We start from the raw sequence: 71,751 nt of genomic DNA on the forward strand, positions 1-71,751 counted from the left end.
ACAAACAGATCTCCAAGTCTTTGACTCGCGACCTACGCCAATTTAATACAGATCGTATCAAAGAGGCGATTGAGCGTAACAAGGGCTCTAAAGTGTTCGCAAGGGATCTGTCTGCAACTAACCAAGCTGAAGACCGCGGATGGCAGAGACATCTCGTCAGGACCTGAGTTGTTGGAAGAGGTTGAGAAGTTCTACGGACAACTATACACGAGTGTACATAATTACACCTGTCACAAATCTAGCCGAAAACCCAAGAGCTAGATTGACCCGACACTACACCGAAGATATCCCGGACGTCAGTCTGTACGAGATTAGAATGGTTCTCAAACAGCTGAAAAACAACAAGGCACCGGGTGATGATGGAATCACGGCTGAGCTTCTGAAAACAGGCGGAACGCCGGTACTAAAGGCTATTCGATTCCGTCATACTCGAGGGAAAAGCGCCTACGGCATGGCACAGAAGTGTGGTGATACTCTTCTTCAAAAAAGCGACAAAACCTTGTTGAAAAATTATAGACCCATCTCACTAATCTGAGCCGTCATTAAGCTGTTTTCGAGATTCATCACGAATCGTCTCGCACGCAGGCTTGACGACTTCCAGCCTCCCGAGCAAGCCGGTTTCCGGAAAGGCTTTAGTACCATAGACCACATACATACGCTACGGCAAATTATACAGAAGACCGAAGAGTATAATCAGCCAGTTTGTCTGACGTTTGTGGACTATGAAAAAGCCTTCGACTCGATCGAGACCTGGGCAGTGCTACAGTCTCTCCAACGGTGCCAAATTGACTATAGATACGTCGAAGCGCTGAAGGGCTTGTACGAAAACGCCACAAAGTTATTATTAATTAAATTAATTATTCTTCACTCAGCATGTGGCTCTCTCTAGATCAGGACCTAGAGCATAACGCTGGTATTCTGTGGCAGCAGACACTAATATTTAAGTTTAACACAAAAAAAAATAACACAGTGCTCTTCAAGTGTGTGTTGCGTGCAATGATATTGCGTGTGTAATGTATGTATTGGGTATCCTACTTCCTACTAATATTAATAAATGCGAATGTTTGTATGGATGTCTGGATGTTAACATGTTTGTTACTCTTTCACGCAAAAACTACTGTACGAATTTTGATGAAACTTTACAGTATTATTGTTTATAACCCAGAATCCTCCTGTCACATTAAAAAAAACATAATATTATAGGCTATAATTTTTGACGATTGTGATAAACTAATTATTTAAGTTTAACACAAAAAAAATAACACAGTGCTCTTCAAGTGTGTGTTGCGTGTGTAATGTATGTATTGGGTATCCTACTTCCTACTAATATTAATAAATGCGAATGTTTGTATGGATGTCTGGATGTTAACATGTTTGTTACTCTTTCACGCAAAAACTACTGTACGAATTTTGATGAAACTTTACAGTATTATTGTTTATAACCCAGAATCCTCCTGTCACATAAAAAAAACATAATATTATAGGCTATAATTTTTGACGATTGTGATAAACCAGGGTGCGGAAACTTCCATACAACGGTCATCCAAGTGAAACTTGCTTCCAAACAGCGACATTGGTGGATAAATTCAAATACTTTTTAACTACCCTAAAACGCTCTAGATGTCGCTGCTCCTGTTTCCTTCATATTTTCATTTTTTTTTCTTAATTAAAATATATTTGAGAATATTGTTAATTATAATGTGAAAACTTTTTTAAAATGAAATTAATTTGTTTTAATTTAAAACTTAACGGTGACATTTTTTGTTATAATTTACTTAATAGAGTAGTAGAAATTACTATTTAACATATGGCAACTTTGTTTTTCCTCCAAAATGGCCGGTGTTGTTTTTGCTATGTTAAATGCATTCTTGTTTTCTTAGCCATCATGTAAGTGTTCTGTGGCCCTATTAAAGTATTGAAGAGTCGAGTCAAATTCAAGTTCATTCCTTCGTACCTGCTGCTATTCTGGTTCATCGGAGTTTTGTTCGTTCCTTCGTGAATCGCGAAGAAACTTTCTGTTATGTTCACAAGTGATCTGAGTTTTCTCAATGTGCAAATGCTTTTTTAGTGTTGTTGAAAACTTTGCGAAAAGACGCTTTTGGTGTATAATATTATGTGTGTTCATAAATAAAGTAAAATTATTAAATTCAAAAGTTTTTGTTTATTGGCATTTCCATGTGCAATGTAGAATTTTTCCAAATCCATTGTTTTGAAAATAATACAATACGTACACCATTAAGATAAATATTTTCAAAATAATGGATTTGAAAAAAATCTACATTGTACATCATAAAAACAATAATTCTTTGAAGGTTATGGTTAAGGGCCTATGTGTGCGTGAACTGTGTGTGTATGTGAGCGTTACGTAGGTACGTAGGTTAAGTACAGGGAATTTAACACCAGGCTGTCAATTAGTAGGTTCAAAAATTTGACAGAGTGGGCTCTCTATTTCCTATGTATTTATTACTTTTCTCTATGTGATAAACTAAATTTCATGCGGGTGAAGCCGCGGGCAAAAGCTAGAATAAAATAGAATGTGAGTCTTGATAAAGTGCATATAGTAATATGAAAATGGGTAAAACTAGTTAGCCTTATACCAATTTAGTGCCATAATTTGTTTTGTATTTTATTTATTTAAAAGGTCAAGACCAATCTAGTCGCGCTATCAGGGTTGCTATGTGAACGACAGTAGTGCCCTTATTTAATTTCTACTCTTCATTAAATTGGGCTGAAAAAGTTAAAATGAAAGGCATTTTAAGATTCCACACAACAATAATATTATGTGGCATGGAAATTCATGGAATGGAATGTAAAATTGCTAAACATATTAAATAATTTCTTGCAATGGAACACGCCAAACAATGGGAGGTTGATAAATGTCAAAGTCAGTCAGTCAGCCAGTTTTTTATTTAAAAACAAGGTCTGCGCGGCGTTGTCGAACGTTTCCCCAAGCTGTCGCAGCAGGATCGTAATGAATTTAATCTAATTACTGCGTGCGTCCCCGAGCGCAGCGCCAGCGAGCCGCAGTGCACGTCCCCAGCTAGCGAGCAGCGCATCAGGTGGGTTTGTTTACGTGCACGCCGCCATGTGATCCTCGACTACTGCGTCTCGGCCTTCGACGCGTCGCCGCCGCTCGATCGAGGCGCGGCCACGTGCTTTCTAGTGTAATCCAGTTAGTCGTTCGTCGGAACTCGCGGTGTAGTCGCGAAGAGCGCAGCGGCAGCGCTCGTCGCTCGCTGATTAGTGTCTTGGCGTGCGGTGGTGGTGCAGAGTTGACCTGTAGCGTGGTCTGTGCAGGTTGGAGCCGACGGAGCGCGAGCCGCGGCCGGGAAGCCACGACATGAAGCCTCAGGACGACTACAGGAACGGCGACGGTGAGTCCTTGTAACTTTGTCGCAGTCCTTCGCCTCATAAACGTTCTTACATCACAGATTCAGGGTCAATGTCGGCTTCCTTCCTAGTTTGCTTGTCAAATGTAATTGGTTTACTTTAACTACTTATAGTCGATAAAGTAGATTTTTTTAATTCACTTTAAATAATGTCAATGTCATTGACTACAGTAGGTATTTTTTGTATATTGCAAAAACAAACTTGGTTTTCTCATTGCAGAGCACAGTATTGTGATTTCACAAATTATATCTACTTAGTAGTTGACTGACTAAACAAGATTTGGTTGTTCGAGAGCAGTTCAATGTGGAGTCAATTGAATCAATTGGCTGCCAGAACTCCAATGACCATAACGATACCTAGTTGCAATTGCCCACTGTGATTAATGTCTCGGCATTTTTAGCAGTTTATTTTCCTTAACAGTATGCACCTACGTTGTTTCACTTTTAATCCCAACTAATATTATAAATGCGAAAGTAACTCTGTCTGTCTGTCTGTCTGTCTGTCTGTCTGTCTGTTACGCTTTCCCGCTTAAACCTCGCAACCGATTTTGATGAAATTTGGCATAGAGATAGTTTGAGTCCCGGGAAAGAACATAGGATAGTTTTTATCCCGGTTTTTGAAACAGGGACGCGCGCGATAAAGTTTTTCTGTGACAGACAAAATTCCACGCGGGCGAAGCCGCGGGCGGAAAGCTAGTTATCCATAATTTCAGAACATCATTTTAATTTATTATATGTAATGTGGCAAGGGCAATTACCAGATAGTTTAAAGAGCTTACTGTTATCAACTGATATAGTGCCTGTAACAGTGTAGTAGATAACCAGCAGTACATCAACACAGCCAAGCAAAATATACTGCCAAGTGCCTACCATTAACCACAGAAGAAGTAATATGTACTTATGTTCTTTTGAGGCTGCTTTATTCTTTACCTCATAATGAAAATAATAAGTTCAGCGAAGTTTCATAAAATGAGACCAACTTGACTACTTTTATTTACTTTTTTATTTCTATTCTAAACTTGTTTACAACACAACAGGTGTTTGCATGTCAGGCCTAAATCATATGTTATTGACTAGTAAACATTCTATGATTGTACATTTTATTGGACTTAAATCACAATGCTGGAGCTGGTTTAGGGAAAATAATGAAGTAGTGTGATAACTCAAGGAAAATGTGTTTTGAAGAGCAAGTGGTGATTTATTTATTTGGTACACCAACAAAGTCACATACATAATACAGTTCATACATTTTAACATGGTTTAACACATCTGTGATCTGGAGGTACTCTCTTTATTGACTCATCATAACTACAATAAACAGTAGACTTAGGCTGGGTTGCACCATCTAACTTTAACTTTGACAATCGTCAAAAATCTGTCAAACTCCATACAAAAAACACTGGTAATTGTTATAGTTACGGTCAAAGTTAGGTGGTGCAACTCAGCCTTATAGTTAGTTGAATTAGCTGGAACTTCACTTCAAGTACTCGTTCACAAGCATAATGCATTTAGATTATAGGTAGCTTCAATTATTATATTAGTTTCTGTTTGTTACATTATTGTATCGAATTACATATTAGAATTCATTTACATTATCACATTGCGAAAAATCTTGTGATGCAATATTGATTTATGGTCGCTGAGTATTTTTTTCTAACGGGTAAACTGTCAGCGTACCCTACACAGTCAGCATGTCATTGTGTTCGTGTGTCGGGCGCAGACGGCGGCGGCTGCGGCAGCGCGTCGGGCTCGGAGGACAGCTCGGGCGCGGAGGGCGCGGACGAGCTGTCGCTGCGGGACGCGGCGGCGCCGGCGCGCGCGCTGCTGGCGCTCAACGCGCTGCGCAAGTCGCGCCAGCACTACGACGCCGTGCTCGTGGCCGACGGCGCCGAGGTGCCGGCGCACCGCGCGCTGCTGGCCGCCGCCTCGCCCTACCTGCTCGAGGCCTTCCAGGCGCCGCCGCCCGCCGGGCCCGCGCCCGCGTCCGTCGCGCTGCGCGTCGAGGGCGTCGACGCCGAGGCGCTGCGCACGCTCGTGGAGTACGCCTACACCGGCCGCGCGCGCGTGCGCGAGCCCGCCGCCGCGCGCCGCCTCTACCGCGCCGCCTGGCGCCTGCGCGTCGAGCCCGTGCGCGCGCACCTGGCGCGGGCCCTGGCGCGCCGGCCCGCGCCCGCCGACGCGCTGCTCACGCGCGCGCTGCCCGACCTCGAGCCGCACCTGCTGCGCGACCTCGACGCCTACATCGCCGACCACGTGAGTCCGCCGTCCGACGCTCCGGCCGCACCGGCCGTGGCCGTCCCGACGGAACCCGACCTGACCCGCGTTCCTCTGCCCGCAGTTCGACGAGATCTGCGCGAGCGGCGCGCTGGCCGCGCTGCCCAAGATCAACATCGAGATGCTGCGCGAGAGCAGCGCCGAGGGCGGCGAGGAGACGGCGCCGGCGGTGGCGGCCGCCGCGCTCACGTGGCTGCGCGAGCGCCAGGCCGCCGACCTCGACGTACGTATGAGGCCCCGCGGTGCGCGTGAGGCGGCGACGCGGGAGCCGGTACCAACGAGCCGTGTGTCCGCAGCTGGAGGAGCTGTGCTCGCGCACGCACCTGCTGTTCGTGGACGCGCGCGGCGCGCTGCGCGACTGCGGCGAGCTGCCGGCGTCGAGCGGCGAGGCGCCGGCGCTGGGCGAGTACCGGCGCGAGGCGGCGGAGCGCGCGCGCGGCGGGCGGGTGGAGACGAAGGCGCCGGTGGCGGCGGCGGCGGGGACGGCGCTGGGCGCGCGCGTGGCGCGTGCGGGCGGCGCGGCGGAGTGCAGCGTGGTGGCGGCGCGCACGGCGGGCGGCGGGTGCACGCGCGCGCTGGTGGCGCTGCGCGGGCGGCTGGCGGCGGCGCGCATCTCGTGGCGCGCGGCCGGCGGCGGCATCACGCGAGGCGGCGTGCTCGGTGAGTGCCGGTTTCCCTGTAGCTGGGGGTGGTGGCCTCTCAGGCCACCGTCTACGTATATAAGACTCCATTGAAAAAGATGTTAATAAAAGTTGAAACTTGTTCCAAATCGTTTTAACTGAAAGTAGGAGGCTGTGACCGATTTGTGTCAATCAATGTGTATTTGTTAGTGACGCACGCGGTGTATCTTATTGTTGTCGGTTGAGTGACTCTGAACTTGACATGAATTTGGCGGTCGTTCAAACGAACCCGGCTGCCGCCGCCCGGTTCAATGACAGCTCGTTTATTCAGTGGAGGTCCAGAACGTACTGTTGAGCTACGATTTATTACGTTACAAAATATATTGACCATTCACGTGGTCGGTACCGTAGATTCCAGGATTATTATTTTATTAATAAATAATATCACTTGAGATCCCATATTCAGTTACCGCAATATTGAAGTTTTTTTTTAAATAGGTCGTCAAATAAATATCTAAATGTAGTTGTTCCAAAAGAGAAACCACTCGACGCGCACATTTGATGTATCATAATGACGCAGCCACCGTCGGTCAAGGTTTCCAATTTATCATTCTTAATCTTATCACAAAACGTAACGTGACACACTCGTGTATTTCGAAAGCTTAACAAAGATAGATATTCGGGTTTGAGCTGGCGTCTGTGCAGGCGGCGCGCGCGAGCCCGAGGGCGGCGACCGGCTGGCGGCGCTGTCGTGGGCGCGGTGCGCGCTGGGCGCGGCGGCGCTGGGCGGGCGGCTGGTGGCGTGCGGCGGCTACGACCGCGCGCGCGTGCTGCGCGCCGCCGAGGCCTACGACCCCGCCACCAACACGTGGGCGCCGCTGCCCGACCTGCGCGGGCCGCGCGCGCGCTTCCCGGCCGCGCGCCTCGGCGACGCGCTGTTCGCGCTCGGCGGCAGCGACGGCCACGCCGACCTCGACTCCGTGCACGCGCTGGCCGCCGGCGCCTGGACTGTGCGCGCGCGCCTGCCGCTGGCCCGCACGCACGCCGCCGCCGCCGCCGACGACGCGCGCCGCCGGCTCTACGTCATCGGCGGCTGGGCCGGCGGGCTCAGTCTGCGCCGCGTCGACTGCTACGACCCCGACGCCGACGCCTGGGCTGACGCTCCACCATTGATCACTGGTTCGTTTTTTCTAATTTGTTAGATAATTGTTAAAGCCTGGTCCGTGAGCACGTAGAATCCTGTCCAATGACCCTAAGATGCCCATCCTTGTCGCTCGCACGTAATTATGTTGCTGTCACGCTCGCACACTCACTGCGGACGCGCGTCACACAGTCGCGACAGCAATATAATTACGCGCGAGCGATAAGGATGGGTAGTTGAGGTCATTGGACGGGATTCTACGTGCTCACGGACCAGGCTTTAGACAGAAATTTATTTATTTATTTATTTATTAGGTACACCAACAAAGTCACATACATAATATTCATACATTTTAACATGGTTTAACACATGATACGTATATGACCTCCATTACAGGTATACACAGCATTTCTTTTTGCAATGTTAGGGTAATTATACACTAGTAAAAATCTAGTAGAAATCGTTCACTTCTGTGTTTAATTTTGCTAACCCTCTATTTCGTGCGCGCAGGGCGGTCGCAGTGCGCGGGCGTGTACTGGGCCGGCGCGCTGTGGGCGCTGGGCGGCTGCGACGCGTGGCACTGCCTCGCCTCCACCGAGACGCTCTCGCTGGACGCGCCCAACGCCGTCTGGACGCCGGGTCGGTGTCGCACGCTCACTCGCTAGCTTTAGACACTAAATATAACAGAAGGTAAACTCCATACTGAGCGCGCTCGAGCCACGCACACATAGACGCCGCTCACGTACGCGTTATCGAGACTGTCTTGGACGAATGCGAGGCGCGACTGCGTTCGCTTGAGAGACGCTGCTCACGCGTTCGTAAAATTATTTTGTTTGTGCGAAAATTAGTGAACAACAAAAAAGGGGTATCATAACATTTGTTAAGTAGACGGTTGCTTACACTCAACGTTAAAAACTAAATTTTCGTTTTTGAAACGTAACAGTTGATTCCGGGAGGTAAGTGAGGTATTTATTTGTATTTCAATAGTTCGTTTAACGTTGACAAATTGAAAGCCAACTCATTTATTAGGAATATCGAATTGTTTTAGAGAGGTTTTAGGAATTATTGGATAATAGTGTCAACCACTCAACTAAATACTACTTCTTTCTCGTGTATTTATTTGCAAACTATTACTATAATAACGTACTAAATATAACTGCATAAGTATACGTGGATATCTGTTATTGTCTTTCTTCCATAGTATTAAGAGTAACATTTTTCTATCATAACGAAATAAACGCAACACATGATAAGACAACCCTAGCGCGACGGCCGAGCGTGCGAGCGAGAGAGGTATGCAAAGCGAGGTACATACATGAGTTTACCTTCTGTTATATTTTGTGCTTTGGAGCTTTGAACGAATGATATTATAGAGATGAGACGTATTTACTAGAACAGATCCACACACTAGGTATTTTACAGTACTAGGCGGCACCTATTCCATTTTTTAAAATACTTGATCCACTTAGTATTTTATAAATTACACGATTTCTGACCCTACCCTGAAAGTAATAGAGGTTATTATTGCGTAATCCGTAGTCGTGTATTACGCGCACCTAGTATTTCTCGCTAAGCTTATGTGCGAACGTAGAGATTCACTCCGTCTCTGTCTGACCAAACAAATTTGAGCGCGACGAAGCAAACGCACACAAACGTAGTCAAACCATATTCATGTAAATAAGAAAAAAGTATGTAAAGGAGAGGAGAGCGTATCTTTACCTTAAAGGCCGGCAACGCACCTGTAACGCCCCTGGGTCTGCGGGTGTCTATGGGCGACGGTAATCACTTACCATCAGGTGATCCGTTTGCTCGTTTGCCTCCTATCACATAAAAAAAAAAAAAAAAAAAAAAAAAAAAAAAAAAATATTTTTATGAAATTGATATCTTTTAAATACGCCAAGTATTTTAAAGTCATATTACTTGTATCAGTCCGCACTAGTCGCGTCAAGTATGCTAAATTACTACGTACTAGGTTGAACAGGTATTTGGATCGAGTATTAATAAATACTTGGAATAGGTGCACCTAGTATCAAATTTACCTAGTATAACCCATCTGTATGATATTATCATGTAGTGGAATAAGCTCGTGGGGAGTCAGCGGTAGTGACGTGGTATGGTGTGCACTGCGCAGGGCCGGCGCTGCCGACGGCGCGGCGCTCGGTGGGCGGCGCGCAGTGGCGCGGGCGGCTGGTGTCGGCGGGCGGCTCCGACGGCGCCGCCTCGCTGCGCCGCACCGACTTCCTGCTGCCCGGTGAGACTCGTTCCTTCACAGCTGTACGACTGCACCCGGTGGGCGGCGCGCAGTGGCGCGGGCGGCTGGTGTCGGCGGGCGGCTCCGACGGCGCCGCCTCGCTGCGCCGCACCGACTTCCTGCTGCCCGGTGAGACTCGTTCCTTCACGGCTGTACGACTGCATCCGAGCGCGTGTCGTTGACCTGTTCACTTGCGGCCAGGGTGGAAAAAAATCATGATTTTTTTATTTTAATCAAAAAAATCGTGATTATTTTGATTTATTTGATTTTTATTACATTTTGCAATCATTGCCTTAGTTTTTCATGCGGGAACAAGCCAAAAAAAGTAAACTGTGTAAGATGGTTTGTCATATTTTTACTGAAACAAGAAAAAACTTTCGTCAAAAACAGCTCGTTTTAAGTGGTGTCCGTTTCCATTACATGAATACCTATCTTAATACAATTATCAATTTTATTATTTTTTTTCGCAGAAAGAAAAATATTTTTTTACCAATTTTACATACAAAACGACTATATTTTCACACCTAAATCAACATTGTTTTCGAACATTATAGTTGATTAATATGCACTCCCAGTGTTGCATTAATTCCGTTTTCGGATATTGATTTAAATTAGTGATTTTTATAAAAAAAATCATGCAATAAAAATCGTGATTTAAATCATGCAACCCTGGTTGCGGCGCAGGCGCGGACGCGTGGTCGGCGGGCCCCTCGCTGCGGCGCGCGCGGGCGGCGCTGGGGCTGGCGGTGCTGGGCGGCGCGCTGTACGCGGTGGGCGGCTTCGACGGCAAGCAGTTCCTGGCCTGCGTGGAGACGCTGCGCGAGCCCGACGCCGAGTGGACCACGCTGTGGGCGCCGTCCGCGCCGCCCGCGCCCCTCGCGGCCGGCGCGTCTCCCGAGGAGCCCGGCGAGAAGCTGTACTGATAGCGGCCGCCTCGTGCCGACCCCGCGCTGCGATCGCCGGCTTTTACCCGTGGTCCCCCCAACATGTCCCCCTGGTGGGTCCACGGGTAATTTTTTTTACCCGTTGTCCCACCGTTCTGAACAGTGTTTGCCAGTGGGTCTACGGGTAATTTATTTTAACCATGGTCCCACCGCACTGAGTGGCAAACGTTGCATGTCACCTATGTCTGGGATGAAATATCAAACGCCGAGTAGGATATGAGTGACTTTAACCCACATGTGTGATGTGATTCATCCCAACTAGTCCCAACTAATCCCAACTATATCCTAACTAATATTATAAATGCGAAAGTAACTCTGTCTGTCTGTCTGTCTGTCTGTCTGTTACGCTTTCCCGCTTAAACCTCGCAACCGATTTTGATGAAATTTGGTATAGAGATAGTTTGAGTCCCGGGAAAGAACATAGGATAGTTTTTATCCCGGTTTTTGAAACAGGGACGCGCGCGATAAAGTTTTTCTGTGACAGACAAAATTCCACGCGGGCGAAGCCGCGGGCGGAAAGCTAGTATAGTATAAAGATATTATGGTGCCGTACCTACCTATAATTATTTTCTATATTAATTATAGATTTTTTTATAATATTATAGATACCTAGGCTAGGTGACAAGCAATGTTTGCCACTTAGTGCGGTGGGACCATGGTTAAAATAAATTACCCGTGGACCCACCAGGGGGACATGTTGGGGGGACCACGGGTAAAAGCCGGCGATCGGACGCTGCGGAGGCGGGTAGGTCCCGGCGCGACGTTCCGATCGCGGGCGACGCGCGTGGAAGCGTCCCGTTGCGAGGGCGCAGCTTCTTTTCGTAACGGAGCGCGTGTGACACGCTGTCTGTACGGCTAGCACGAAAAACTTTCGAGTTCAAATCGTTTGCGTACTCGAATCGCCATCAAAAGATTTAGTAAGAAAACTACAACAGCGCCCTTGTGAACGTGTCGTAAAGTGAACTTAATATGAGATGTGGTTGCACGAAACTTATTTTGAGAATCAAAATTGTCACGTTATTGTTTAATTCGAAGACTGAGTATCGAATTTTATCGAGTACGCAAACGATTCGAAGACGAAAGCTGTTCATGCTAGAGGTACTGAAGTTTCTATTTCACGTTTACTTATTGTCTGACTGAGCAGACTTCAAGTTGCAGTAACCGTTAGGTTGATAAAATGAGAGTATTCTATTGAATCATGTAACAAAAAAAAACCATGAAAATGTCTTCGATATGGATTACTTTTGCGATAATTGATCACTAAATAATTTGGACAGCGTAATGTGTATTGGGTCACTATGAATTAAGATTAATGGCTAACTAATCTGTGAAGTCACGCGAGCGCACGTCGCAATTTCTATTGATATACTTCGCTACGATAGGCTACGGAATATATGTAAGAAGTGAGCACCGTCATCAATAAATTATATTAGTGAGGTTTTAGGTGTTATCGTGTAATATTCAAGTGTACAAATAATCTTTGTTATAAAATAACATCGTATTTTGTAGTAATTTTGAAATATTTTGTGTACGATCAGCGTGTGTAAGAGATACTTTATAAAATGCCGTTATTGGTTGGTTAACAAATGTTTGTTCCTGTACCGGCGCTCGCTCGCCGTGCCCGAGCACGCGCCGCCCGGGCCTCGTCCCGTGGCCTGGCAGGCACCCGCGTCGTGGCCTGGCAGGCACCCGCGTCGTGGCCTGGCAGGCACCCGCGTCGTGGCCTGGCAGGCACCCGCGTCGTGGCCTGGCAGGCACCCGCGTCACGGCCTGGCAGGCACCCGCGTAGTCTGGCAGGCCGAGGCCCGACGCACGGCGCGACCCAGTGCCTTCGTTTGTTTCCGCGAACTTCACCGACAAAAGTTCTTAGGGACGGTTTCATTGTGATATTTAGAGTAATTATGTTCGGTCGCCGCGCCGCTGTCGTCGGCCGTCGACGTTACCCTGGTTCCGAGATTTCGTCTATCGGGACTTTGTTCCTTTGACCACCAGACGTATTACATTTTGATTTTTACATGACGAGGCATACACTATGAATAAATATTTGAATAGACGGGATCTCTGAATCGGGTTCACCTTTTGACTATGAAATGTGTTTCGAGACGTTTACCCGCTGTGCGAGCGCTGACCGAAGCCCCGGGACTAAGTTTTATATGTATAGTTTAGTCGTGCGGTGAGATGGTTAAAGTAATTAGATATTGTGACATCGCGGCGCCGCTCGCGCGCCATTGACCGAGAAAGCATAAAACAAACTTGCCATACACATGCGCGCTATACGACTAGTGTAGAGCGGCGCCGCGACCCGCCTCGGCGGTCACAACTAGATTGTACGATTATTTTCTGTACTAGGTATTATAATTTGCGTCCTACGCTGTTATTTTATTTTTACTTTTAATTTGAAGACGCCCCGACCGCGCCAGATCTTCGGGCTTTTACTGTCCTGTTAACGTAATTTTAGAAAATTCTAATTTATTAACATAAAGTTATAAAACGGCGGTCTCCTCGTCTTCATCTAACCAAGTGTTACGTACGCGGTGATTCACTCCTTGCATGAACGAACCATGACTTTTACTCATTTAGATGTAGTTGTACAATCACTGAAACCTGTCATTTACCTACACAGTGGCCTTGCCGACAGTGAATTGGCTGTGACAATGAATACTAATTTTGCGTAAATTAGTATGTAGTAGCGACGTTACATGGAAACGAGGAGATCTCTGTGCAGCGGTAGCAATAAGATAAGTACCTACTTAGATTGTGGCGGGCGGCGCGGCGGGGCGCGCATAGTTAATATTTACACTAAAAGACATTTAGCAGAATGGTCGAGGTCTCCACACCTCACGTATTCATCGCCGTATAATGTGCACACAAAAGGAAATGAATTTTGTATACTTTTAAGGAGCTTAATGAAATTGCATTTAAGAAAAACATTCCCTTTACGATGCTTTTAATACAATGAATTTTACACGTTTTAAAATAAGCAACCCTTTGCATTTATACGATTTTAATATTGCGATATTGCACGATGTTGGTGTATTTTAAAATCAAACGGAAGTGAATGCGCGAGGTGTAGGGCGAGAGAGCTTGTATGTATTGTGTGCGTGTGTGAGTTCACTCGGAAGAAATCTTCGGATTGGTCCCCACAAACAAATCCAATAACGCAATGATGAATACGCGGCGTTTTTATTGCGTCGATATTTTTGTGTTATGGATAGGGGGTCCCCTCTTGCAGCCGTAAAAAAATAGGATTGTGATAAGGAGTGTCCAATTTTAGTATAATCCAGTCCATAGACAGATCGTATCTCTTGCCGTTGTCACAGGGTGTTTTTTTACTAAATACTAATTTCATCTAAATTGCGATCAGTTTTTGGGTTGAATTATTATAGTAATTCATAAGGTCATCGCTCACGTGAAGTTTCATTATCTTATCAACATCGCCTTCACTAAATATAAACCGACCACAGGCGAGAACTGTTGCTGGTTCCAATTCTACAAAAAATAGCTATTTTCATCTTTGTAACGGGGCGATGTGAATCCGGTAATGGGGCATGCTATGCCGCGGCTTTGATCCGGTGGGTAATGGACAGTACGCGATGTCAATGTCGTCTAAAACGAGAGCCGCGAAGATTTCTTCCGCCGTGGAATGGCTGCCCTTGCCGCGATGTGCGTTACTACTGTCAGTATTCAGTATTGTTTATGTTTAACTCAATAAATATTCCATTTATTATTACAATCGTGTTTCTTTTCACATTTCCTGGGGATTAAGTTATTACATAATTTCAAATTGATTAAATTTGGTGGATTAGCGTAAGCTGACAATATATCATGTGATTTGTATTAATGACATGGGCGTCGTCGATCAATTAATCTAAATTACTTTCGCATTATTATTTTGTAACAAATAGGGCAACAGTTAGTAGTAAAGCCCGGTTTTCACCAAGGCGGAGCGTAGCGGAGAAATGTTTCGTATAATCAATCAGATTGAATGAACTGGGTTATTTAAAACATTTCACCGCTCCGTCTCAGTGGAAACCGAGGCTTAAAAGGATACCAATTTTTGCTCCCAGTGATTTTAATACGATTTATTATCTCCCGTGAATATAAGTGGGATCATAACATTTTAACATCATATCGTCAGTATAAAACATTGTCAAATTTTATACAAATCACAAAGCAAACGCTAGGCTTTAATTCGTACTATCGTAATGCAACGTGCCGTTAGGTGTGCACAGCGGCGCGCTCCTCGAGCAGCAGCTTGGCGAGCGCGTGGCGGTCGCCCAGCTCCAGCTGCGCGAAGCCGGACGCGCTCTGCGCGCGCAGGCACGCCTCGGCGTCGGCGCCGGACGGCCCGGACGCGGCCCCGGACGGCCCGGACACTCCGGACAGGCGGCAGGGCGGCGGGCGCGGCGCGAGCACGAGCGCGGGGTCGGGCGCGCGCAGGCAGCGCAGCGAGGCGCCCGCCAGCACCTCCACCACCGGCGCTTCTGAGCTACCCGACCACGCCGCCAGGGCTGGGAATAATAACTTACATTGAAGCATTGTTTGTTACTATAGTCTTTTTCACCTAAAATGATCAATATGACACTTCAAGGTTATTGTATATTACGATTAAGATAAATCGCTATTGTTTAGTTAAGGGACATCTCTATAACTTTCAAACTCGAAACGTCATACAGATCATCTTAGGTGAAAAATACACTCGGCATCAAATAAATCGCACCTCCCGCGACAAGCACTTATCAAACGTATGCATCCCCACTTCCCACCAACATTGGTACCATTTGAAAGCCTAGTTCTAAACTACATTTCATTAAAGGAAAGGTTTTACCCCAAAAATGTGTCTTTACAAGGATCCAGAGTCACTTCTTCAAAAAATAGGTAGTTACGCTATAGCCATTTTTATGACTATAAAACTGTTAAGTTGGGATTAATCGCTATCCATCTGTTAAAGAGGACACGTGAGATCTTTATTTGGTTTTATAACCATAAAAAGTGGTCTAATTGATCCCAGAGGTGAGCCCAAAGTGAGGTCTATTTTCAAGTCACATTTATGGTAAACTAGCTTTCCGCCCGCGGCTTCGCCCGCGTGGAATTTTGTCTGTCACAGAAAAACTTTATCGCGCGCGTCCCTGTTTCAAAAACCGGGATAAAAACTATCCTATGTTCTTTCCCGGGACTCAAACTATCTCTATGCCAAATTTCATCAAAATCGGTTGCGAGGTTTAAGCGGGAAAGCGTAACAGACAGACAGACAGACAGAGTTACTTTCGCATTTATATTAGTTGGGATGTTAATCATTTATTTAGAAATGAACTGTATTTTTCTTTAAGGATATTTATTGGGCTTTCAAATAACACCAATATTGTTGGGGTACCATGATTGTGTCAGAAGAAAATCTTTAAAGTTCGCGTCGCGGAAGGTGCGGTTTATTTGATGTTGAGTGTAGTATACTGGAAACACGATTCGTGAAATTCGTTCTCACAGAAAGCTACACAACCTACTGTTCAGTCGAACCTTAACTTCGAAGTCCTCCTATGTTATTCTAATTAATTTCGTTGCGGATCCAATGACAGACAACTTTCCCCCGGGATAAACTTGACCTTCACTGGTTGGGTTTTTATTGGCGGTCGAGCTGTAGATTCTGGCTACACAGGAGTTGTAGCGATGGGAACGAGAGGTGATAATCACGAACCTACTGTTCACACACAGATACCCGATATTCTTATCTTTAACTCTAGTCTAACAAACGGAATCTCATTGGATAAAGGATTTTAAAAATAAAATACGGAAGCTCACAGAGGAGATTCCATAGCATTTGTTTAAAATTCGCATATATATTTTCAGTTAATTGTCTTTTTGAATGGCTTTCCGGCGGCAGATTAACATTTGGCATGAGTTCAGAACGTCCGCGATCGTTCGTAGATTGTCCCAAATTAAAAGAAAACTAAACTGACAACGTTCAACTACGATTCATAAGGGCCAAAATATTGGTCAATACTGAATAAAATCCTAACCACACAGAAACGGTAACGGTTGGGAATAGTCTCGTGTAAGAACAAAAGTACAAAGGCCTACGTTAAATGGAGAAGTTTCGTGATGTTGAAAATATTAGATTTCACTTAATGGGATTAAAATATAGACCAAAACTAAAAAGCCGGTGAAGTTATTTTTGAAATCCATCAAGAAATGGCTGAGAAATTAATTACAGTGGAATCTCTATAACTCGAACCTCGTTAAGTCAAAATCCTCAGTAAGTCGAAAAAAATTGCCATTCCCTTCCGCTGAGCACCTAAATACGCGGTATCTCGAATTATTTAGACTTTGTAACTCGAACAAAATGTTATTTCCCTACGAAGTATTGATGATATAGCCTGACCAGGAACATAAAAACCCTCGCCATGTTGCGGAAAACTAATGGTACTAATTTCTTTTAATGGCAACAGTAACTGAAAACTTCATTGACATGTCACCTTGCATGTCAGTATATTGTTGTCAAAGTGTAAACAAACTTTATTTTAAATGTGCACAATTGATTTTGTGAATGAAATTGCTAAAATCTTTTTATAGTCGTGAAATAAAAGTGGTTCTCAATGTGTTAAAGTATTTGTCGAAGAGAAATACCAAGGGTTCGGACAATATTTTCATTGAATAATGTTTCCAACAAAGGTTGTCAAATTGACTGACATGTTTATCGTATAGTACAGTCCACAAGAAAATTAGCTGTGGTTTGTTTCAACTACCTATTTTAAAGTTTTTTGTCACTTTCTAAGTGTTGCATTTTATGGAATTGGGAAAGAAGTACCGAGTTTGAAGCGTTCATGAGCAGACATTGCAGTTGAATATTCAAGTTCTGAATTTGATTATTGATGAATAATAAAATAAATCTTACTAGCTCGATTGATGGTTTCATTTAATTTATTTAAACCAGGTTACCTATAATAATACTTTTTCGTTAATTTATGAAAATATCAAATTAGCCCGTAATCCTGAATCGTGATACATAAAGTTAGCCTATTAATTTAACACAGGTACGACTGTACTCAGTGTTGCACTATCAAATGCAATTGACGCGCCTCTATGCCAGGGTTTTTATGTTCCTGGTCAGGCTTTACATATTTATACTCTATAACTCGAAAAAAAAGGGGACTCTGTAAGTCGTAGTTAGTAAAATATAATAACGTCTTACTTGGAATTCCCCGAAATAATAGCAATAAAATCCAAAATGAATGTTCGGGTTCGGGGCTTCTAATCTATTGTTTTTGTCTTGTACACGTGCAATGAAAGAATACATCAATGAAACTTTCTAAGTAACACAGCTGTGAACGTGATGTTTGTCCTTGTCGCCACAGGACACGATTACTTATAGCGGAGCTTGTCCGTCCTCTACAAGTCGAAATTTCAGCAGTTAAGTCCTTGTATCTCGAAGTTCTTGTTAAGTCGAAAACTCGTTAACTCGATTTTTTTTGCACTTCCCTTGAGATTCGAGTTATAGAGATTCCACTGTATTTAAATTACCTCCATATTTTCGCGTGGAACTTAAACATAGGCGGTGGCCGTGACGTCAGGCCACCTGTTCATGTTTCAATCACAATCACAATGCTTACCACCCCTAACGCATTGTCGAAAATGACACTATAATGTCAAAGTGTTCTTTTTATTTAAGGTCAGGTCTTGAATGTGTCAAAATGTGTGTGTGTTAAACCATGTTAAAATGTATGAACTGTATTGTGTATGTGACTTTGTTGGTGTACCTAATAAATAAATAAATAAACTAATATTATAAATGCGAAAGTAACTCTGTCTGTCTGTTACGCTTTCCCGCTTAAACCTCGCAACCGGTTTTGATGAAATTTGGCATAGAGATAGTTTGAGTCCCGGGAAAGAACATAGGATAGTTTTTATCCCGGTTTTTGAAACAGGGACGCGCGCGATAAAGTTTTTCTGTGACAGACAAAATTCCACGCGGGCGAAGCCGCGGGCGGAAAGCTAGTAAATAAATAAATAAATAAATAAATAAATAAATAAATAAATAAAAAAGGTGACACAATTTGACTACGAAAAAAGAATCTTGAATGACCCTGGCTGAAAAAGTAAAAACTACTAGATTTTAAAAATAATTGGATCTGTAAACAGCACCTAGACGGCTTACTCAGGGGTGATTTACTGTTTGTACTCCGAATGACTGTCGTGACTGCACTGATCAAAATAGCGCTTCGCTCTGCCTTGGTAAAAACCGGGCCTAAGTCTGCAGGCACGAGACTGGCGACGGCCGAGTGATGGGCGGCCGCGATGAGGAATAGTATTGCGATCGCCGAGTGCCGCGCCGCCCCGCTGTCGCAATCGCAGTTTCGTGCCCGCAGACTTAGACAGGTGTCCCGGTATAGTGTCCCGCGTCACTCACCCGCGTCCCAGTCGCGGCGGTAGAAGGCGAGGACGGCGCCGCGCGTGAAGCGGCCGGTGTGGCGTGGCCGGCGCTAGTGTCCCGCGTCACTCACCCGCGTCCCAGTCGCGGCGGTAGAAGGCGAGGACGGCGCCGCGCGTGAAGCGGCCGGTGTGGCGTGGCCGGCGCTAGTGTCCCGCGTCACTCACCCGCGTCCCAGTCGCGGCGGTAGAAGGCGAGGACGGCGCCGCGCGTGAAGCGGCCGGTGTGGCGTGGCCGGCGCTAGTGTCCCGCGTCACTCACCCGCGTCCCAGTCGCGGCGGTAGAAGGCGAGGACGGCGCCGCGCGTGAAGCGGCCGGTGTGGCGTGGCCGGCGCTAGTGTCCCGCGTCACTCACCCGCGTCCCAGTCGCGGCGGTAGAAGGCGAGGACGGCGCCGCGCGTGAAGCGGCCGGTGTGGCGTGGCCGGCGCTAGTGTCCCGCGTCACTCACCCGCGTCCCAGTCGCGGCGGTAGAAGGCGAGGACGGCGCCGCGCGTGAAGCGGCCGGTGTGGCGTGGCCGGCGCTAGTGTCCCGCGTCACTCACCCGCGTCCCAGTCGCGGCGGTAGAAGGCGAGGACGGCTCCTCGGGTAGCGAAGCGTCCCGTGTGCTGCTGCGGTCGCGCGCCGCGCTCGTCGAGGAAGCGCGGGTGCGCGTACTGCGCGTAGCGCGCGAACGGCAGCGCCCAGTACCACTGCCAGCCCGCGATCGTGTTCATGCGGACCTGTTTCAAGACAAAAATCACATTTAATCTAGTCACTAGTAACGGCAAACACAAAAAAAAAAATCTCAAAATTCACAGTAGTTGGTTCTTCGAGCCGGATTCATGAACTTACACTGAGTATCGGTTTTGTACGTATTAATGTGGAAATAGGTGCTAAAGTAGGTAGTATAATATGCGCGGTAAATGCAATAAACTTACCCTGTTCAAGAAATCTTGATTAAATTCCATGTGCGGCACAGAGAGCAAAATCAGCGTGTCCTTCGACAGTCGCGGCAGCGCCATGCTCAACGCCACCTGCAATCACAAAAACAAATTACAAACGCGCACCTGGCGGCTGTGACGTCACATCGACGCGCTGGTGCGGACGGGGCAAACGCGGGGAGGTGTAGTCATTCCAGTGAGGTGTGCATTTAGCTTGATTGGTTTCTATTCTTCCATAGACAAAGTTGAGGTTGACGTTCTGCACTTGTCCCGATCGCGATCCCGCATCAGTAATCTCCATTCTTAATTTTTTATTAATATTGACATTTTTGATCCCGCATCAGTCTGACATGTGTCACGCACCTTCTGCAGGCGCTGCGCCCACTCGTGGTCGGGCAGCGCGGCGGGCGCCAGCGCGGCGCCCACGGCCTGCAGCGAGGCGCCTCTAGAGCCGATCCCGCATCAGTCTGACATGTGTCACGCACCTTCTGCAGGCGCTGCGCCCACTCGTGGTCGGGCAGCGCGGCGGGCGCCAGCGCGGCGCCCACGGCCTGCAGCGAGGCGCCTCTAGAGCCGATCCCGCATCAGTCTGACATGTGTCACGCACCTTCTGCAGGCGCTGCGCCCACTCGTGGTCGGGCAGCGCGGCGGGCGCCAGCGCGGCGCCCACGGCCTGCAGCGAGGCGCCTCTAGAGCCGATCCCGCATCAGTCTGACATGTGTCACGCACCTTCTGCAGGCGCTGCGCCCACTCGTGGTCGGGCAGCGCGGCGGGCGCCAGCGCGGCGCCCACGGCCTGCAGCGAGGCGCCTCTAGAGCCGATCCCGCATCAGTCTGACATGTGTCACGCACCTTCTGCAGGCGCTGCGCCCACTCGTGGTCGGGCAGCGCGGCGGGCGCCAGCGCGGCGCCCACGGCCTGCAGCGAGGCGCCTCTAGAGCCGATCCCGCATCAGTCTGACATGTGTCACGCACCTTCTGCAGGCGCTGCGCCCACTCGTGGTCGGGCAGCGCGGCGGGCGCCAGCGCGGCGCCCACGGCCTGCAGCGAGGCGCCTCTAGAGCCGATCCCGCATCAGTCTGACATGTGTCACGCACCTTCTGCAGGCGCTGCGCCCACTCGTGGTCGGGCAGCGCGGCGGGCGCCAGCGCGGCGCCCACGGCCTGCAGCGAGGCGCCTCTAGAGCCGATCCCGCATCAGTCTGACATGTGTCACGCACCTTCTGCAGGCGCTGCGCCCACTCGTGGTCGGGCAGCGCGGCGGGCGCCAGCGCGGCGCCCACGGCCTGCAGCGAGGCGCCTCTAGAGCCGATCCCGCATCAGTCTGACATGTGTCACGCACCTTCTGCAGGCGCTGCGCCCACTCGTGGTCGGGCAGCGCGGCGGGCGCCAGCGCGGCGCCCACGGCCTGCAGCGAGGCGCCTCTAGAGCCGATCCCGCATCAGTCTGACATGTGTCACGCACCTTCTGCAGGCGCTGCGCCCACTCGTGGTCGGGCAGCGCGGCGGGCGCCAGCGCGGCGCCCACGGCCTGCAGCGAGGCGCCTCTAGAGCCGATCCCGCATCAGTCTGACATGTGTCACGCACCTTCTGCAGGCGCTGCGCCCACTCGTGGTCGGGCAGCGCGGCGGGCGCCAGCGCGGCGCCCACGGCCTGCAGCGAGGCGCCGCGGTGCCGCGCACTTAACACGTCCAGCGCCGCGCGCGTCGCCTCCAGAACGGACTCGTCCTCGCCCGGCGCGCGGATCACCACCTGCACACACACGCAAACTGTACACTTACGCCCGTATTCACAAACATTACTATGAGGTCTCACAGCGCGCGTGAACGCACAGGGTGTCACATGAACCGATCGCAGAGCTGTGCGTTCGATTCGCTGCTTCACTTATGCAAGCATCGTTTGTGAATGCGGGCGTTAAATACATAAAAATCATCCACTGCCTGTATAAACCTTCCAGAAAACTTGTTTATGTTGATTGCCAAATGCCAATAGATGGCGTTGTTCGTTTATGCGCAAAAAGCTGGATCGCGGTGTCCAGATTTTTTTCCCCTGTTGTATGGAGGAATTCGACATTAAGTATTAGACGACCGTGGACATAAATAAAGTCAAGAATATACCAAATTTTCAGCAGGCAGCAGCAGCGTGACGCGCGCCGCCTCCGTGACGTAGGGCGCCGCCGCCTCCACGCTGCGGACGGTGACTCACCACAACGAGCTGTGTGTTCTTGTCCTGCGCGAGACACACGGCCTCCAGGCGGCGCAGGAAGGCGGGCAGGTCGGGCTGCGCGCGCGCGTCCAGCGGCAGCAGCAGCGTGACGCGCGCCGCCTCCGTGACGTAGGGCGCCGCCGCCTCCACGCTGCGGACGGTGACTCACCACAACGAGCTGTGTGTTCTTGTCCTGCGCGAGACACACGGCCTCCAGGCGGCGCAGGAAGGCGGGCAGGTCGGGCTGCGCGCGCGCGTCCAGCGGCAGCAGCAGCGTGACGCGCGCCGCCTCCGTGACGTAGGGCGCCGCCGCCTCCACGCTGCGGACGGTGACTCACCACAACGAGCTGTGTGTTCTTGTCCTGCGCGAGACACACGGCCTCCAGGCGGCGCAGGAAGGCGGGCAGGTCGGGCTGCGCGCGCGCGTCCAGCGGCAGCAGCAGCGTGACGCGCGCCGCCTCCGTGACGTAGGGCGCCGCCGCCTCCACGCTGCGGACGGTGACTCACCACAACGAGCTGTGTGTTCTTGTCCTGCGCGAGACACACGGCCTCCAGGCGGCGCAGGAAGGCGGGCAGGTCGGGCTGCGCGCGCGCGTCCAGCGGCAGCAGCAGCGTGACGCGCGCCGCCTCCGTGACGTAGGGCGCCGCCGCCTCCACGCTGCGGACGGTGACTCACCACAACGAGCTGTGTGTTCTTGTCCTGCGCGAGACACACGGCCTCCAGGCGGCGCAGGAAGGCGGGCAGGTCGGGCTGCGCGCGCGCGTCCAGCGGCAGCAGCAGCGTGACGCGCGCCGCCTCCGTGACGTAGGGCGCCGCCGCCAGCCGCGCCGCGCCCAGACCGCGCACCACTTCCAAGCTGCGGATGCTCTGGGACAAGAAGATAAAAGGTTAACAACGCGCAAGATGCTCATACTTCTTCTTCTTAGTTGGGCACTCTTGTCAGAGTGGTCGTGGTTGCGTATGACACGGTGGGGTGTGATGCTCATACGCATGATACTAATAGCTAAGGCAGATGCCACACGGACGCTGACGTGACGTTGCGTTGCGTTGTATCTCAGACTTAACAACGCAGCACACCTTGTACAAGTCCCAAAAACTTCAATAAAACCAATATTCCAGTGACAAGTTTCATTTATTCAGAAACAAGATTAGACTATAATTTATTTATTTATTAGGTACACCAACAAAGTCACATACATAATACAGTTCATACATTTTAACATGGTTTAACACATGATACGTATATGACCTCAATTACAGGTATACACAGCATTTCTTTTTACAATGTTAGGGTAATTATACACTAGTAAAAACAAAAATCAATTGAATAGAGTTTAGAGTTTAAGCACCGAACAATATAAAGGATTTAGTAATTGTTCATTTTGTTCGGTACCTAAGTCGTTCCGAATACAGGCTTGAGTTTTGACTTAAATTTAGGGAGGCTGTCACCGAAAACGTCAAGACCGGTGTCTGTGTCTGGGTTGCCAGCCACCGCTTTATTATACGTTGCACACAACCGGTTGAGTGGCGAGTTTTGGCCTAACTTAGTTTTGCACAAAGGGATATGAAAGAGGTATCTACAGAGATAGCGAGAACTTTGCCTTAGAACACGAAAACGAATTTTTTCAAGTGAGTCTTGGGAAACTACCGGCGGAAATAATAATTATATGTATGTCATCAAAAACTTCCATATCGCGATTTAATCTACACACAGCGCCATCTATCGGTAAGTCAAACAATACATAATGAAGCTTTACATTAAACAGTGAACGCCCCTCTCGGCATCTTCTTCCTATCTCTTTGTACGTTTCACATGCGTTCCGTCGCCATACATCATTCCATCCTAATACGGGCGCCAGTCTAAATGCAAGGACAGAATGCGACTCACCGGCGCGGCCTGGGCGGGCTGCTTGGGCGGCGCGTGCAGCAGCAGCCGGTAGCGCAGCGCGTAGGGCGGCTCCCAGCGCCACGCGCCCTCCAGGAGACGCACGTCCTCCGCCTCGGGCCAGTCTACATGCAAGGACAGAATGCGACTCACCGGCGCGGCCTGGGCGGGCTGCTTGGGCGGCGCGTGCAGCAGCAGCCGGTAGCGCAGCGCGTAGGGCGGCTCCCAGCGCCACGCGCCCTCCAGGAGACGCACGTCCTCCGCCTCGGGCCAGTCTACATGCAAGGACAGAATGCGACTCACCGGCGCGGCCTGGGCGGGCTGCTTGGGCGGCGCGTGCAGCAGCAGCCGGTAGCGCAGCGCGTAGGGCGGCTCCCAGCGCCACGCGCCCTCCAGGAGACGCACGTCCTCCGCCTCGGGCCAGTCTACATGCAAGGACAGAATGCGACTCACCGGCGCGGCCTGGGCGGGCTGCTTGGGCGGCGCGTGCAGCAGCAGCCGGTAGCGCAGCGCGTAGGGCGGCTCCCAGCGCCACGCGCCCTCCAGGAGACGCACGTCCTCCGCCTCGGGCCAGTCTACATGCAAGGACAGAATGCGACTCACCGGCGCGGCCTGGGCGGGCTGCTTGGGCGGCGCGTGCAGCAGCAGCCGGTAGCGCAGCGCGTAGGGCGGCTCCCAGCGCCACGCGCCCTCCAGGAGACGCACGTCCTCCGCCTCGGGCCAGTCTACATGCAAGGACAGAATGCGACTCACCGGCGCGGCCTGGGCGGGCTGCTTGGGCGGCGCGTGCAGCAGCAGCCGGTAGCGCAGCGCGTAGGGCGGCTCCCAGCGCCACGCGCCCTCCAGGAGACGCACGTCCTCCGCCTCGGGCCAGTCTACATGCAAGGACAGAATGCGACTCACCGGCGCGGCCTGGGCGGGCTGCTTGGGCGGCGCGTGCAGCAGCAGCCGGTAGCGCAGCGCGTAGGGCGGCTCCCAGCGCCACGCGCCCTCCAGGAGACGCACGTCCTCCGCCTCGGGCCAGTCTACATGCAAGGACAGAATGCGACTCACCGGCGCGGCCTGGGCGGGCTGCTTGGGCGGCGCGTGCAGCAGCAGCCGGTAGCGCAGCGCGTAGGGCGGCTCCCAGCGCCACGCGCCCTCCAGGAGACGCACGTCCTCCGCCTCGGGCCAGTCTACATGCAAGGACAGAATGCGACTCACCGGCGCGGCCTGGGCGGGCTGCTTGGGCGGCGCGTGCAGCAGCAGCCGGTAGCGCAGCGCGTAGGGCGGCTCCCAGCGCCACGCGCCCTCCAGGAGACGCACGTCCTCCGCCTCGGGCCAGTCTACATGCAAGGACAGAATGCGACTCACCGGCGCGGCCTGGGCGGGCTGCTTGGGCGGCGCGTGCAGCAGCAGCCGGTAGCGCAGCGCGTAGGGCGGCTCCCAGCGCCACGCACCTTCCAAAAGACGAACGTCTTCGGCTTCAGGCCAGCGGTTTAATGCCCACGCGCGCGCCGTGCGCAGTACCAGCTGAAAACGACATTTTATTTAGATAAAGATAACATAACATTAGCTTTATAAAGTCCGGTCGCCGAGCACATAGAATTTCGTCCAATGACCCTAAGCTGCCCATCCTCCCGCACACTCACTGCGGCCGCCCGTCGCATAGTCGCGACAGCAATATGATTACGCGCGAGCGATAAGAATGGGTAGCTCGGGGTCATTGGACGAAATTCTACGTGCTCGGCGACCGTCGCGACCGGACATTAGTTTAACTATACCTCTAGCTCTTAATTTAGTCAAAAACACCCTCCCATGCAGCTCCCATTCCTCAGGCACTTACTAAATTAAGCGCTAGACCATATTATAACGCGTTAACTATAAAGTTTAATAATATAAAACGTAGAATGACCTGATCGTTGAATAAATGAGTTCCACCTCCGGAGGAGATCCGTAAACAAACTCAAATCGCTGAAGTAACAATGAGCAGGGCACATAGTACGCAGAACTGATGGCCGATGGGGCAGCGAGCTTCTGGAGTGGAGGCCACGTACCGGAAAGCGCAGCGTAGGATGTCCACCCACAAAGTGGACCGACGACCTCATAAACGTAGCAGGAAGGCGCTGAATGCATGCCGCTACCAACCGGTCATTATGGAAATCATTCAGACCTATGTTAAGCAATGGACGTCCTGTGGTTGAAATGGTGATGATGATGAGTCACCTCTAGTGCTTCCTTGGTGGCGCCGGTAATGAGGCCAACAGCGCGATGGTCGTCCGGCATGAACGCGTGCGACTCGTTGAACAGCGTCCAGCGCAAGTGGTCGAACCTGAATGGATAAAACGAATTTAAAATTAACTGTAAAATAAAATCAATTTGTGAATGAAGATTTTCAACGATCTACATTTGGAGAATCGTTAAATAGGTCGAGAAATTGATAGCTGTTGGGCTAGAATAATACAGCATGTACCATGGACTCGAAAACGTAATGTAAGTTGGCCTCTCACTGGATCTGAGCAGCGCATAACCGGTCGATGTGGAAACTGTAGAAATCCTTGGAGAGGTCTTTCTTGTAGAGAACAATCGCGGTTAATATCTCGCTCTGCAACTTCTATCGGCCCTGTCACGCTCCAGGAACACCCTGTACAATACCCGGCGATAAATATTGCACATCGACTTTTAGAAAGATACAATCGGCTAATTTCGGTTTCGTAGAGTGTTATCACTCTCGCACTTGAACGACTGACAATGACGTTTTGTCAAAGTGTAAACAAACTTTATTTTAAATGTGTGCAATTCATTTTGTGAATTAAATTGCTAAAAACTTTTTATAGTCGTGAAAGAAAAGTGGTTCACAATGTGTTAAAGTATTTGTCGAAGAGAAATACTAAGGGTTCGGATAACATTTTCATTAAATAATGTTTTGTCAATGACGTTTTGTCAATCGTATAGGTAGTGTACGACAGAGATAACGCTCTACGAGCCGAAATTAACCGATTCTCTTTCCAAAGGTCGATGTGCAATATTTAATGTCGGGTACTGTATGTGTCGGCGTGTGACCTGGAGTCGGGCGGCGGCGCGGCGAGCCCGGGGTCGGCGCGCAGGCCGGCGGGCCAGGTGGCGTTGCGGTAGCCGCGCGGGTGGCGGGTGGCCGTGTGCACCAGCTGCGCCCGCAGCCGCGCCACCGAGGCGCGGTCCCGCTCCAGGAACACCTGTTGATAACACATCAATGAGGGCTATCGTTTTTATACTTAACAGTTGGCACCCCTGGCGATTGACAGTACCTTACTTTACAGTGGCGCCATCTTGATGAGTGCAAATGCGATAGTCCTCCTACCACTTTCGTGCTCACCAGTTGGTGCCACTGTCTTCGCTACTAGCAAGTGACAGGACCTTACTCTACAGTGGCGCTAACTGGTGAGCGCTAAAACGATAGCCGTCATTCAAAGTCAAAGTCAAAATTTCTTTATTTGTTTAGACTAATAAATAGTTCTTACAAATCGTCATTTTGCTCTTAAGGAGCCATTTGTATATAAATAGATCGTGCCATCCACGAAGACGCGCCCCACCAATTTATAGTCGAGAAAAGCGCGGTGTGCCGGGAGTTTGATCCGAGTAATCTGAGCGTCATTATTGTAGTGTGCGTGTGCCGATAACACTCAAACATTAGCGGAAGAATGGTGAGGCGCGTGTTCGTGGATGGCACGATCTATAACTTGCTAGACAATCTAAAAATATTGACTTCTTCACTTCCTAAGTCTTGGCTTAAAATGTAGACATATTCAGTGCAGTCTTGATCAGGGTAAATCTAGATTGCGCCGCTTTGGTCCCAACTTACTATTCCTATGGGTACTCACATGGCAGCGTTTGTTTCGTTTAGTAGATGACGTGAATCTCCATAACATTTCAGCCTCGTTATCTGGCGCCAAGAGCCATCTTTAATCTCACTGAACCTCAGTGCCAACACTATTATTGCAATGTCATATTCAAATTATTTATTGCATGCCACATGGGTAAGAGTTGGTAGAACATATTTTTTGTACATGTGACGCCGACGATGTGTAACAACCAGACAATTGTAGGCTTAATAAAGCTGCGTATTTCAATAATACGTATGTATGATTATCTTAATAAAGATTGTTCAACAGCCAAGTTACACAACATTAACAATAATAATAAAGAAATCGCAGTAAGGAACCTTAGACTGGGCACGACTTTGTCTAGATTTCATTACTTTTTAGAGATAAACAGGCAGCTCCATCGAGACTTGGCTAGTTTTTTACAGAATGTTTTTGGTGGGATAAATGTTGTTCTGTTCAAGCGACTCACCCTAGAAACGTAAGCATGTAGACGGTAGAACAGTGCGGGTTCGGACACCGGGTGGGTGGTGACCGCGTCCGCCAGCGCCGGCGTTAAAGCGCCGCCTTCCTCCAGACGCGCCGACGAGTAGCTCTCACCCTGCCACAGACCATGCGGTTTAGTTTGATGATACATTATCACAGAACAGATTTGTTCAGTCTTGGAGCTGATTGCAAATGTACACACAGTATAAAAACAAGTAAGATGATACGTGATTACTACAATATACACAGCATTGTCACAACTTTCTTTTTCTTGCCTAAGTTAGGGAAAATACAAACAAGGCACAAAAAAAGTGTCATGGAGCACCTGGTTTTGTCACCCTTCAACGGCCAAGTCACACAACATTAACTATAATAATAAAGAAATCGCAGTAAGGAACTTAATCGCACTGAAGGACTTTGTCTAGATTTCATTACTTTTTAGAGATAAACAAGCAGCTCCATCGAGACTTGGCTAGTTTTTTACAGAATGTTTTTGGTGGGATTTCACTTCTTTTTGTAGAACGTGGCAAAATTATTCAACGTCGTCGTTTTATGGTCATTTTTTTACGATATTAAACACAAATAAACTCAACGACCTTTAAAATGGACAACGAATCAGAATTGTTTTAATAACATAACCTTAGCGAACTTTACAATATAATAAACGAAATCAACGAAATGCAAATTACACAACATTCAATTTAATCGACGACTTTCTCTAGAAAGGAAAAAAATCTGGACACCGCTTGCTAGTGCTAGCGCCATCTAGCGGTGAGCGATACAGGCGAACACCACGGTGCCGGAGTAGTATTGATTATGAATGTGGTGTTACTCCAGATCTTCGATTTTCCTAGTTTTTATAGTTTTCCCTTTATGTGGCCATTAAACCCTAACTCTGTACCAAATTTCAGCTCTCTGAGTTTATGGGAAGTACTAGTTCTATTTTGATGATCATCAGTGAGTGAGTGAGTGTCGTAAATGCGAAACTTTGCTTTCGCTTAACTTCGGAACTAAATGACCTACAGACTTGAAATTTTGGATTTTAAGTATGTGAGTATAGCTTACTAGATGACGAAAATTTCTGTGTTCTGGTCTTATCCAGAGGTTCTCAAATAGGGGCCTGAAAATGCGGCGAAATGGTTCCAGTAAAGGATGGTACGGCAGTGTTTGCTTCGCGCTCGACTTGGCGGGGGCACTGCCGTGCCCCCAGATATTGAAGCCAATTGCATTCTTTTCAGCAAAAACAGGTAGTTGTGTAGCCAGATGGTTGCTGTCGCTCAAGGCGTTTGCTTGAACAGACAGAGGAACTTGGAATCCGTATAATGGAATACTGGTAGGGCCCAAAAGATAAGGAGACATGTAAAGTGCCCCATAAGGGCTACTTTTTTTTTTCCTACTATCCTATCCTATCCTACTAATATTATAAATGCGAAAGTTTGGATGTCATGATGTCTGGATGTTTGTTACTCTCACGCAAAAACTACTGAACGGATTTTGAAGAAACTTTACAGTATTATTGTTTACTAGCTTTCCGCCCGCGGCTTCGCCCGCGTGGAATTTTGTCTGTCACAGAAAAACTTTATCGCGCGCGTCCCTGTTTCAAAAACCGGGATAAAAACTATCCTATGTTCTTTCCCGGGACTCAAACTATCTCTATGCCAAATTTCATCAAAATCGGTTGCGAGGTTTAAGCGGGAAAGCGTAACAGACAGACAGACAGACAGACAGACAGACAGACAGACAGAGTTACTTTCGCATTTATAATATTAGTTGGGATGACCCAGATTAACATATATGCTATAATTTATGACGATCTGTGGCAAACTAAATTTCACGCGAGTGAAGCCGTGGGCAAAAGCTAGTTTACTATATTTTGATGTTCATAAGTGACACCAGTGGTAAAAATTGAATAAAATATTTTTGATTTTGATTTCGAATCAGAAATGAGGAGATCCGTAAACGAACTAAAGTCGCTGACATAGCCCGACGGATCAGCAAGCTGAAGTGGCAGTGGGCTGGGCACATAGTACGCAGAACTGACGGCCGATGGGGCAGCAAGGTTCTGGAATGGAGGCCGCGTACCGGAAAACGCAGCGTGGGACGTCCACCCACAAGGTGGACCGACGACCTGATAAAGGTAGCGGGAAGGCGCTGGATGCAGGCCGCTACCAACCGTGCGATGTGGAAGTCATTGGGGGAGGCCTATGTTCAGCAGTGGACGTCCTGTGGCTGAAATGATGATGATGATGATGATGATGATTTTGATTTGAATGGCTAGCGGCATTCTGAGGCGTCACCTGCAGCGCGGTCGTGCAGCGCTGGTGCGCGGCGTGCAGCACGCAGCGGCCGAGGTTCTCGTGGTGGCGCGGCGAGTACGAGTTGCGCACGCACCAGTCCAGCTCGCCGTGCACCGCGCGTAGCACCGAGTTCGACAGCAGGATGCCGCCCTCTGCAAACAATTAACATTACATTAGTACTAGGGATGTTATGGATATGTAGTTTCGGTTATGGATACAGGATTAATATCATACCGGTTTCGGTTACGAATATTTTTTTATTTCGGATATTCGAAAGTTACGGTTACAGATATCCATAACATCCCTGATTAGTACCCTCTACCACAGAATAATAATAAGTACTACGTACAGAAGTTTTACTTTGCGAAGGTATTTAAAAAAATGTATGCTCAATGTCATTAACAATATGGTGTAATTTAGCCTGTCTCAAGAGTCAAGCACCATTTTGTTGACAAACGTCAGTGATCGGCACTGCGCCGAAGCTATAGGGCTGACTTCGGTAAAATGATGTGACGTGAGGTGCCAAACTGCGGAAAATGGCGGAGGAAATACATGATTTAGCATGAATTATCATGAATAATATTAACTACTTATTTACCTCTCAGTGTCTTGAGGCAACTTAAAAAAGTACATTCTGTGTTTTTATTATTATTTAGGCAGTTAAATACTGCACAGTATTTCCATTTTCTTTATTTTCTTCCATCATACACAAGAATACGCGTGCGTGAGTCAATGTTCGCTCGTATGTGAGGCCTTGTCGAATAGTATCCTGTAGGTGGGCCATCGTGCGTGTTTTTTTTTTCGATGTAAACTCGCGGAGATGAACAGGCCTGCCTCTACATACAATGAGTAATTAAGACCCTGTTCGCGCCACGCATGCAACCTCATTAGCGTCGCGCCACATCACTAGCGCCGGGTGCGCGTGCAGAATCGTTGCACTCAAAGAAAGAAATCTGCACAGAGCAGACAGCCATTTTTGCTTGTATTTTACAATAATATTGTCACTAAAGTGCTTGCTATTAAGAAAGAAAGAAAGATACATTTATTACAATGGACATCACACAAATACAGGCAATTACATAGACATGACAGTGACACATAATATTGGAAGAAGAAAAAATAAAATAAAAACAAGAGTAAACTGAGCAGTGCCACCCATTCACCAACAAGATGCCCACTGCAACGGGACCTCACACAGCATTAATGCTATTTAATTTGAAGGCAATTTTATTGTTAGCCAAGGTCCTAAACAGACCCACTACAAACTTAAAATATTGATTCTCACCTAGGGTACAGTAGTGGCTGTCATCTTCCGCGATAGTGCCCATGTAGACATCCTGACTGACACTCAGCTTGGACACAAGCTCGGACAGCCTCCGGGCATTAACAAATGATGTGTCCGACACCAAGAAAAAGAAATTATACTCTTCGAGGTAATTGTCAGCCAGATATTTCAGAGCATGGAATGGTTTGAGCATTTCCCGAGTGTCAGTGAAGCCCACGACATTTGCGCGCCCGGGGGCGGCCTGAACGGTGGATGCTGCTATGAATACTCGGAATGCGGGTTGGAGACGGGCAGCGGTTTGGTTCAAGGCAGCCACTCTTGAATCCAAGGCATCTTCTGAGCTTAACACTCCAGCGAGTAAAGACCCTGTGGAAAACAAAATTATTTTTTGTAAAACAATAAACAAGATCTAAAATTTATTATTAATTAGGCCACTCTATTGCTTTCAATGTAAAACGTTTTCATTTCACTTGCTAGAAGTGTGTCCTGCTGATAAGGTCAGGATTTAGTTGTCTCAAAATGCAGAGAAAACAATTTTCTTTTATGTCTAGTTGACTTTACTCTTTTCATGAAGGTAACCTACAACATAGTAGTTTAAAACCTCAGCTTAAATTTGCCTTACTAGCTAGATAATTTACAGAACCAAAAGTAGGTCAGCTCAGCTTGTAATTACAGTTACCTCTATGAGATAGATTCATCAACCCTCTGACCATAATTTCCATGTTGATAGGGTGTACACACCTCTCATGCCCAGCTCGGTGCTGTAGTAGCGCGGGCGCTGCACGCTGCGGCCCGCCGCCGGGCCCGCGGGCCCTAAGGGCTTCTCCTCGCGATGCGGCTCGAACTCGTCGCTCAACGCCGCCGTGCTCGCCTCCGCGCACGCCGCCACCTCCTCCTCCAGAGGAATCGCGGCCAGCGCCACCCACAGCCCGATCACCACCCCCACCAGGAAGTACGAATTGTGCTTCACTTGCGAAACCACGAAACGGGACAACATTGTTGGGCCTTTGATTCATTCACATTGGGAGTTTTGTAGAAGTGGGTTATATGAGAAAGTAAAGTAAAGAAGGCACAATAAGTAAAGATAAGGTTTGAAGGAACTAATCTAATCACAAATTGACGATAAAAAGAAAGTTTATCAATCTACCCAAAACTTGACGATCACACGAACCGAACCATTACTGTCAAACTGACAGTGACAAAAACTGACAAGTAACTTCTTTTTTTTTAATGGAAGTTTTACGGCTTTGGATATAGATCTGATACACCCGACTGCGCCAGAAGGAGGGTTATTTCTTTCAGTTATGGCTTTGTGCGCTTTGCACATATTATAGCCAGTGTCAAGGTATAAAAAGTATTCAATTATTGGATTAATAAATATAATAATAAATAAATATTGGTTGGCTAAAAACATATCTCAGAAAGTAAAACATGAATTTAAGAATTTATATGACGCTTCATTTTCCTGCCACGCTCCATATAAAACTAAAAAAAAACATCAAAACCTTTTTTAAGAATCTTCGAGGAAAGTGTACAGGGAGACGGCATTTATTTATGCCTGTTTCCCCACGGGCAACAGTTGGTGGCCATTAAATTGTATTGAAATGCGAGTAATAATTATTATACACTTTATAATTAACATAAATATTTCAAAGTAAGCCAAGAACAATATGGGCATTATTCATAAAATAATTGATTTATTGAGCGTTCCCTTTTTATCTATTCTAAACAACTGTCCGCTAAGTTCTCTGGTATAGATCGCTTTAAAGCGATAAGACCTTCTAAATTGTGCCGTATCTTTAGTTTCTTTCTTTTTATTTTCTTGTCTTATTTTATTATACTAGGTGTAGTTTTCTTCTATTTATCTACCTGCTAGGTACAGTTTACCCAAAACGTATTAAGCCTAACAGAGCCTAAGTAAGACTAATAAAAAGGCGATTTCATTTTAGATTTAATGAAATTGAACCACACTGAATGATATTTCATTGATAATTAGTTTTTTTTATTAAATTTCCTTAATTTTGTTGCCATGCCATGTACTCATAAAAAGTAAATCTACGGAGGAAATAGGTGACATGTTTTGCCCGGTGGAATGTCCCCATTTGGAATGATCACAATCGTGCGCAGACTAGGTAATCAACTCTGCGTCTTGTGTGATATTACACACAATAATCCGATGAGGAAAATTCGCAAATCTGCCTACTCTCTGGAAAACACTACGCTCCATGCCTACAAAATCTGAGTAATTGGTAGACAGGTTCTAGTTTACCTTTTATCTGTAGGTATGGATGATTAAACAAAGAAATGCGCAGTAGTTGAATACCTACAAAATATTGTCTTCTATTCAGGCAAGCTAAAATAACCTGAAGGTATGGAGAAGTCCTACCATAAAATCCAACAAAGCACCTACTTATATACTTACTCATTATAGTTCCATCCTACCTAATGAATCAAGGATTTAAAATATTAGCTTAATATTTTGTATTATTTAATCAAAATTAGACAATATATTATTTTTTAAAGTTATTATAGCCACGATAGCCGAACGGTGAATGGGTCGGACTGGCGGACTCGAGATCCGAGGAACGCAGGTTCGAATCCCACCCGCTCGATTATTGGTGAGCCCACTACTCGTACGTAACACATGCAGGGGCTAACGGGACTATTAGTAATTTGTGCAATACAAATTGCTAATTTATTTATTTTACAAATTGCTAATAATCTTTAAAAAAAAAAGTTTTAAAAGCAAAAAAGAACTCGCTGTCTCAAAGCTTTGGTGGTACCCAGTAACCCAAAGAGTGCCAACTCAACCCTACTAAAGTTCCGTTGTCCATCCGCAAGACCGCAAGTACCTAGGTATATGCACCTGGTACCTACTTACTTAGGTAAGTGCTATACTAAAATAAAGTTAGAATCAGTAAAATGTAGAGTACGTGTGTAATTCTCTACCTTCTCTACACGATGTACGGAATTCGGTGGTGAACACAACTCGCTCTTGGCTGATTTTATGAACACTTTGAGGTATATGTTAAGGTTATGAGGAAAGCGTGCCGATCACATACAATTAATATAGCGATTACGATTTTATTTATACTATACAATCGATTCAAATGATATGTGTGTAAATGAGTTGAAGCATGAATAAATTAGACTTTTAAAGACAACTCGCGTGTCTATAAGGAAACGTGTCGGGCTTCCTTTCCTTCTTAAGATAAACGGATACACAAATTGGCAAGACAATTATTATTTTAATGAATTGACATTAAAAGCATTTTAAAATAAATTGCCAATTCCAATAATTTAAAAATTAATTGGGCTATTCAAGTAAATAACTCTTTTTGTAAATTAAACATGTTCCAAAATTCATACATACCTACAATGTAAGTGCCTATAAACTTGCACCCAAATTATATTGATCAAGCTCTACTTCAAGGGCGACAAGATTTAGTACGAATAAAAATATCTCAATTAATCTGAAACGGATTTTAAGAATTAAAAATACAGACATAAATATACCTAATTAAGGCTTGGTATTTCTGCTAAAGTAGGTATTTCGCGCTGTCAAAATCTGCGCGCGCAATTCTTCGCCGAAGACAGCGCGCCAAAGAGCTCTCGCGGCTACACAGTATAGAAATACGCAGTTTAGAAATACGCAGTTGGTTAGGTTAGGTTGACTTCCTTCCGTTCAAGCGTCACACTTACAGCACTTTCTAATACAAATCATATCCAAGTGATACAAATTAAAACAAATTTCAAAATTTTTGGGAATATATTTTAGAATCGAATAAATATAGAATATAACTGCCAAAGTAAACACGGTTCAAAGAGGCGTGGCGTCACCCGACCTTCCGGAAGTTCCGCGCCGGCTAAAATAATTTCAAGATTACGTCACCCGACCTATCGGTAGATCCTCGGGAGCTTGAGCGATTGGAAAAACATTCTATGATCAGTTACTCGTAGTAGCGATTATTTAGAGCTTGGATAATAAATTATAGTTGTTGCAATTCACAAAGCTTTGCATGTGGTTAATTACATTAATCAGTACACGCATCAATTTTGTTCAGTCTTTTTGCTTATTAATAAATAAAAATATCATACTAAAATTGCATACATATTTGTTTGTATTGGTCTGGGTGTTTTTTTCCATAATTTATGTATAACGTATGTACGGGGCTCTGTATCGAAAATCACTATGAGCAATAAGCATCACACACGGTTACCTGGAGTGCATTACCGCAGCAAAATTTTTATAAATGTTGTGCTTTAGAGAGTCGAGAGTATAGCAGATAATTAGTCCATCGTGAGCAGAAATTTGTCCACTAATAGCAAAATTCGTTCAAATTATAGTTTTAAAGTTATTAGGAAAAAACATGTTTTTGGCTAAAAGATTCTTCTATCTTGCAGTTTAGACTTTTATTACAGACCTCAGACAGTATTTTTGGAAAACTTTTACGCATGGTGGAGGAAGAGATGCTCTAGAGACTCAAGTCTAGAAGGAGTCACATGAACTCCAAGTTTTAAATCCGTTGACATCTGCTGCATCTGTCATCTTTTTGGCTAGAAGATTCTTCTATCTTGCAGCTTAGACCTTTAGCTACAGACCTTAGACAGTATTTTTGAAACATTCTTACGCATGGTGGAGGAAGGGACGCTCTAGAGCAGTGGTTCTTAACCGGTGGTCCGCGGACCACTGGTGGTCCCTGGAGGCATTCCAAGTGGTCCACGATGTGCACTTGCATACCTTGGTCAAAACCACTTTTAACTGATTTTTGCAGTCAAACTGATTTTGACCGATTATGAGGTGGATCCTGACAAGACAGAAATTTGGTAAAATGGTCCCTCATGACTTAAAGGTTAAGAACCACTGCTCTAGAGACTCAAAACTACAAGGATACACATGAACTCCAGTTTTAAATCCGTTGATATCTGCTGCATCTGCCATGTTTTTGGCTATACGATTCTTCTATCTTACGGCTTAGACCTTTAGCTAAAGACCTTAGACAGTATTTTTGTGAAAATTCTTACGCATGGTGGAGGAAGGGATGCTCTAGAGACTCTAGTCTACAAGGAGTCACATCAACTCCAGTTTTAAATCCGTTGACATCTGCTGCATCTGCCATCTTTTTGGTTAGAAGATTCTTCCATCTTGCAGCGTAGACCTTTAGCTACAGACCTTAGACAGTATTTTTGTGAAAATTCTTACGCATGGTGGAGGAAGGGACGCTCTAGACACTCAAGTCTACAAGGAGTCACATGAACTCCAGTTTTAAATCCGTTGACATCTGCTGCATCTGCCATCTTTTTGGCTAGAAGATTCTTCTATCTTGCAGCTTAGACCTTTAGCTAAAGACCTTAGACAGTATTTTTGAAACATTCTTACGCATGGTGGAGGAAGGGACGCTCTAGAGACTCAAGTCTACAAGGAGTCATATGAACTCCAGTTTTAAATCCGTTGACATCTGCTGCATCTGCCATCTTTTTGGCTAGAAGATTCTTCTATCTTACAGCTTAGACCTTTAGCTACAGACCTTAGACAGTATTTTTTTATTATTTATTTGTGTCGTGTGCTCTTCTAAAGAGTGTAAGTCGATTGTATAGCCTGACCAGGAACATAAAAACCCTGGCATAGAGGCGCGTCAATTGCATTTGATAGTGCAACACTGAGTACAGTCGTACCTGTGTTAAATTAATAGGCTAACTTTATGTATCAGGATTCAGGATTACGGGCTAATTTGATATTTTCATAAATTAACGAAAAAATATTATTATAGGTAACCTGATTTAAATAAATTAAATGAAACCATCAATCGAGCTAGTAGAATTTATTTTATTATTCATCAATAATCAAATTCAGAACTTGAATATTCAACTGCAATGTCTGCTCATGAACGCTTCAAACTCGGTACTTCTTTCCCAATCCCATAAAATTCAACACTTAGAAAGTGACAAAAATTTTTAAAACAGGTAGTTGAAACAAACCACAGCTAATTTTCATAGTGGACTGTACTATACGATAAACATGTCAATCAATTTGACAACCTTTGTCGGAAACATTATTCAATGAAAATATTATCCGAACCCTTAGTAATTCTCTTCGACAAATACTTTAACACATTGTGAACCACTTTTCTTTCACGACTATAAAAATATTTTAGCAATTTAATTCATAAAACCAATTGCGCACATTTAAAATAAAGTTTGTTTACACTTTGACAGCAATAGACTGACATGCAAGGTGACATGTCAATGAAGTTTTCAGTTACTGTTGCCATTAAAAGAAATTAGTACCATTAGTTTTCCGCAACATGGCGAGGGTTTTTATGTTCCTGGTCAGGCTATAATGTAGGTACTATTAAAATGTAATTTTAACTCATTGGTTTTGTCTCATATTTGAGGAATGTACTATGTATCATGAGTAGAGTCTTCGTTTAAAAGGATGCGAACGATTTAAATTTCAATAGGTAGACAAAATTGATAATTTTTAATTATCAAAAATTTTTAAGCTTCTCCAGTAACACTGATATTATTATACTGTGACTCATCAAAGTCATCATTGTCAAAAATATTGACAAATCGCGAACTGTCACGGCCAAAAAACTGACACGCGTCCGTCCTCCGTAAGCGCCACCGCGCGACTGATTGAGATTGTCCAAGCCGTCATGGACGATTTTTTCCACATTTTTTAACATAGTAACTAAATAAGACGCAATATAAAAATTTCATCCGTTAAAAGCCCTCAAGTTATTTCTGAACCTTAGTTTAGTAAAAGATTTAGAATCTCAAATCGCTTATTTTAAAAATAAAACCATAAATAGAAAACGAATAGAGGTAACTTTGGGAATTTATTCTATCGAGTCAACTTCATCAAATCGTGTTTCCATCCGTTAATAGCCCTAGAAAATATCCTCAACTATGCCCAATAAAAATCTTAGCCTTTAATTTTACTGTTTAGTACCTCAAAAATGAAAAATGAAAACCTCATTTTCGCCATTTTCTCTGCTACCCGGCCTTAACTAAGTCACGATAGCCGAACGGTAAAGGGGTCGGACTGGCCGACTCGAGATCCGAAGAACGCGGGTTCGAATCCCACCACCGCTCGACTATTGTGGTGAGCCCATTCGTAACGCAAGCTTATTTAGCTTAACACGAGGGGCTAACGGGACATTAGTAATTTGTGCAATAAAAATTACTAATAATCTTAAAAAAAAAACTCTTAAATAACATTTCAATATAAAATGTATTATACAGGGCGTCCCCAAAACTCAACGTCAAGCGGGCACCGGGAACAGGCTAGCTCAAGCAAGACAGTGAGAATGGTAAGGCGTTAGGTAAACTTCATAACTTTAAGGCCGGGTAACAGAGAAAATGGCGAAAATGAGGTTTTCATTTTTCATTTTTGAGGTACTAAACAGTAAAATAAAAGGCTAAAATTTTTTTTGGGCATAGTTGAGGATATTTTCTAGGGCTATTAACGGATGGAAACACGATTTGATGAAGTTGACTCGATAGAATAAATTCCCAAAGTTACCTCTATTCGTTTTCTAATTATGGTTTTATTTTTAAAATAAGCGATTTGAGATTCTGAATCTTTTACTAAACTAAAGTTCAGAAATAACTTGAGGGCTTTTAACGGATGAAATTTTTATATTGCGTCTTATTTAGTTACTATGTTAAAAAATGTGGAAAAAATCGCCCATGACGGCTTGGACAATCTCAATCAGTCGCGCGGTGGCGCTTACGGAGGACGGACGCGTGCCAGTTTTTTGGCCGTGACAGTTCTCGATTTGTCAATATTTTTGACAATGATGACTTTGATGAGTCACAGTATAATAATACCAGTGTTACTGGAGAAAGCTAAAATTTTTGATAATTAATAATTCTGAATTTTGTCTACCTATTGAAATTTAAATCGTTGGTATCCTTTTAAACGAAGACTCTACTCATGATACATAGTACATTCCTCAAATATGAGACAAAACCAATGAGTTAAAATTACATTTTAATAGTACCTACATACAATCGTCTTCACTCTTTAGAAGAGCACACTGACACAAATAAATAATAAAAAATTAGGTCAGTGGGTCAAATATAGGGGCAGCTGCACGTCACTGAAAGACGATTCTGTTTACTCGGCATCTGGGCTGGAGAACATGAATCCTTGCTTACAGATGCAGATGTAAATAGAGTTATAATTGGACAAATTTTACATGAAATGTTTAACAGAACTCAGTTAAAAGACACATACATGGAATACCAATAAGGTTGCGGAGGGAAAGCTACCTATTATAAACTAGCGGCCGCCCGCGACTTCGTTCGCGTGGACCTCGTTTTACCCCCGTTAGATATGATGTTTTACCTCATTTTACCCATGTTGATAGATGGCGTTTCACGGTTTCCCCCGAATGAATATTTACGAACGTCATACCGTAGTTTGTCCAGTGCTGTAGATTTTAACCAATGACGATAGATGGCGCTTTTAGACACGTCTTATTTATTTATTGAAAGGACAATGGGCAAAATGGTACCCGGCTCCAATAGATATGAGTCTAGTATCGTTTGAAAGGTCTTACCAAGATGAACAACTTTTACTATGACCACCAGCCTCAGATCTGGTTGTGTACGAAGATATTCATACTTTTTTGCAGAATGGTACCCGGCTCCAATAGTTATGTTTGTAGTGTCATTTGAAAGGTCTTACCAAGACGAACAACATTTACTATGGCCACCAGCCTCAGATCTGGTTGCGTTCGAAGATAAAGATACTTTTTGTGTAACCTAAGTATCATACAGTATGAAGGGGGACGCGCTCGGGGCAGGGCACCGACGAGATGGTCGGATGCGGTGAGGAAGACGGTGGGCGGGAGTTTGCATCGTGCGGTCCACACAGCTTATGACCGCAGTCTGTGGAGGAACACTATCTGTGGTCGCGATCCTCATCAGTGAGGGACCGAGGAAGAAGAAGAAGAAGTATCATACGTGTCCATCGTATGGTACTTAGGTTATGCGAGGCAGGAAGGGTTTACTGCTCCAGCATCCTTCCTTAACTCTATAATTATTGATGGGGATAATTGTGAAATAAATATTTTTATTTAAAGAAGTACTACCCCCATTAATAAAAAGTTACACCTAGGAAGAACCTTGGATTAAAATGACATTTCCATACCAAATGACAATTTAAGCCAGAGTTCAACTAGGGTGTAACTTTTATTAATAAAGGGGTTAAAGTTTTATTACTTCTTAAGGGTTTTATGATGGGTTGCTAAAGCGAATAAACCCACAAGACCCAATAAGTCCACCCACAAGATGGACCGACGACCTCATAAAGGTAGCGGGAAGGCGCTGGATGCAGGCCGCCACCAAGCGGCCATTGTGGAAATCATTGGGGGAGGCCTATGTTCAACTGGACGTCCTATGGCTAAAATGATCATGATGATGATGATGAAAGCGAATAAAGGGCTAATAGCTTGGGTAGTTCATCGTAGGTATAATCCTTTCCTTTTCAATGCTTCTTTTAGTTATATTAATAGATTGTAGTCATAATACATACTCATATACATGGATGATTGTGTTATACTTTCATTATAATACTTAGTGGAATTACTGCTTTCAAAACGTGAATTAGAACTGGCCCCATAGCAGAAATTTTCCTACATCTAAAGGCCTTTTAAAATATATATTGGTTATGGCTATTGGAGCGGGTACCACTTTCCATACATTTGTGCCCATCATCCTTTATTTGCCACATATCGTCATAATGTTAATCTGGGTTATAAACAATAATACTGTAAAGTTCAAAATCCGTTCAGTAGTTTTTGCGTGAAAGAGTAACAAACATCCAGACATCATGACATCCAGACATCCAAACTTTCGCCTTTATAATATTAGTAGGATATTTCACAATCCAAACTAATATTTACTACCTATTTAGCATTTACTTACAGTAAATATTAGTTTGGATCGTGAAATATTTAAAATAAAAAAAAGAATAAAACAAAATAGGGTTTCAAATTACCTATTTATAATCTAATATTATAAAGAGGTAAAGTTTGTGTGTTTGTATATTTGTTAAATTGTAAGGGGTAATCTCGGGATCTACTGAACTGATTTTAAAAAATCTTTCACCAATAGAAAGCCACATTATATCATTCTGAGTGTAATAGGTTATATAAAAACCAAAAAATTCCACGCGGGCGAAGCGGCGGGCGGAAAGCTAGTTTATTTATAATTATGTAAGAGCATAATTATTAAAGTCGAAGTCAAACATTCTTTATTTGTGTGGACCTATATTAACGAGAGATTACAAGAGATTACAAGGCGTCAAATATTTCAAGAAAAAAATTAAAAACTATTATAAAGCTAAATTTTGCTCTCATGGAGCCATTACCTACTCTGACAAATTAAGACTTAGAGAAGAAACTAATAATAAAACTATTTAACTGTCCTGCAATGAAAAGCTTGATCGGGTACAACACCTCAAGTTATTTCAGAACTTGATTTCATTAAAAGACTCCGAATATCAAATCGCTTAGGTATCTAAAGTCAAACGATTCTGAAATGTCAAGTGGACTAATGAATAACCCATTAAGATGTAGCGCCCTCCTGTCAATGACATACCTGGAACGATAGAGTTTTGAACAACTAATAAAAATGCTTTGTCCTAAATGACTGACGGATATCGTAGAGACCTGAAAGTTGGAAGGTGTGTTCTTTTTATGACTTAGGCATCTCATAAGAAAAGATTTTCCGAAATGGGGTCATGAAATAGAGGGGGTGAAAAAAGGGGGCAAAGTTTGTATGGGACAAAGTGATTCCTTGGTTCAATCTACTTGAAATTTAGTTTAACAATACCTTAATATAATTCATGAAAGACGTGTGGAACGGGTAGAAAGTAATTTTGGCAGTCATTTTCTTCGAAGTTGATATCAATACTACTTAGTGCCTTTGATTTAATTACTTTTTATTTTTACAAGTGTTTGAAAACTCCATTTCAGATTGTGTTCAATGTCAAGTGAAATCTCAAATTGAAATGTCTCAATCTCAATGAGGAGACTCTGTATTTATTCCTAGAATTCCCCAAACACCGTCAAATTACCCTTTCGAATTCAAGACAGTGCAGTTTCCCATCAGTCTGCTTCGTAATGACTATAAACAAAGCTCAAAGTCAAACTCTAGGGACCTCTGCTTAAACTCCCATGAGTGCACAGAGGTACGCAGGTAACCGCGTGTGATGCTCAAAGCAATTTTCGATAGGTACAGAACCCCGTACATACGTCATACATATTATAGAAAGAAAACACCCAGACCAATACAAACAAATATGTTTCTGCAATTTTAGTATGATATTTTTATTTATTAATAAACAAAGAGACTGAACAAAATTGATGCGTACCTATACTGATTAATTTTATTAACCACATGTAAAGCTTCGTGAATTGCAACAACTATAATTAAATTTATTATCCAAGCTCTAAATAATCGCTACTAAGAGTAACTTATCATAAACAATTCCAATCGCTCAAGCTCCCAAGGGCCTACCGATAGGTCGGGTGACGTAATCTTGAAATTCTTTAAGCCGGCGCAGAACTTCCAGAAGGTCGGGCGACGCCACGGCCACTTTGAACCGTGTTTACTTCTGCAGTTATATTTTATATTTATTCGATTCTAGAACATATTCCCAAAAAGTCTGAAAGGTGTTTTAATTTGTATCACTTGGATATGATTTCTAGTAGAAAGTGTTGTGAGTGTGACGCTTGAAGGGAAGGAAGTAACCTAACCAACTGCGTATTTCTATACTGTGTAGCTGGAAATTGTGGCGGGAGCTCTTTGACGCGCTGTTTTCGGCGAAGAATTGCGCGCGCAGATTTTGACAGCGCGAAATACCTACTTTAGAAGAAATACCAAGCCTTAAAGAAATCCTAAGGTCCAAACGAATTGATTAGGTACCTACAGCCTTTCTGCGCCAGCAGTTTAGCAGGTGTGATTGAGATGCGGCGCACGTCTGCGATTTCTTCGCGATAAGCGCTCTACACGTTTGGTTTTTGCGGCAGCAAAATTGGTTCGTTGGTTCGTGGCGTGTGACTCGCGGATTTTTACAATTTGCATTTATTCTGGACTAGGCAAAATTTCCTTCTATTTAGCTAGTTTTGGAGTTTTTAGAGTTAAGTGCTGCATTAGGAATTACCTTCATAAAAAACAACACTTAGCTAACGTTTATTAATTTCAACTGACACACACTAAAGTAGGTCGGTCGAGATGCACCAGCTGGCATTTGTTTTGTTAGGCGGTCTAAATATGTCTCGACCTCGACAGTGTAAAAAAGTAGGTAGATATAATGCGCAAGTTTCCTTTTCATTTAATTAATTTTCATTATTTTAATTACGAGTAGGTATATGTCGCAGACGTGTTATTAACAGTCTAGCGTTTGAAAATGTTTAAAATACCTAAGCTCTAATAAGATTTAATAAAGTATAACATTTAGCCATAAATGGTAATTTAATTTAATATCCTTTGTGGATAAATTTATATTTTTACAAGAAGCGTGTAATTCTCTAGTTGCAAATGAGGTAACTCTAAAAGCTCTAAAACTTTAAACTAAGCTAACTCTACGGAGTTGACAATGTCCAAAGGGCTGTCTAGAAACAGCCTTCGAAGAAGTGGACGTTACTTGCTAGAGTATTCATGGGTATTGTAGATTCACTTAATTAACGTCACACAACAATGACAAACCGAATTAAATTAATTATTGCACTCAGATATTCAAATACCGACTAGAGGCACAGTCATCAAATAATAAACAGGAACAACAAACAATGCCTGCCTATGCCTTGCTAATGGAACCTGAATATTAACGCAGGACTGAGTATGGCGGCGGAAGGAGTATTGATACCACTTATTTTTTTGTTCACTTGTAAAACATAACAAACTGAAAGAGTATTAGGTTTCTTCTTTACCTGAGGATCCTGTTATGTGGTCGTTGCATCATGTAATGTGTTGCATGTGGATGCCATCTTCATCTGCCCACGCGAGGCCAGACCAGTCCTGATGAAGACGAATAGATTAGAGGATACGAGGATGCTAAGTAATATATTTTGAATAAACACACTGTTTACAATCAGTGCCGTATTATCCATAAGGCACTTTAGGCCAGTGCCTAGGGGCCCACTATGACCAGGGGCCCAGCACTCCCGATTAAAAAATGAAAAAAAAAAATGTTAAAGATTATTAAGAGATTATTTTTATGCAACAAAACTCAAACCACCTCAAAACTTTGCCTTATTTTGGTTTACACATTCAATCGTCATATTTAGATATTGTGGAACCTGATTCATTTCCGTAACATTGGCATTACTGCTTTGGTTTACATGACAGGTCGACCGTCAACGTCCTTCAGAGGCTAAAAAAAGCCTCACTGCGGAGGCTAGGGAGAGGGGTGAGAATGTGTTTGCTGTAATAATAGCCAATTGCAATGATGGCAATTTAGCCCGCCCTTCAACGCGTTCTGAGGAGCATGGCGCTGTATGGCGCCCCAATCTGGGCGGACGCACTCAACAAGAGGGAGAATGCTGCCCTTCTGCGCAGGCCCTAGCGGGCGATAGCGCAGTAAGTCACAAGGACCTACCGCACGGTAAAGCATGCTGCGGCGTGCGTCCTCGCTGGTACTCCTCCTTGGAAGCTAGAAGGAAGGAAGACATGACTCGCGCGCAGTTTGGCCGCCGCACTCTGGACGCCATTGGTCCTGTTCTGGACCAATGGTTGGAACGACCGCACGGGTTCCTCACGTTCCGTCTGGCGCAGGTGCTGACCGGGCATGCTGCTTCGGTTGGTACCTGCATAGGATCGGGCGAGAGGAACCCCCGCTGTACCACAAATACGGCGCGGCGGATGACACGGTACAGCACACCCTCGCGGTCACTGCGGTCGTGGGCCGGGATCTTTCGCTTCCGAACCTGGTCAACGCCATACTGGGAAGTGAAGGATGCTGGATGGCGGTCGCCTTCTTTTGTGAAGAGGTCATCCTTCAGAAGGAGGCAGCGGAGCGCGAGCGGCAGAGCGATGTTCTCGCCTCATCGCTCCGCAGGCGGAGAAGGAGGTGGAGAAGGCGGTTTGTACGACCGTGGTGACGGTGAGCAAAGCATTTCCTCCGCGACAAAAAAGGGGGGCCCGAAACGAGCTGTGCCTAGGGGCCCCGAAATGGTTAATCCGGCCCTGTTTACAATGTAGAAGCTATAGCAAGCACGTGCTACATGTTAGTGTTGATACCTACGCGCAGCCGGCCGCGTTTATACGGCGCCGGCTGCGCGGGAGCGCCGCAGTCCTTTGCCGGTAAAGCTCACGCGCTTACCTCTGCTCGTCTTCAGGAAATACTATTATACTTAAAGTCACTTGCAAAAATAAATTTCGATTAAAACTAAGTGATAAACAAGAGTCTCCTCTCGTTTGGTTTTAAAGTGGAACGATCATTTATGGCAACCCTCTTGCTCCAGCCATCCATTGTGTGCACGTCCCCCTGTGGCAAGTTGATGACAGTCCAGATAGGAGTGGACAACAATAGTGGGAGTAGAGAGACTTTATTGATAGGGTCCAGTGCTGCGTGAAAATGACGGTGGTGCCTGAAGTGTCACGCGTGAGGGGCTTGTGCCACCAGTTGCTCATGGTCCTACTAAGTGAGTACATAACACACATTTAAATACAGTTATTCATAAATGTCATCCACTTGGTAGATTAACCTGTTTAGAATAAAAAGACTTAAAACTTTTTTACAAAAAAACTTGTTACAAACGTATGTAGTTTACCTAAAGTACCTAGTTTACCGACACAAAAAAGTAAGCAGTGTTTGTTAGGCACTGTTCCCGTGCCCGGGATATAAGATTAGGATGGAAACTAACTCCCTAGTGAGCATAGAGTCCCTATTACCTAAGACACTAAAGTCCCTAGAGCCCTAGCCCTACCTAGAAATCGATACTTAGACATAATAAGGGTGCGAGAGAGGGCTGCGTTCAGGTTGAACAGGGCAGCAACGTTAGGACGGTAGGCAGGCGGCGGTATCAGTGAATGTGTCACTAATGTTTCGTAAAAAATGTCACTACTTGATTTTTTTTACCTCCAGCATAAATTAAATTAACCCGCAATATATTTTTTTTTTACTTGAATAGAGAAAAAATAATTAAATGTCGATTCTCCTTTGCTTGAATGTGGTGTGTAAGTATTAGTTAAGTTTTATTAACCTTTTGTAACGTGGTAGATAGATCAGTCTAGACCGCAGTGCAGGTTTCAATCCGGTTTGGGTCGCGCGCGCAAGAAACCCAATTTTTTGCGACTACGGTTGCATTTCCAAATGACTAAGTTCCAAAAGTAAATTACGATTCTGTTTTCTAAAATAACGAAAGTTGATTTTATGATTTTTAAAATAACAATCGAGTGTGTATTTTTGTGAAAAAATCTCACATTTTCTTTACTAAGTAATTTCAAATCTTATAAATATCATTTTTTTTTTACCGGTGATATTTTAGAGAATAATAGCTAAATATATCCTTAACTATGTAAACAACAATACGACCGTAGTTGGCAAACAAGTTGTAAGGAGCGTAACGTAAAGTTTTCCTTTTGTAAACCGCAGCCGGCTCGTCTACGAAAAACCCAGAGGTCAGAAGTCATTGATCAAATTGATTCATAGGTACTATTATTATCATAATAAGAGTTTGTATAGGTATTTATTATGTATAAACTGATATAGACACGAAACCTTGTGGAAGAATCGAGATGATTAGAGGGCATTGATATCAATTGCTTGGTGAAAGTATGTGAGTACTGTTAGATAGTAAGCATCAGTTAGGCACTTAACCTGTCAAGTACTAGCAAAAGTAGGTACACACTATACACATAACATTCAATTACTATATCTAAACGCAGTCACAATATCATATATCTTATGATCGCCCAGAGTGAACTACGTGATAAATGTAATACCGAAGTAGGCGAATAATCTCGTAAGTTAATAAAATAGCAAAAAAAGCAAAAACAAATGTTTAAATAATTGGAAATGTTCACAATATTACAGTAATTAGATAGGTAACTTTGCGTTATTGGTTATTGCAGGTGACTCCCCGCCGCTGGTAGCAATTACTATGATAATGAGATCAATCAAAGATCGAGACCTGCTTCATGAGAGACACGTGTCACACGTGCGCATATGAGAGACACTCGATCGTTACTTTGACAAGAGATGCGGTGTTATAAATAAATTACGACACATTGAACGAAGAAAATGTTCCACTTCAAATCCATAATATTGACGATTCGGTTGTGATGCTTATCATCACCACGCACTCTCTAAACTTAATAAAGATTTAATGATCGCGCATCGACGCAATTAAAGTCGGGACTCCTCATCAAATAAAGGCCCCAACCATATCAGAATGCGTTTGAAAGAAAGACTAGAACCACGAAATGCGTACGGCCGGTGTACGGATACGGCCACTGACATACTAACACAGTATCTAATGTATTAGAGTCAAGTCTTCGTAGAAAGGTAGAAACCTTTAATGTTATTATTCAGATTCAATAAATGAAATTCAGAGAAGCACTTAGGAGGGCTACTAAGAATTATTTGAAACGAATAAGAAAATATTACTTAGTTTAATCATTAGTGATGTCATAGACACTTGCCCAGACAACCTCCAGAGCATTCGTTATCACGGCGCCTGATGACAGAGAAACCTATTTCAGTAAACGTGCCCACCATGTCCCTGGGAATGGCGATGGGGTGGGTGTCGCTGGTGAGCGGCGAGCGGGAGGAGGCGGACGGCGTGGATCCGGCGGCGGGTACCGGCGGGGACCCGGCGGCGGCGGCGGAGGCGGAGGGCGCGCGCGTGGTGGCGGCGGCGGCGACCACGTTCCTGGCATCACTAGTCGGCGTCCCACTGAGTGCGCGCGCGCTCTCTTATGGGCGAAAATTCGCGCTTATCGCGACGTCGATGTGCTTTGTGGTGAGTCATTAAATCCAGTCTATCCCATTCTACTCACGCTTCCTAATTTGTGCCTAGCTACTCTCAACGCCGCAGTTGGCCAGCCAATGTAAAGTGTAAAAGCTTTTTATAAGCCTATTTGCAAAGATAAATGAGTTTCATGAGTTTTAATGAACGGCATTAATTGTTTTTCCTCGGCTACATATTTTTCAAAAACGATACACGCTCCTGCGCTTGACTCGACAATCAAGTTTATTAATTGAGACAGTAATAAAAAAAATTGTTTGCGTTTTGCGACATGTACAAAAACGCTTGTCTTCAAGGTCAAAGTCGTATAATTAATGTTACATCTCGTAAAGTTTAAGAAAACCCACTTACGTATATGCTCGCCTTGCCCTGTCGTTGACGAGAGTCCCCCTTAAATTGCCCTCTGTCGTTGACGAAACTCTGTTGGTTGCAGGTGTGCTGGTCGCTGAAGCTGGTAGGCGGCGGCTGGTGGGTGCTGGCGGCACGCGTGGCGGCGGGGCTGGGCGGCGCCGGCGCCTACTCCATCGCGCCGCTCGTCGCCAGAGAGGTAAGGGTTATACCTAATGCACAGGCACAAAAATTCAAAGATATTAATTAAATATACACAAAGTATACCTGAAAATAAACCTTGTATTTTCAAAATGGCTCTACCTATACAGGGTGTTAGGTAAATGGGTATATGAGCCGACACTAGCACATTTTAATTTTTTTAATTTTCATACAAAATAAATTTTATTAAATCCAATTTTGTATGAAAATTAAAAAAAATAAAATGATGATATCAAATTTCTGACTTCACCATACCATTTATATGACCACTAGCTTTCCGCCCGCGGCTTCGCCCGCGTGGAATTTTGTCTGTCACAGAAAAACTTTATCGCGCGCGTCCCCGTTTCAAAAACCGGGATAAAAACTATCCTATGTTCTTTCCCGGGACTCAAACTATCTCTATGCCAAATTTCATCAAAATCGGTTGCGAGGTTTAAGCGGGAAAGCGTAACAGACAGACAGACAGACAGACAGACAGAGTTACTTTCGCATTTATAATATTAGTTGGGATGTTAACATGGGCTAGTGTCGGCTCATATACCCATTTACCTAACACCCTGTATACCGAACGTGTTTGGCTAACCCTCTTCCGAACGTCCTGTATTATTTGCCTGTTGCATTAATTTGCACAGATTTTTCTATTTAATGCTAGGTTCTCTGTTTTTGCAGTTAGTGACCGTAAATGTATAAACCAATCCACTGTTTATTTTAGTTTATTAAGAGTAGGCGCACACCTTTGATTTTTCGTCGGCCGATAGTTTAGTCGGGCAGTTGATCGGTATGGGCATGTATGGGAGTGCGCACACTACGCCGATTCGATTTGGCCGATTCTTCATACAATTTAAAATCGGGCACAACTATCGGCCAACTAAAAATCAACGGTGTGCGCCTACTCTAAATCTAACTGTGCTCTTCATGGTCGTCAGATGTGCGAGAAGCGCGTGCGAGGCGCGGCGGCGGCGGCGCTGATCCCGGCGCACAACGTGGGCTTCCTTCTCATGTACCTCGCCGCCGACTTCGCGCTGCCGCACACGTGAGTCAACAGCAGGGATGTTATGGATATCCGTAACCGTAACTGAAACTTTCGGATATCCGCAAAAAAAAATATCCGTAATCGTAACCGAAACCGGTATAATATTATCGCGGTATAACCGGAGCGCATCGCTCCTAGAGCGTCTCCGCGGCAGTACAAATGGCATCCTGAGGGCATTGGCTGACAGGTGGGACTCGCCGCTGCTGGGGCGCTGGCTTAGCTTGCACGTCTCCAGTGCTATGTAAGCGGCTTCATATTCATTATTTGTATCTTACTAACATAGGCTAAGTGGAAATTGTTACTAACACGATTATGGACCCCGGTCTGACAATAAATTTTTTCAATTCAATTATTCCTATATCCGTAACCGTATCCATAAAAAAACTCATAAAACTCATTTATTTTTTGCAAATAGGCTTTTAAAAAGCACTTTGCACGACCACATAACCGAAACTACATATCCATAACATCCCTACACCAACCTCACCACTTAGACTGACAGACTGACTACACACTTTTTGTCGGCCGGTAGTTGGGTTGGCTGTTAATCAGTATTAAGGATAGAAAATGCGCAGATTATACCGATTTAGTACCGGCTGAATCGGGCCCAACTACGTACTTATCGGCCAAAAAAAGTCCGTGGCAATGTTTGTATTCCGTTATTAGTGCACCACGTGGAAGAAATTACTATTCTCTCATAGACGCATTGGCAAGAATAGATGTTCTGATAAGAGTAGACTCCTCGTGCCAAAACGTCTATTCCCATGGTCTTGAAGCGCTCCTCTAACTACCCGGTTGCATTCAATGGTTGCATTGAGTCACTTTTAATCAAATAAAAACCATTGCAACTGGTCACTATCAATTAAACACAATTAAACGCTATCAATTAACTTGTTCTTACTCCTACAAAGACCGTAGTTTACCTACAAGATCTAATGATATAGAACAATTTGCGAAAAACGTACATCACTGAAGTTGGTAAATGACCTGCGAAAATCGCTTTTTAAGCACTCATCTTGATAAATCTCGCTCATAACACTCAACTCCAGCTCTAAATGATTAAAAAGTAGGTAGCGACGAGCCTGGGCTTACAGCGGACGTAAAATTTCAATAACCGTTCATCTGGCGGTCGCTAATGGAGGCGGGTATCTGCTCGACGCCCGGGAATAGAAAATTCAATTAAAAACCCCGTCGACTAATATACGCAGTCGACAATGTCCAGTGGATATTGCAATTCTGTTTCCAAATATGGAAAAATATTGTTATGCCTGCTCTTGATTGATAAATAAAATTGGATATACATTTTCAATTGCACCCTACATTATTAATGGTCCGATGCTATTCAAATTGCAGTTATCCATGAACATGCCTAGCAACGCCCACAATATTATAGAGCATAATTAATGAAATTACTTTAACGCAAATGTAGCAGCGTCTAATCATCATCATCATCATCTCAGCCATAGGACGTCCACTGCTGAACATGCCTCCCCCAATGCTTTCTATGTGACCCGGTTGGTAGCGGCCTGCGTCCAGCGCTTTCCTGCTACCTTTATGATGTTACCAGGGCCAGTTTTCGTTGGTGTGGGTAGTCAGTCCGCCTCCGGAGATTCTTAGCACCCCACACCCCGCTGTAACCCTGCCCGCTACCGTAGCCAGGAACAGCGGGGCCACCGGAGCAACATCTAATGAACGTGACTGAAATGTAATGATTGTTCCGCAGGACGATCCTGTGGAGCTGCCTGAGCCTGTCGCTGCTGCACTGCGCCGTGTTCCTGCTCGTGCCCGAGTCGCCGGCCTACCTCGCCGCCAACAACAAGGACAAGGTACAGCCATTCATTACATTTACATTTTTATCTACTATATAAAAATAAGTCGGGTTTTCCTCCCTGACGCTATAACTCCAGAACGCACGAACCGATTTCCACGGTTTTGCATTCGTTGGAAAGGTCTCGGGCTCCGTGAGGTTTATAGCAAAGAAAATTCGGGAAAAGGGGGTAAAACAGGATCCACGCGTACGAAGTCGCGGGCGGCCGCTAGTCCCAACTTCCCAACTAATATTATAAATGCGAAAGTAACTCTGTCTGTCTGTCTGTCTGTCTGTCTGTCTGTCTGTCTGTCTGTCTGTCTGTCTGTTACGCTTTCCCGCTTAAACCTCGCAACCGATTTTGATGAAATTTGGCATAGAGATAGTTTGAGTCCCGGGAAAGAACATAGGATAGTTTTTATCCCGGTTTTTGAAACAGGGACGCGCGCGATAAAGTTTTTCTGTGACAGACAAAATTCCACGCGGGCGAAGCCGCGGGCGGAAAGCTAGTATTCTATAAAAACAAGTCAAGTTTTTGTCTACACTAATATTATAAAGAGGAAAACTTTGTTTATTTGTTTGGTTGTAATGAATAGGCTCAAAAATTACTGGACCGTTTTTAAAATTTCTTTCACCATTCGAAAGCTTCACTATCCACGAGCAACATAATAGGCTACATTTTATTTTGGAAAAAAAATATGTAGCCCACGCGGGCGAAGCCGCCGGCGGAAAGCTAGTTTAAGATAAATAGGAAAAGTTACATAGAAACTAATACATGAACTCCAAGGCTAGAAATAAGCATGATAATTTGTTAGCGAAGCGATTGTGTGTAGGTGTGGTGAATGGTCCTGAACGTGGGATTTGATTTCTATTAGGATCATTTAAATAGAAAATATCGATTCTGAATAGAGTACGGTGCAGTCTTGGTCAAAATCTGGTACCCGTTTGCAACTAAAATGTAGAGCTTGATGTGTACGCGATTGTAAAGCACATTTTGTGCTGCACTGGTTGATCTATGTATGTGAGTTAAGAGTAAGGTATTAAGGTAAGGTTGTGTATTTAAGGTATTTTGTAATTACTGAGAAACGAATTCCTAAGGAAAACAAATCCTTAACATGTTACAGGAAGCAGTGGCGTCCCTGGCGTGGCTGCGGGGCGTGGACGTGGACCACCCCTCGCTGGCGGAGGAGCTGGCCGCGCTGCCGCCGCCCGATAACGGCGTGAGCACCTTCGCGCTGCTCAAGGACATGAGTAAGTCATCATCAGGTCATTTAGTCTCCACTACAGTAACCACTCTCTACATTTTATTCCCAACGGTGGCCAAACGGATAGAGGAGATCTGATGTTCACATACATTTTTCTAGTCGCTTCATACGATATATTATTATTATAAGGGGTAGTCCTACTTTACTCTGCTGTAACCACACGACTACTGAGTAAAGTATGTATGCTCTCTGATTGCTAGCTTAGCGAACCTCTGTGCTGTGGGGAACCAGTCATACTATGAGTATAAAGAATAAAGACGTACTCTTTATATCTTTATATCTCGCCATATGTTTGTCTCGAAGCGCTGGTAGGGCCCAAAAGATAAGGAGACATGTAAAGTGCCCCATAAGGGCTAACTTTTCTTTTTTATTATTTTCTATAATAATTTTGACGTTCATAAGTGCCACTTGTGGTCTAAACTGAATAAATACTTTTGATTTTGATTTTGATTTTTTTGATTTTATCATAATTTCAAACCATTTATTTTGAATGTGTATTATTTCCAGTAAGCGACCGCAGTCGCCGGCGCGCGTTCATCATCAGCTTCGTGGCCATCGTCGGCCAGGAGGCGTGCGGAGTCTACACGCTCATGCAGTTCGCTGAGCGGACCTTCGTGCTCGCGCGGGACGAAGCAACCACTAGCGCGCTAGAAATTATGCCAGACAATGCAACCTATGCGCTGAATGCCACCAGTGCATGGAATATGAGCGATATACTAACTACCACTATGGTGCCAAATGCTACGAGCGCTCTAGAACATGGCCTGAATGCAATGAATGCTACGGTGGTGCTCCGTACGAATGCGCTGCTGACGCCAGCAAGACAGGCAGTTGTGCTGGGAGCGGTGCAGTTGGTGGCCTCTGCCATTGCTTTGTACCTTGTGGAGAGGGTTGGGAGGAGGGTAAGTTGTCAACAATTTTTAATATTAATTCCGCAATTAATTGAAATAAAGAAAAAACATAGCTCGCAGAACTGATGGCCGCTGGGGCAAAAAAGTTCTCGAGTGGCTGATTAGTTGGACCGACCATCCGGTGAAGGTCGTGGGAGGTGCCTGGAATCTGGATACGGGCGGTGAAGGACCGGTCGATTTATTTTTTTTATGGGACGTGTATAAGTGCCCTAGTAAGGGCCTATGTACTGAATAAATTATTTGAATTTGAATTAGAAATCCTTGGGGAAGGCCTTTGTCCAGCAGTGGATGTCTTTTGGCTGAAATGAACGGACGAAAGAAAAAGGAGAGAAAGAAAAATTTTATACCTAAAATTATTCATCGAGGTACAGGTACCAAAATGGGGTCTGCTCTGTGCCGTGACGAGAGAGCGTGTTAAAACCTCTGGTATACTGCTGTGCTACCGGAAAACGCAGCGTGGAACGTCCACCTACAAGGTGGACCGATGACATCGTAAAGGTAGCGAGGAAGCGCTGGACGCAGGCCGCTACTAATCGATCAACATGGAAAGCATTGGGGGAGGCCTATGTTCAGCAGTGAACGTCCTATGGCTGTAATAATGATGATGATGATGACTGCTGTGGATACCATTTGAAGCAAAAGCGAAATATGCCAATGAGGGATATCGTTTTTATACTTAACAGTTGGCACCCCTGGCGATTGACAGGACCTTACTCTACAGTGGCGCTAACTGGTGAGCGCTAAAACGATAGCCTTCATTAAATGCTGGCGGTCCTTTTCCAGCGGCTGCTGATCACGTCTGCGTTCGCGACGGGCGGCTGCCTGGCGGCGGGCGCGGGCGCGGCGTGGGCGGGCCGCGGCGGCTGGGCGGGCGCGGCGCTGGCGGGCGCGGTGGCGGCCGACAACGCGGGGCTGCAGCCCGCGCCCTACGCCATGCTCGCCGACATGTTCCACTATCAGGTAGGTCCTTTACAAAATAATACTTATTACTAGGGATCAAGGTCTAAATGGTTCAGAGCTTCTAGCAATATAATTGTTATAAACTTTCATGGTCACTAACATTCGAACAGTTATCCACAGGATTGCTACCTTTTTATTTACGAGCATCCGAAATTTCGGCACTGTTGCAAGCGTCATGATCACGGAAAAGGTACATGGTAGAAATTCTTATAATTGCTTCTAGCAATAAGTTTTGGGCTGATAAATGGAGAGGGCTAAGAACAATTACATAAAATTTAAAATCTAACATCATGTTGCAGCTGCATAGTCCTTACTTCATTACTGCACTATGATACCACATGTATACGTTGAAATAGATAATTTTAGATTAAGTGATATGAATGAAGTGGACAGACGACTTTATAATTGTAGCAGGAAGGCGCTGGATACAGGCCGCTATCATTCAGCCAATTTGAAAATCATTGGGGGAGGTCAATGTTCAGTAGGCTATGTACGACCTATGACTGAAATGACGACGATAATGAAGTTTTTGAAGCGTGGCTGGTCTGTTCTTAATCAGTTATTTTATTTCTTCTTTCCCTTACCTAACCTGGACATTGTTTCCCAGTTCCGCAGCGCAGTGATGATGCTGTCGTCAGCTGGCACGTGCGTGGCGAACGCGGCGGAGGTGATGGTGTTCCCGGCGCTGGCGGCGCGCGCCGGTCTGCCGGCCGCGCTACTGCTCGCCGCGCTACTCACGCTATCCTACGCCATCTTCGCGCTATTCGCCGTGCCCGAGACGCGCGGCAAAACGCCTGAACACATTTACTCGTTATTAGACAAGAAGAGGAAGGAAAATGATGTCGAAGGCACGGACGAAAAGAAAGAAAAGGATGTCGAAGGCACGGATGAAAAGGAAAGGCGATCGGAGCCAGAGTCTGATAGCACTCGCGTGTGAACCCAAAGAACTTTGTAGGATAAGTAATGTTATGTAAAACTGTTAATTACGATAAGTTACAGACAATGTTAGTGATGTAAACGTTACATAAAGTTCTGTGATAGTACTAAATAAAGATGAGTGAGACAACAAATTAATACAATTTTAAAATATACAGAGTGTCCCAGAATGGGTGAATCAAACTGCTAGGGGAGGTAGCTCTACTAATGTACTATACCTAAAAAATATGAAAAAAATAAAGCTCATGAGGACACAAAAAAAATGTTTTTAAAAAAGTGAAAATAAATCAGCTTTGCCTAAGTATCTGGCTATAATTGCTGCGTTTGGAGTTTATTTGTACTTTTTTCTTATTAATATTAATATTGTACCTACATGATCGCTTCGTTTATTAACAAACTTTTGAAAATAATGACTAGATTTCGAGTTTAGAGTTTCGAATATTTAAAAAAATGTTTCGAACTCAAATTTTTTTTTTCATATTTTTAGGGATAGTACATTAGTAGAGCTACCTCCCCTAGCAGTTTGATTCATCCATTCTGGGACACCCTGTAGGTACATCATTCTGAAAGCAATTGCAAACTAAGGCCCAGTTTTTTGATTCGTTGTTAAAATAACCAATAGTCAAAATTGACAGATGTCAAATGACAAGTTGGGCCTAAGTGCATTATAAATTTCAATAATTTTAAATAGGTAACTTCAGTGTGACAGTCTTATCGCTGCAAGTTGCAAAGCACAATGGTGACGTAGGTCTACTTAAGTAACTATTCTATAAGTAAATACATGTTTTAATATTAACACGGTGTTTTATTTTAATAAGAACCTAGGCCTACTATTTACTTAGTTATAGGTTTTTGTAATAGATACATAACATAATAACGCTTCAAGTTTTTGTTGTTTATGAGGTAAGTATAAATAAACACGAGTAGGTAAGTACTAGACGCTAATAGTGTTTGATAAATTAATCATTTAATTTAATTGATTCTCAGTTTTGTTACTGGGCTCTACCAGTCTCGCTATAGGGCACTTCTTCGAAATCGCATTCTTCGGCTGATTCATATGGACAAATTTCAAATTCAATTTTAGGTTTGTAACATAGACTCATATGCAAATAGGTACACCCAATAACATATATTTGGATAAGGGACTCGTTTTTGTAAAGTAGTTTTCAAGATATCGACGTTCAAATATTTTGTGCCCATATGCATCAGAATTTGTTACATATTAATCAAAAATAGAAATAAAATTTATGATATTTATGTACAATTGGCTCTAAATTAAGAAAATAATCATATTATTACAAAAACAATGATCTGTTGTTATGGAAAAATGCAACGATTCTACAATAATTCGTGAAAAAACTTTTTTTTTAAACTTTAGTATACATCCATAATATTTTGTCATCATCATAATCATTTCAACTGAACATAAGCCTCTCCCAATGATTTCCATAATGACCGGTTGGTAGCGGCCTGCATCCTGCGCCTTCCTGTGGGAGGACGTTCTACACTGAGCTTGCCGGCACGTAGCTTCCACTCCAGAAACGTGCTATCCCATCGGCCATCATTTCTGTATACTACGTGTCCTGCCCATTATCACTTCAGCTTGCTAAAACATCGGACTATGCCACCATACGACTTTAGATCGTTTACGGATCTCCTCATTTCAGATTGATTGCATGAAAAACAAGCATAGTCCACTCCATAGTACACTATGCAACTTTGTGGTTCGTAAGCCTACAGTGAGAGGACGCTTTTCAGTACAATTTGTCATCACTGATAAACACACACTGGATGTAGACTTTCATCTTATGGCACTAAGGTATTTTAGATGATTACCGAGCTGTATCACTTATCCAAGCTATCGTTGTTAAGACGTCCACCCACAAGGTGAAGAAGGTGAGATGAGCTTATAGAGGTTGTGGCAATGGCAATCAGGTAATCTCGAAATCATTGGAGGCCTATGCTCAGCAGTATATTATTATGTGCTATGGACGCCATAAGTGTAGCTGAAATAATAATAAAAATAAATAAATCGTTGGCAATTTCATACAGCGCCATTTAGTTACAAAATAAGCAACAAATATGCTTGTGTTATGGTTGCTAGCTTAACGGATATAACTACGTATTTACTGTTTAAACACAAATTATTCTTAGCATAAAAATGATGTTTTTTTTATTCATAACAAGACCGCAATCGCACCTGGTCTTAAGTGAGATGCAGTCTGGGATGTCATTCTTAGTTAGAAAACCCTTTTTTGGTGCTTGAAAGACCAAAAACTAATTTATTTTATGATTCATATAGGGCCCTGACCATATGAATCACGCACAGATAAATCAGTTTTTTGCCTAAAATCGAGCAATACTCGTCATACATACAGACTACAGTGTTGTCATTTTTCTACATGAATCTATAACCCAAAAGCATCACAAGAAAGACAGATTAGATTTTTAATGCAATAATGTAATTTTATAAAGTAGGCATTGTAATCAGCATGCCACCTGAACCAAGCACAGATGAATCAAGTATTTGCCTTCGTCACACCAGGTTCTAAGCCAACCAGCTCCACGTCTGCCTTCTAGCTCATCCGTTGCAAGATGGGCTTGCTTCCACGCCAGAAACCAGACTCTCATGATTAAAACCTGACCAGTTATGGTCAAGAACAGCTCACGCCATATGAATCAGTATTTTATGCCGGACACTGCTTATTTATTTTTTTGCGAACAAACTAACTTAATTAAAATTATGACACATTTTTTTTGTAGAAGGACAACTCATTAGCTTTCGAAATAATTTTAATTTATATTGATATATCAAAAGGAAAATGCTACATCAACCATTTTGTTCCGGAAAATGGCTAACGGACACACCATATGAATCAGAGAATCACACTTCAAATATTTTTATTTTGTATAAAGAGAGCAATTATGTCAAAAATGTAATTTGCGCCAGATAGGGCTATAGCTAAGCTATACGAAAAAAAATATTGCATGCCATTTTGTTAGTTGGTTACAGAACTATACCCAAAGACATCGAAAATTTTGCCTCCGAAGAAATACCCTATAGCGTAAAATAATAGACAATACTCGCGCTGGTGTATTGCGCTCTCATCGTGCTGTGTTGGGGGCCGGTTGCCGCGCAACCGCGTCCACATCAATACTGATTTGCTGCTAAACGTGTGCCGATCCGTTTCCAATTTACTGTTCCTCTTTTATTGCATTTATCTCGCAATTTCATTCGCGTGAAACCAAACAAAACACTGCACCTATTGAATTTGAATTGATCTTGATGTTTCAAGCGGATTGTTATGAAGATAAAATGACCGGATCTTAAACGTAACCAAGTGGTAAGTTTTGTTTTGCTTATTATTTTCAACAAAATAAGTGGCAGCCATGACCTGAATGAATATAAAATTAGTAGGTAATCCCAGAATGCATTTAATTAAAACCTAGCTAACCTAAGTACGTTAATGAAAAAGGGCTATTATAAAGTCGATGATTATTTAAAAGATAAAAATGTTTGGGATGCGTAACTGCCTAGCTCGCATAAATATTTATAACAATGTATTTTGAAAACCTGTAAACCTTTGAAAAAGAGGCTGACAATAGTGTCTGAGTTTCTTGCGCTGCTTCTTCTCAGCACTGGCCCATTTATTGTCCTGAAGCAGTGGTAGGGTTAATACTGGGACGTGTAAAAGTGCTTTTTTAAAGCCTACTTACAGAAATAAATGAGTTTTACTGAGTTTTTTACTGAGTTTTACTAGCTAAAATGTGACTTGCAATAATTGGATTTCACAATGTTACAGCCATTGTATAGCTAAACCGGCCTTTGTGCAAGTCATTGGGGGAGCCTTATGTTCAGCAGTGGACGTCCTATGGCTGAAATCATGATGATGATGATGATGTTTAGGCCTCTTACTTACTCGAAAGGTCGCGAGAAGCACCTGGATGGTGGCAGCGCAGAACCGGTCTAGGTTCTAGTCCCACCCAAACTAAGCAAAGCTTGTACTATGGGTATTAGACAACGGATATAAACATACTTAAATACTTTTTTTTGTAAATACATACTTATTATACATAGAAAACACCCAGTTCAATACAAACAAATATGTTCATGCGCACAAATGTTTGTACTGTGCGGGAATCGAACCCGCTACCTCCGGAATAGTAGTCCGTTTCGAACCACTACACCAAACGGCCGACATATAGCTGAAACGATCCTTGATGTATGTTCCAGCAGCTCCCCGCGATGGGCCTGCTGGACAAGCTGTCGGGCTGGCTGGGCCGCGGGCCCACGGAGGTGACGGTGCTGGTGCTGGGGCTGGACAACAGCGGCAAGAGCACGCTGCTCAACGCACTGCGCCCGCCGGAGCAGCGAGCCTCAGCTCTCGCGCCCACCGTCGCCAGCACCCAAGACCATTTCTCTAGTCAGTAGCAAGACTCATCCATCTTCATCATCATAGGCCTCAACCCAATGATTTCCGTAAAGATCGGTCGGTAGTGGCCTGCATCTATCGCTCCATCATCTATCTTGCTATTAGTTTTTCATAACCGCTTTTTTGTCCATAATGAAGAAGCTCTTAGCTTTCGAAAGAGACCCTCAGGCCAAAGATGGAAGCGAGATTCATCCCGAATCCTAAATCACAGTAGATTTCCATTTTGTTTTCCAAGTAATAATAAATAGGTCTACTGATTTTTACTCGAATTACTCTTGTGCTTTTCTGTTTTTGTTAGGCAGAGCAGAAAATGTTCTGTTTTTACGTACCTAGATGCGAATAGCACAGCAAAGTCTCAGGTTTCTGCCCTTTTGCCATCTTTTATCACTCCTAATTTCACATGATTTGTGGCCAATAAGTAGGTATACCTAATACATCGTCGCATGTAGTCTCCAGATAACGCAACAAATTGTCCCGGGCGCTGAACTGGCTGAACCAATCAGCGCGCGGCGCGGCCATAACTCTCGTGTCGGCGGGTTTACGACTGACGCGAGCTCCTTCGCTGCTGCGGAGCGAATACAAAATGACAAAGCGGCTTAGAGATTAACTTTATTCAACCACACTTGGGGAATGTTGAAAGTCCTAAGGTCCTAAGCGTTTAACGCAACACTTATTATGGCGCAAGTGCACTGTGCGGGAAATTGGCCAAGACGTAATAGTGTGAACACCTTCTCGGTTACTTTTTCCTTCGCCCACCCGTGCGTCGCCCATACTTCGGTGTGCGGGCTAGCGCTTCGACTTGGACATTTTTTTGCCTAGCACTGCAGTACACGCGCCCCTTTTTTTACACGAATACACGCGCGGCCTACTCTGGTAAGCCAATTTAAAATCACTGTAAATCAGTTTATAAGCAAATTATGAATAGAATTAGTACTATGTAAATGATAAAAGTGTTTATTATAGGTATTTTATAATCAAAGTTTCTTTATAAATATAACTATTTGGGATCAAACATTATAAACAGATTTAAAAGTTGTAAATTTTTTGGACCAAAATTGCACTCTGAGACCAATGTTAACAAAAACAATTTGACTGAAAAAATATGATTAGTTTTTTATCTGTCATAGTATTCATGACTTTCTACTGCCTGGTACACGGTGTAAGTCCATTTGTTACAAGTCTTTCATAATTTTTTTGTCGAGTGATTTCGGACTTTTGAGTAGACCCGTAGTTTTGACGGCCAATTTTAGAAAAGTGCGCAGACTCTAGCGACCCGAGCTTTACTGGCTTACTGACAAATTTAGTAAATGAGGCTTTCCCGGAATGCCAGCTCTCTGGCGCAAGTTTTCAAAAAGTTATAACGTAAAATATTACCCTGGTCTACTATAGTAGTCCGCGCGTGTACTCTAGTGCTAGTGTACTTGCGCCATTCGGTTAGATGATGTCACATACTGACCATCTCTCATGACACCAGGCGGCGGCGTGGCGTTCAGCGCGTGGGACGTGTCGGGCGCGCCGCGCCACCGCGCGCTGTGGGAGCGGCACTACCGCCGAGCGCACGCCGTCATCTTCGTCGTCGACGCCGCCGACCACCTGCGCTTGGGTGAGTGCTCCTGCTTGCAGTGGCGTAACTATAGGGTGGCAGGGCTGGCAAAATGCCACGGGCCCCGACCCGAGGGGGCCCCGGCCCAAGTCTCTCGAGCTGCTTCAGGGAAATGGTATGAAAAAAAGCCCTAGAATTTGCAACGGGCCTCCACTGTTACGTGTTACGCCACTGCCTGCTTGTTACCTGTTAGCGTGTAGGCATACCTTAGTTCATCATCATCATCATTTCAGCCACAGGACGTCCACTGCTGAACATAGGCTTTTCCAATGATTTCCATATCGCCCGGTTGGTGGGCCGGCATCCTGCGCCTTCCTGCTACCTTTATGAGGTCGTCGGTCCTTGTTGTTGTCCTTTATGAGATTTTGGGTGGACGTTCTATGCTGCGTTTTCCGGTACGTGGTCTCCACTCCAGAACCTTGCTGCCCTATTGGCCATCAGTTCTGCGTACTATGTGCTCTGTCCATTGCTACTTCAGCTTGCTAATCTATCGGGCTATGTCACTATGTGACTTTAGATCTTTTACGTGACATCGAGGGTGGCACGGCCACCCCAGAATGGTCTGGTGCCCCCACCCCAGGTTGTTGGGCTACTAATTTAAAGATGATAGTTGATAGTACTAACCATGAGCTATAGTCTGGTCTGCGAGCACGTAGAATTTTGTCCAATGATGACTGTGCGACGGGCGCCCGCAGTGAGTGCGCGAGCGCGACGGCAACATAATTACGCGCGAGCGATAAGGATGGGTAGCTTGGGGTCATTGGACGAAATTCTACGTGCTCACAGACCGGGCTTTAGATACTGATCGCTGATACGCCAATGCCCATCGGCCGTCAGTTCTGTGGCTGCGTACTCTGTGGGTGGGCTGTCCATCCATTGCCACTTCAGCTTGCTATCTATGTCAGCGACTAGTTCGTTTACGATCTCCTCATTCTTGGTTCGATCACGTACTCGTAAAGATAAGTACCTCAGTGATTCTTGTTGAAACTTGTTCCATTATGATTGCAGTGGTGGCGCGCGAGGAGCTGGAGCTGATGCTGGCGCACCCGGACATGTGCGGGCGGCGCGCGCCGCTGCTGGTGTTCGCCAACAAGAGCGACGCGCCGCACGCGCTCGCGCCCATGCAGACCGCCACAGGTGACACGCCCGAACTAAAGCAAACATAAACTTTTTCTTTAAATAAATAAATTATATCCTTGGACATTTTACACTGCGCCGCTAGTCCCAAACTAAGCAAAGCTTGTACTATGGGTACTAGACAACGGATATAAACATACTTAAATACTTTTTTTTTTTGTAAATAGAAATAATACATAGAAAACACCCTGACCCGTCACAGAAATTAAAATTCATCATTTCAAATTATGCCCGGCCGGGAATCGAGCCCGGGACCTCTCGGCAAATGGTCCGTTCTGAGCCACTAACTAAACGGCAAAAAAATTCTTTATCATTTTATTTTGTTGTTTATCGTTCGTTTCAGCCACATCACGTCCACTGCTGGACAAAGGCTTCCCCCAAGGATTTCCATAACAACCGGTCCTACGCTACCCGTATCCAGGCTCTTCCCGCGACCTTCACCAGATCGTTGGCCCACCTAGTAGCCCGCTCCATCGCCCTTTGGGTGACTTTGAGACTTTTTATGAGGCCCATAGCAAGTGACCACGTCTCAGATCCATATACCATCTTTGGCAACACACACTGGTCAAAGACTTGATACTTAAATGCGTTTTGAATATTATTGAGAGCGCTGAGATACTTTTTATTTTTTGCATTCATCGGCATTACAAGAAAAAGCAAACATTAAAAAATCTCACACAATACAAAACTTCGTCATAATTAAGATAAACTGCAGTTACTCTAAAACACGAACAAAGAAACAACAAAATAATGAAAACAAGGAAAATTAAGTTAAAAATGAAGTTTGGGCTTATTCATTTTTCGCAATATTTTCTTGTTAAAATTTACTTATCTGTGTGAGTTTCCCTTAACCTGTGCGGGTCGCGACGCGTGTCTCTAGGGGCGGAGACAGTTGTACCTGTCCTGTGACAAACCCTTCTAAAATAAACATCGAGAGTAAGAGTCGGTGAAAGAGCAACGTTTTATTATTGATGGAATCGCAGCCCTGAAGTTATTTTAGGGGGAAGTTTGTTTTTGGAAGTTGTCTTATAAAAAGTTAAATAAGGTTTCAAAAAGGAATTATAGAGGTACCTACTCAAGATAAGGTTTTTCCAAACATAGTGTGCTTAATTTTAAACTTTAAGTACGGCCAATTAAAATCCCTTCCAGTGGGTTCCGAAAAAGCCGCGCTCGAGGTTGATTCCCCGGCGGTCAATTATTTTGTTTGTAATCGCGACGAGCGGCGCTCGAGTGCGCTTCAATTAGTTGCAGTCGCTCGAGTGCTTTAATGAGCTGAAACCTCGGCCCGCGGGGAAATCGCTCGACTTTTCAAACGCGTATTCGATAATGTGTTGGGTGCAAGTAATACTTTTGTTTTTATCTAACACTTTTCTTTATCATTTTCTCTGAGACTTTTCCTCTACCATTAAAGTCTGTTCGCCTGACTGTAGCTCAGCTCAGGGAAATTTTTGCTAATTCATTGTTTTTAGGGTTCCGCACAAAAAGGATAAAAACTGTACCATATTACTAATAACAATCGTTGTATGTCACTGTCACCAGGCTGTATCTTTTCATCATGAGGACTCGTTATGCGAATTTTTAACACAATTTATTTAATTAATTTTAAAATTATATCTCGAGCGAGTTTGGAGTCGGCCCCGGCTGCTGCTTCGCAGTGAGCTCACGGAGCCGCCGACTCACTCAATGGCCAATCGCCGGCGATTTACTTTAGATTACTCGAATTTCGCGGAATTTCACTGAATTTCGGATCGCAGCCGCAACCACGCTCACTGCAACTCGATAAGCTTAAGGCAATGTTGAGCTTAAACGATTTAGTGTTGGTTTTACCAGAATTAACGGGGAAAATATCTTTAGCTAGATTCCTGAGTGCTAAAGCGTATAAGCGAATAAGTTTACGTTAGCAAAATGCCTTGTAAAAATATTTTACTCACTTCCCTACGAAAATACACTAATAAGTCCAATACAACAAGGATTTATGTCTAAAATACCAATACGTGCCATCACACGCACATTAAACACCAAATAAGTGCCATCGAGCTTTCAGCAGATGCTGAACGGTTCCATGAACTTACTGCGTCGATTCACTCGTGCTTTTTACCAGTTTGGAGAGTGTACTGTGTATGTAGGCCAAATCCTTTCTTTGCCTCTGTAAAATGGAGAGGGTCTTTCCTGCAGTGGACATCTAAAAATGTGATGATTGTATCATTATTGTCCCAGCACTGGGACACCAAATGACCTGATTCTTCTTCTTATTCGTTACGCTCTTGGCAGAGCGGTCGTGGTCACGTTTGAGGCGTTGTTCACATCGGTTGTAGAGGCGGATACAACTCTCCGCACGATCTCCCTCCATCTGTCTCTATTGGCAGACTGTCTGGTGATGATGACGATTGTTGTTGCAGCACTCGGCCTGGAGCGCATCACGGACAAGCCGTGGCACATTTGTGCGTCGAGCGCCATCTCGGGCGCCGGGCTGGCGGACGGCGTCGCGTGGCTGGCGCGACAGCTGCGCGACATGCACATGCACCACTAATGATCATACTGGACAATCAAACCACTGGGATATGTTCCATCCAATGTAAACTGAATGATACTAAACTTCACACTGGTATTCCGACATTAGCAGTCACAGGATAGGTCCTTACTTACAGATGGCAAGTCAAAATAGTAAGAATAAATTAATAATACTTCACTAATTATTCCTTTTTTAATCTACGAGTATGTTCCACAATAAAATATAAATGATATTATGAGTAGAATAGTAGGTATACTATTAAATAAGTGAAGTCATTTTAATTAAGTTCAACTTTTGATTAAAAGTAAGCTTTATGGATTTATTTTAATCTAAGTATTTTGTATAATACCTAATTTATACACCTTGGTTAAGAAAATTAATTTCTAAAAGCTTTTATGTAAAACTAGCAGATATTTTTCACAAAGTAGTAGGTATGTGCGGTTGTTAATTGTAATAAAAATACTCTATGATATGTTCACAAATAAAGTTTATTAAATTAATGTATTTTGATTGTTTTGCCTTTAGGTTTCTGAATGTGCTGGTAGGTAAAAATATATCATGACGTTTTCCAGCTCGATTTCCCAAGGAAAACACTTTTATAATTAGACTAATGCCCATCTTAAGTGACCCCTATGGTAACACATAACAGGAATTTTGTTTTCAAAGGGGTCACTTAAAATAAGGGACTGATGGTGAAAACGGGCATAAGTCTTCGTGGCCTAACATACACGTGCTAAGTGTGTTGAACTTAATATGCCCATTGTATGTAAAAAGGATTATCTATCTTAGAATAAAGACATCAAACAAAGTCTAGGCAAGCGGCCCAGTTTCCAGGAGGCCCACAATGGAAATGGAGGCTGCGGCGACTGTCCTGGCGTGATTAGGGGCAGATCCATTCTTTGTTAATGACATCTTTTATTAATTTAGATCTTTGACCTTATTTGGCGTGGCTAGGTAAAGCCTCTGTCGTTTGCCAACGTTGTAATAAAGAAGTCTGTTTTCTGACTAAGGGTCTTACTTACTCACTTAACTTAGTCACTGCCTGAAGTATGAGGGCGGCACGGGAGGGATGACATTGACATTATGACGTTACAGGGTATACAAATCTGAAGTCTCGCTGACGTTTGACCGTCACAAAATAACCCTCCCATACCTCCGGCATTGACGGAGTTGCGATAGACTTATAGTTGAAATCTGAACAGATTATGAAAAAACTAAAAACTTACTTGTTTCTTGTAATTTTCTTTTTTGTTATGGTCACTACTCCCAGTAGCGCAGAACACAACGCATTTGATACGAATACGTCACGTAATTGTTTTTACATCGGAGCCTTTATTAGAGTGAAACAATAAGATCGCGTGAACTTATTGTTCTTGTTTATGAGGAAGAAAACTGATATTAAATCAAGTAAGAAATAATAATAAGCGCTAAAACGAACAAAATAAGGGCTAAGAAAAAAGATCTAACATAAATAAAATATTGAATAAGAAGTACACCTACCAATATCATGCAGAGGAGGCAAGACTGCCTGTAAAGTAGTGGTGACAAGCTAAATAAAACATCATGTTATTTAAAATGAAAGCTGTAACCTATGTTTTCAAAGTGAAATTAAATTTAAAAAGACATTCGCGAGACAAGGCTTTCTGCCAAAATAATCTCACAACTTCCAAAGTCTCTACAAGTTCTAAAACCACAGCAGCTTTATATTCATGCTGTTTATTTTGTAAACCACGTGCACGTTCACGGCTCAGAAGTGCATCCTTTGACTGAACCTCAGAATGGGTATTTCGCCGAAACAGTAAATTTTCTGTGTCCAGGCAGGCGAACACATGTTTTTTTATATCTATCTGTATAAAACTATTTTTATGGGAAAGTTCATCAAAAGTTTTATTTGTTTTTGCTATTACAATAGCAGAAACTACAAATAAAACCGTAGAAAAACTTAATCAAAAGTCGTTTTTCTAATTTCCTTGTTCTGTCCATTACTGTTGTTTGCCAAAATGAAGGCACATTATAACAAATTGAAGCGTAATTTAATTCTAGTAGCACTCTCTTTACATTTGAGAAACGTTTGGCTATCGAAAAATAAAAACTTTAAATGTCAAATACTTATAGGAAGAAAATAAAGTGAAGTTAAGTTCTTGTCCAGGTCAAAATTATAATTTCCCTGGGTCTTCTTTTCGACCATTGTAGTAACGAAACGAAAAAACTTAGAATGTAACGCACTGCACCGTTACAACTCGGCCATTTCGTCCCAAGAGACCATCAAGGCAGGACAGTACATCGTTGATCAGTTTCGCGACAAATCGCGTAAGTAGGTCCCTCCTTGGGTTTTTGTTTACTAAAAAGTCAATTTCTTTGGGCAGTTTTTTGCAGCTAAACAATGGATTAATTTTAATGTTTATTTACACAAATGTAGTGTCTGTAGGGGTTAACCCATAATTTAAATAATAAATGGATAGGGTAAATAGGTTTTTGTTTGTGGTGTCTTTTAGGCATAAATCTAATTTCTTTGGCCCTAATTTCCTTGTTTTCCGTGGCTTAAAATGGCCTAGGAAATTATAAAAGACCCTTTTTAATTAGGCGTAAAGTCAAATTTTTAGTAAATAAGTTTAAAATTTACATTTTAAGAAATGGGTATCAGAATAGATATAGCACAACTTGTTTTTAACTCTTAACTCAATCTACTGCATTTATCTTCCTTAGTTGTGTAAAAACGTTATAATGATATAATATTCATTGGTATGTTTGCTTGCGAAGGTACACTAAAATGGGTCGAATTAAAAAAAAGCAAACCACAGAAGAAAACTTAGAGAAAACAATATTTATAATAATTTCCTTGGCTACCAAAAATTCATGACCTCATAACTTTGTTTCTAAAACGAATTATGACACCCCTTTTAGATACATTGGCTTAGTTTTTGCTTCTTAATGCAATGGGAAAATAAAAATAGTTAAAAACAAAAAAAAATTTCGTGCCAAGGAAATTGGCAAAATCGACCATTTTTGGCGAAATACCCGAATGCTAACAAAAATAAATGTCAGGCCTTTGCGGCTGGCCTGAAGGCTCGATTCCGAGCATATTTTAAATTTTAATTTAAGCAAATAAGATTTCAATCTTAAAAATTAAAAATATCGTCTTGTAAAGGTACGAGTATTCTTTAAAAGCTTCAATAAATTGTAATATTATTTCCATAGCAGCAAACACTGAGCTACAAAGAAATGAATGAGCACCAAACTACTATCTTACCTATCACTAATTTTATTCATAACTAGCGGCCGCCCGCGACTTCGTACGCGTGGATCCCGTTTTACCCCTTCATCTATCTTACTCGGTTTAGATTTTTTCATACAAATGTTTTTTCCCGCTAACTCCCGTTCCCGTTGGAATTTCGCAATATCCTGTTGTAACTAAGCTTTAAGTTTACTAAGGGACCTGCATGCCAAATTTCAAGCGTCTAACTTAAGCGGTTTAGATTTTTCATACAAAAGGATTTTCCTGGTAATTCCTGTTCCTGTGGGAATTTCGGGAATTCCTTTCTTAGTGCACCTCTACGGTACCTAAGCTACGTCCCTTATAAATTTCAAGTGCCTACGTTTAGCCGTTTAGGCTGTGCGTGGGTATGTCAGTGAGTCAGTCATACAAAAGGAATTTACCGCTAATTCCAGTTCCCGTGGGAATTTTGCAATATCCTGTTGTAACTAAGCTTTAAGTTTACTAAGGTACCTGCATGCCAAATTTTAAGCGTCTAACTTACGCGGTTTAGATTTTTTCATACAAATGTTTTTTCCCGCTAACTCCCGTTCCCGTGAGAATTTTGCAATATCCTGTTGTAACTAAGCTTTAAATTTACTAAGGTACCTGCATGCCAAATTTCAAGCGTCTATCTTACGTGGCTTAGATTTTTTAATACAAATGTTATTTCTCGCAATTCCCGTTCCCGTAGGAATTTTGCAATATCCTGTTATAAATAAGCTTAAAGTTTACTAAGGTACCTGCTTGCCAAATTTCAAGCGTCTAACTTAAGCGGTTTAGATTTTTCATACAAAAGGATTTTCCCGCTAATGCCCATTCCTGTGGGAATTCCTAAGTATCCTATAACCTGCCCAGGAGTATGAAGAATAATTGTACCAAGTTTCGTTAAAATCCGTCTAGTAGTTTTTGTTTCTATAAGGAACATACAGACAGACAGACAGACAGACAGACAGCATTGCATTTTTGGCATCAGTATCGATCACTAATCACCCCCTGATAGTTATTTTGAAAATATATTTCATGTACAGAATTGACCTCTCTACAGATTTATTATAAGTATAGATTATGTGGTCGGAGAAGCGCTGAAAACTACTTATACCAGTCCGGGATATTATCACTTCAAACATCAGTGAAAATGGTAAACCTGTCAGAATCGGCTCCTTCCAGGAGCTGGGCCCGACAGCGGTCTCCGCAAGCGGGGCAGAGGGCAGGCCCTGGGGGACTCGCCCTTTCGGCGACATGTTCAAACTGACCACTTGCTTGCATAATCTCTTGTCATAAACAAAAGTAGGTACCTACCTACCTACCTAACTACTTATTAAATCTCTAAAAACTAATTTAAAACTTAGGCTGAGTTGCACCACCTAACTTTGACCGTAACTATATCGATAACCGGTGTTTTTTTGTATGGAGTTTGACAATTTTTTTTACGTTTGTCAAAGTTAAAGTAGGAAAATGGTGCAACCCAGCCTTATCCTTGTTTGTTGGTGTTGCGTGTATTTTTGTCAATAATAATAGTCATCTATGTGTCTAAACTTACCCAAATACCACAGCATGGCAACCTCCTCATTGTGTATTATAGTTTCACTTCACATTCTTTTTTCAAAAAATTAAATGGGACGCCATTGCAATTTAGTTAGTTCCAAGCAAGCGTGACCATCACCTTGAATCTTGATCACTCGCGAAATGTCTGTTATCCCGTCAAATTCGCATAATTTAAAAGTTAAATTAACAATTTTCACCATAGCAAATCCCTAGAAAGTTGAAAACTAGAAAAATCCAGTGTCCAGGAGTCGCCGCCGCCACCGCGGCGCCGGGCGCCAGTCGGACGCCGGCCGGCGAGCGAAACGCGCGCTTTCTTGTGAAGTTTCTGTACTCGAGTCGCGGACGCCCGCGATCTTTGAATAACTTGTATTGCGTGAATTGTGTTGTGAAAACTGTGCTAGTGAGTGTTGGATTAATACTAAACTGCAGCTTGTTGCACTGGAGCTATCATCAGGCAGAATACCAAGTAGGTAAGTGGTTTTTTTAATAACTTTGGAGCCACCATATTGAAATCATTTGCCATACTTTTTTTTGTTTTGTAACCTAGGTACTTACTATGCTTATTTAATTTGGCAATTAGTTTGGATTTGTGTAATTAATTACAGCCCATTTATTTGCAATTTCAAAGAAAATGATATCCCAATTTGGAAACGCCGTCCTTTAAATGCTAGCGGGCTTTCTTCCTTGCGGCTTGTTTAATGACTCATGTTTGATTTATAAGATTTTTTTTCTATTGCCCCATAACCTTACCTAGCCAAGCTACCCGCTTTAGTTGTACTTTTACGCACTTTTAATACTTAAATAATAAAATAAACGGTAGGGTGCGGAGTTTTCACCAGACCGGCGTTCATCAAAG

At 44.0% G+C, this 71,751-nt stretch overlaps 3 protein-coding genes across 3 annotated transcripts; 2 read left to right on the forward strand and 1 right to left on the reverse strand.

Annotated features, from left to right (window-relative positions):
- The first annotated feature begins 2,478 nt into the window (after positions 1 to 2,478).
- LOC135082998 (influenza virus NS1A-binding protein homolog A-like) lies at positions 2,479 to 14,352 on the forward strand. The gene is made up of 9 exons (XM_063977759.1): positions 2,479 to 2,536; positions 3,298 to 3,374; positions 5,110 to 5,642; positions 5,728 to 5,886; positions 5,960 to 6,323; positions 6,989 to 7,462; positions 7,935 to 8,063; positions 9,556 to 9,804; positions 10,360 to 14,352. Coding segments are annotated over exons 1-9 (2,226 nt in total). The 5' UTR covers positions 2,479 to 2,534; the 3' UTR covers positions 10,599 to 14,352.
- A 321-nt stretch (positions 14,353 to 14,673) lies between these two features.
- On the reverse strand, positions 14,674 to 33,123 carry LOC135082999 (uncharacterized). The gene is made up of 23 exons (XM_063977760.1): positions 32,699 to 33,123; positions 31,958 to 32,323; positions 30,673 to 30,824; positions 28,362 to 28,490; positions 27,093 to 27,244; positions 26,256 to 26,361; positions 24,054 to 25,562; positions 22,500 to 23,032; positions 22,165 to 22,315; positions 21,547 to 21,711; positions 21,425 to 21,490; positions 21,303 to 21,368; positions 21,181 to 21,246; positions 21,059 to 21,124; positions 20,937 to 21,002; positions 20,815 to 20,880; positions 20,693 to 20,758; positions 20,571 to 20,636; positions 20,449 to 20,514; positions 20,327 to 20,416; positions 19,961 to 20,056; positions 19,585 to 19,762; positions 14,674 to 15,130 (listed from the first exon to the last, which is right to left on the reverse strand). The coding sequence occupies exons 1-23, from the start codon at positions 32,952 to 32,954 to the stop codon at positions 14,838 to 14,840; spliced, it is 4,770 nt and encodes a 1,589-aa protein (XP_063833830.1). The 5' UTR covers positions 32,955 to 33,123; the 3' UTR covers positions 14,674 to 14,837.
- Positions 33,124 to 46,239: 13,116 nt separating this feature from the next.
- Positions 46,240 to 66,112, forward strand: LOC135083000 (facilitated trehalose transporter Tret1-like). Its single transcript, XM_063977761.1, has 13 exons — positions 46,240 to 46,620; positions 48,683 to 48,942; positions 49,382 to 49,495; positions 50,424 to 50,530; positions 52,254 to 52,356; positions 53,462 to 53,588; positions 54,110 to 54,504; positions 55,297 to 55,473; positions 56,081 to 56,407; positions 60,644 to 60,833; positions 62,317 to 62,445; positions 63,454 to 63,582; positions 65,982 to 66,112. Exons 1-13 carry the CDS (start codon positions 46,554 to 46,556, stop codon positions 66,110 to 66,112), a joined length of 2,256 nt encoding a protein of 751 aa, XP_063833831.1. The 5' UTR covers positions 46,240 to 46,553.
- Positions 66,113 to 71,751: the final 5,639 nt, after the last annotated feature.

This window comes from Ostrinia nubilalis, chromosome 22 (assembly GCF_963855985.1).
Source record: "Ostrinia nubilalis chromosome 22, ilOstNubi1.1, whole genome shotgun sequence".
NCBI classification, from domain to species: domain Eukaryota; kingdom Metazoa; phylum Arthropoda; class Insecta; order Lepidoptera; family Crambidae; genus Ostrinia; species Ostrinia nubilalis.

What these genes read in the sequence shown, in the direction of transcription:
- LOC135082998 (XM_063977759.1), top strand. An exon ending in CGACTACAGGAACGGCGACG is followed by an intron (nt 3,375 to 5,109) that starts GTGAGTCCTTGT and finishes TGTCGGGCGCAG; the next exon opens with ACGGCGGCGGCTGCGGCAGC. An exon ending in ACGCCTACATCGCCGACCAC is followed by an intron (nt 5,643 to 5,727) that starts GTGAGTCCGCCG and finishes CTCTGCCCGCAG; the next exon opens with TTCGACGAGATCTGCGCGAG.
- LOC135082999 (XM_063977760.1), bottom strand. Translation starts at nt 32,954, where the DNA reads ATGTTGTCCCGTTTCGTGGTTTCGCAAGTGAAGCACAATTCGTACTTC. An exon ending in GGGCGCAGCGCCTGCAGAAG is followed by an intron (nt 21,003 to 21,058) that starts GTGCGTGACACA and finishes GCCTCGCTGCAG; the next exon opens with GCCGTGGGCGCCGCGCTGGC. An exon ending in GGGCGCAGCGCCTGCAGAAG is followed by an intron (nt 20,637 to 20,692) that starts GTGCGTGACACA and finishes GCCTCGCTGCAG; the next exon opens with GCCGTGGGCGCCGCGCTGGC.
- LOC135083000 (XM_063977761.1), top strand. Translation starts at nt 46,554, where the DNA reads ATGACGGTGGTGCCTGAAGTGTCACGCGTGAGGGGCTTGTGCCACCAG. An exon ending in CCGCCAACAACAAGGACAAG is followed by an intron (nt 52,357 to 53,461) that starts GTACAGCCATTC and finishes AACATGTTACAG; the next exon opens with GAAGCAGTGGCGTCCCTGGC. An exon ending in CGCCGACCACCTGCGCTTGG is followed by an intron (nt 62,446 to 63,453) that starts GTGAGTGCTCCT and finishes TTATGATTGCAG; the next exon opens with TGGTGGCGCGCGAGGAGCTG.